Genomic DNA, 72,089 nt, shown 5'->3' on the forward strand with positions numbered 1-72,089 from the left:
GGTGAATCCTCTCTTCTCCGTCACTGGAGCTGATATGCTTGGCTGGCCAATTAGTCCACTGCCAGATTGTTTTCTGCTCCCCAGTGGTTCTCCTTTTCTTTGAGGGCTGTTGGGATACAAGATCTGTATCCAGCTAAGCAGAGCTTCAGGAGTACTGTACCTTCCATTCTCTCCCTCTGTCCCTGTCTTCACTATACGTGATGAAGTGTGATTCACAAGGTGAAAACTCTTACTGGTCCCACCTAAAGTGTATGTGTCTGAGTTGGTGCATGGTAAACAGCATCTCTCAGGAGGGCTGGCTTCTCTGAGGATTCACGATCAGTGACCTCCAGCCCATGCTGCTGCATGCAGCAAGTGCGTGTGGGAGATAAAGAATAACAATCATTGTCAGCAAAGGTTAAGAATCTTGCAATTCATCATTATTGAGATGATTCGATTTGAACAATGAGTGAAACATGGCCAAGCTGATAGAATATCATCACCGAGTGTCAAAGGACTTAGTCAAGTGGGCTGCCAATATTTGACTGTGCCACAAGGTCACTGGGAGTGCCATCTTAATGGCCAAGCACATTGGAACTCCAATAAACTCCAGGGCCACCTGCTCACATTGTTGGGAATGAAGTGCATCTGTGATACTCCATCCCTGTCATGTTCTGTGTCCACTCTTTCTATATCGAGGGAAATAGCAGTTCTGTGAATGACCTGTTTAACACGGGTTCCCTCAGGGGATGCTGTGTAGGTTCAGTACTAGAGGACGGGAGGATTGTAAATGTTGTGCCCCTGTTCAAGAAGGGCAGTAGAGAGGACCCAGGTAATTATAGACCAGTGAGCCTTACTTCTGTTGTAGGATAAGTTTTGGAAAGAATTATAAGAGAAAGGATTTATAAGCAACAATCTGATTGGAGATAGTCAACATGGTTTCGTCAAGGGCAGGTTGTGTCCCACAAACCTGAGTTGTTTGAGAAGGTGACCAAGCGTGTGGATGAGGGTAGAGCAGTTGACGTGGTATACATGGACATCAGTAAAGCCTTTGATAAGGTTCCACATGGTAGGCTGTTGGAGAAAATGCAGAGGCATGGAATTGAGGGTGATTTAGCAGTTTGGATTAGAAACTGGCTTTCTGAACGAAGGCAGCGAGTGGTGGTTGATGGGAAATATTCAGCCTGGAGTCTGGTTACTAGTGGTGTACCACAAGGATCTGTTTTGGGACCACTGCTGTTTGTCATTTTTATAAATGACTTAGACGCAGGTATAGGTGGATGGATTAGTAAGTTTGCAGATGACACTAAAGTTGGTGGAGTAGTGGACAGTGTGAAATAATATTACAGGTTGCAGGGGGACTTGGATAAGCTGCAGAACTGGGTTGAGAGGTGGCAAATGGAGTTCAATGTGGATAAACGTGAGGAGATTCACTTTGGGAAGAATAACAGGAAGGCAGAATACTGGGTTAATGGAAAGATTCTTGGTAGTGTGGATGTACAGAGGGATCTTGGGGTTCATGTACATAGATCCCTGAAAGTTGCCACCCAGGTTGATAGTGCTGTTAAGAAGGCATACGGTCTGTTAGGTTTTGTTGGTAGAGAGATTGAGTTCCGGAGCCACAATATCATGCTGCAACTATACAAAATGTAGTGCGGCCACACTTGGAATATTGTGTACAGTTCTGGTCGCCCCATTACAGGAAGGATGTGGAAGCATTGGAAAAGCTGCAGAGGAGATTTACCAGGATGTTGCCTGGTCTGGAGGGAAGGTCTTATGAGGATAGGCTGAGAGACTTGGGTCTGTTCTTATTGGAGAGAAGGGGGCTAAGAGGGGATTTGATAGAGACATACAAGATGATCAGAGGATTAGATAGGGTGGACAGTGAGAGTCTGTTTCCTAGGGTGATGACATCAGCTTGTACGAGGGGGCATAACCACAAATTGAGGGGTGATAGATTTAAAGACAAATGTCAGAGGCAGGTCCTTTACTCAGAGAATGGTAAGGGCGTGGAATCCCTGCCTGCCAATGTAGTCAACTCAGCCACATTAGGGGCAGTTAAACAGTCCTTGGATAAGCACATGGATGATGATGATGGGATAGTGCCGTGGGATGGGCTTAGATTAGTTCACAGGTCGGTGCACCATCGAGGGCCGAAGGGCCTGTTCTGCACTGTATTGTTCTATGTTCCATGAGGTGATTCAAAGTGACAGCCAGGAAATTTCACACAGAGAGCAGAGATAGTGGTTCTGGCAGGAAGACCTCAGAGCTGAAAATGTGTTGCTGGAAAAGCGCAGCAGGTCAGGCAGCATCCAGGGAACAGGAGAATCGACGTTTCGGGCATAAGCCCTTCTTGAGGAATATTTCCTGTTCCCTGGATGCTGCCTGACCTGCTGCGCTTTTCCAGCAACACATTTTCAGCTCTGATCTCCAGCATCTGCAGACCTCACTTTCTCCTCCAGGAAGACCTCAGAGACAGGCAGGATGAAAAACAGAGGGAGAGAGACAGAGAAATCCTCTAGTTCTGTTATTCCAATTCTGTTATTCTCTGCTTGAACAAAGTCTGTTTGTTGACTTCTAATTCCCTTGTGTATTCCCATTCCTCATTTTTGTTTTCCGAGCTGGATTATCTACTGGTGATTTCATGCCAAAAAATGAAACTGCTAAAAAGGTGTAAACCAAAAATAAGAGATGAAGATGTCTTCACGCCTGACTGATTTCTCCTTTTGATGGAATGTCAATTTTGGCTCAGATTGTCTTTGTTTGTTTTATGTTGCTTTCGCGACCTTGGCTCAACCTGTCGAAAGAACCACAGCGGCCATCTTAAGTGAGTATTTTTTTCTTTTCTGGAACCAGTTTAGCCCAAGCAAGTCTCAGTATTAAAATCAGATAATGAAGGTTGAACGTTGATGCTCCCTATTTTGCTAGTATTGTGACACTGCCAAGTTGTTGTTGGGGATACGCGTATCAAATTTCAAGATGAGGCAGTGTTTGAACAAACTGATGAATAGATAAATTCTGCAATGACAAGGATAATTGCTAGACTATTGGAACTGTGTTTTTAAGTAACTTGATGAACAGTTTTCAGGGAATGATTGTGGGAATAAATTGTAAAAAGGTATGGAGTTGTGTGGTATGAGAAGGTGTTTGGAAATGGCCAGTGCAGTGAGTAAGATGAGTGTCGGAGTCCCCTGAGGTGGTGAATGTGAGTGGGATAGTTTAATTTGTATGTCAAGAGAGATTTAAGAAATGCCAGAGGGGCCAATGCATTCAGGGGAGATAAAGCATGGGGAATACAAGGTGAGTTACTTTGTATTATAGGTGAGGAGGCAGGAAACTATGCCTCAGGAATCTGTAGTGTTGACAGATGCTTCTTCCTTATAACTTGCTCATTCTTCCAACAATGTCAACACATGTCAGTTTTTTTTCCCAGCCCAACTCACCTGTAGCAACTGCTTAGCCCACCTTTCATAATAACTTCTTTGTAGTCAAGTAATTGTGGGCTTTGTGTAAATCGCATGATCTAACCAAACCTCAGAAAGAATTGAGCAGAACCCATTTATTACTTTACATATTATTAAGAGCAATGAGTTTGTTTGCCATATTTTAACACTTGACTTTCTGGTGCATTCTATAAATGTATAATGATTTATTGCTTTGTCACTCTATCATTTCAACTGCCTTTGAAACAGAGGCTGAGCATTATAGGTTCCCTGAGAACTCTCTGACTAAGTGTATGCTGTAATGTGGCAGTGAATGCACAGATCAGTAAACAGTGGACATCTGGGCCCATTTCGACAGTGAACCACAGAGACAGAAAGCCTGCACAAAATACACAGGAGAAATCCCATGTCCGGGAATGTGGCAAGTATTAAGGGGAGATCAATCAACCGCAGTAAGTAAAACATTACAGTAAATCAGGTATCAGGAATTAATGAACACTTAGAATGTTTACGAAAAGCATGTGGAGAAAGTCAGCAAGTGGCTGCTATTAAAGAAGATCTCCCACAGGCTCTCAGGCAAGGGTCACGTCACAACTGCAGCAGAAGCACAGGACATTCAACACTGGTCACGTCTGTTAGTGGGGTCCCAGCATTACAGGACACAGAGGGACAAAAGAAACTCTTCCCAGAGGGTGTAGCAGGCCCACCACGAGACTGTGGCTCCCCTGGTTTTGCAGACCTACAGGGTGAATTCTGGAGTAAAAATCTTGTGATTAGTTTTTTTAAGAACTCACTCGCTGCCTGGGCCAGCCATGCCCTGTTGTTTTGTGAGAGTGGTGGTGAGCATGTCGGTGACAGTCCGTGAACGTGTGTCCAATGGTGTTAGGGAGGGCCTAGGGCAGGGCCAGGTAATCCGTCTGGTTTCATTTCCTTTTAAGACTTTCTCACGGCCGGTACAACTGAGTGTCTTGCTCAGCCATTTCAGAGGGCATTGCTGTGGGTCTGGAGTAACATGCAGACCAGACCAAGTAAGGATGACAGCTTCCTTCCCTAAAGGACACTGCTGAATTCGATGGGCTTTTTCTGATAAATGATAATGATTTCATTGTCATCATTAGACACTTAATTCCAGATGTTTATTGAATTCAAATTCCACCATGTGCCATTGGCAGGATTGAAACTTGATCTAAATTTGATGTGTCTCTGTGTTAACTGTTGAGTGACAATGCTATGCGATCATTGCCTCCCCTCAAATAATGGCATTTTCCAAGGTTAACTGATGATTAATTTTAAATTATGTACAGGGGTGAATTCTTAAATTCTTTCTAGTGAGATACCATGGTTAAGGCCAACAATTTTCAGGCTGCTTCCACTCAGGGCATAGAAAATATTAAAACCAGAATGAAAGGGCAAAGCATTCTCCATGTTATAATGTGTGTAGGATCACAAAACCCTGTACGTCATTCTGAATCACCTCTTTGTTGAAGAAGATAACAAGAGAATAAAGTTGTCTTCTTATTTCACTGCCTATCCCAAGGGCATCCGACAATAGCAACCACAGCTAGATGAAGAAATGCCATTCTGTGCAGGGCCATTCGTGGGAGGCAGGTACAAGCATTTGTATTCACTCAATCACAAGCAAAAGCAAGTGAAGCCTCAAAATTGGATACAATCAACAAAATGACCACAACATCCGACAAGGAAGGGGGCCATATTGGACCTGGTATTGGGGAACAAGCTAGGACAGGTGGTAAAAGTTGCGGTGGGGGATTTCTTTGGGAACAGTGACCACAATTCTGTAAGTTTTAGAATACTCGTAGATAAAGAAAAGAGTGGTCCTAAGGGAAGAGTACTAAACTGGGCTAAAGCCAATTATATCAAAATTAGGCAGGAGCTGGGAAATGTGGATTGGACACAGCTATTTGAAGGGAAGTCCACATTTGAGATGTGGGAGGCTTTCAAAGATAGGTTAAAGATAATGCAGGATAGGCATGTCCTGTTAAAGGCAAAGGATAGGAAGGGCAAGATTAGTGAACCATGGATGACAGGAGAAATCGTAGGACTAGCCAAGGGGAAAAGGGAAGCGTACGTAAGGTCTAGGCAGCTAAGAACAGAACAGGCCCTGGAGGAATATCGGAAGAGTAGGACAAGTCTTAAACGAGGAATCAAGCGGGCTAAAAGGGGTCATGAAATAGCTTAAGCGAGCAGAATTAAGGAAAATCCCAAAGCATCTTATTCTTATATAAGAAGCAAGCGGGTAACTAGAGAAAGGATTGGTCCACTAAAAGATAATGAAGGAAGGCTGTGTGCCGAACCTGAGAGAATGGGTGAGATTCTGAATGATTACTTTGCATCAGTGTTCACTGAGGAGAGAAACATAATGAATCTTGAGATTAGAGATAGAAGTTTGATTAGTCTGGATCAAGTTGGCATAAGTAAGGAAGATGTGTTGGGTAGGCTAGAGATTATTAAGGTGGACAAATCCCCAGGACCAGATGGGATCTATCCCAGGTTGCTGAGGGAGGCGAGAGAGGAAATAGCTGGGGCTCTGACAGATATCTTTGTGGCATCCTTAAATACAGGTGAGGTGCCAGAGGACTGGAGGGTTGCTCATGTTGTCCCCCTGTACAAGAAGGGTAGTAGCGATATTCCGGATAACTACAGACCAGTGAGCCTGACGTCAGTGGTGGGGAAGTTGCTGGAGAAAGTACTGAGGGATAGGATCTATTTATATTTAGAAAAGAATGGGCTTATCAGTGATAGGTAATATGGTTTTGTGGGGGGGGGAGATTGTGCCTTACCAACTTAATAGAGTTCTTCGAGAAAGTGACCAAGTTGATAGATGAAGGAAGGGCTGTTGCTGTTGTATACATGGACTTTAGTAAGGCCAAAAAAGAGAAAATGCTGGAAAAATTCAGTAAGTCTGGCAGCATCTGTAAGGAGAGAAAAGAGCTGACATTTCAAGTCTAACTGACCCTTTGTCAAAGACTTTAGTAAGGCGTTTGATAAGGTTCCCCATAGTAGACTAATGGAGAAAGTGAAGCCACATGGTGTGCAGTGTGTTCTAGCAGGTGGATAAAGAACTGGTTGAGCAACAGGAGGCAGAGAGTAGTAGTGGAAGGGAGTTTCTTGAAATGGAGAAAGGTGACCAGTGGGTGTTCCACAGGGGTCAGTACTGGGGCCACTGTGTTGTTTGTGATATACATAAATGATCTGGAAGAGGGCACTGTTGATATGATCAGCAAGTTTGCAGATGACACGAAGATTGGTAGCAGAAAGCAAAAGGGACTGAAAAAGAATACAGGAGGATATAGGTAGACTGGAGAGTTGGGCAGAAAAGTGGCAGATGGAGTTCAATCCAGACAAATGTGAGGTGATGCGTTTGGGCAAGACTAATTCCAGGGTGAATTATACCATGAACGGAAGACCTGTGGGAAACGTTAATGGGCAGAGAGATCTGGGAGCGCAGGTCCATTGTACCCTGAAGGTTGCTGTTTTAGGTGGATAGAGTGATCAAGAAGCCATATAGTATGCTTGCCTTCACTGGACGGGGTATTGAGTATAAGAACTGGAAAGTCATGTTAACATTGTACAAGACTTTGGTTCAGCCGCATTTGCAATACTGTGTACAGTTCTGGTCGCTACATTACCAAAAGGATGTGGACGCTTTGGAGAGGGTGAAGGGAAGGTTTACGAGGATGTTGCCTGGTATGGAAGATGCTAGCTATGAAGAGAGGTTGAGTAGGTTAGGTTTGTTTTCATTAGAAAAAAGGAGATTGAGGGGGTCCTGATTGAGGTTTACAAAATCATGAAGGGTATAGACAGGGTGGATAGAGACAAGCTTTTCCCAGGGTGAAGGATTCAATAACAAGAGGTCATGCTTTCACGGTGAGAGACGGAAGGTTTAAGGGGGATACATGCGGCAAGTACTTCACACAGAGGGTGGTGGGCATTTGGAACGCGTTGCCAGCCGAGGTGGTAGAGGCAGGCACGGTAGATTCATTTAAGATGCGTCTGGACAGATGCATGAGTAGGTGGGGAGCAGAGGGATACAGATGCTTAGGAATTGACCGACAGGTTTAGACAGTAGATTTGGATCGGCTCAGGCTTGGAGGGCCGAAGGGCCTGTTCCTGGGCTGTAAATTTTCTTTGTTCTTTGTTCTTTGTTTCAGATTATGGAGTGAGAAAGAGACCTTGAATCATACAGGAAGACCTCACAACTTCACTATAGATTTATGGATATTGGTTGGAGAATGACCCATTTCCGTGGCCAGTAGTCACAGCCAACCTCAGGGTGGACTTTGACATATTTAGAAAAAATGTTCAGAAATAGCCCATCAAGAATAAATTCAAAGGTAGATAAAAGGCTTTCCAGGAAAAAGAAATTTGGCCCATCGAGACTGCTGCTCCATTCCATCATGGCTGATATGTTTCTCGGCCCCATTCTCCTGCCTTCTCCACATAACCCTTGTTCCACTTACAGTCAAGAACCTATCTACCTCTGACTTCAATACGTTTAATGACTTGGCCTCCACACTCTCAGTTGCAATGGATTCCACAGATTAAATCACCACTGGGTGAAGAAATTCTTTGTCATCACAATTCTAACAGAGTTGACCCTTCACCTTGAAACAGTGCCCTCAGGTCCTCGTCTCTCCGACTAGCGGAAACATCTTCCCCACTTCCTCTCTATCCAGGGGGCGTCTCAGTATTCTGTCCGTTTCATTCAGATCCCCCTTTATCCTTCTAAACTCCATTGAGTACACAGATCCAGAGTCCTCAACCATTCCTCATATGGCTAGAGATCATCTCCAGAATTATTCTTGTAAGCCTCCTCTGGACCCCTCCCATGCCTTTCTTCAATATAAAGCTCAAAACTATCCACAATATTCCAAATTCGATTTGACCAGAACCTTATCCAGCCTCAGCTGTACTCTCTGCCCTTGTATTCTAGCCCTCTTGAAATGAATGCTTGCATTGATTTGCCTTCCTAACTGCCGACTGAACCTGTGTGTTAACCTGAAGAGAAATTAAACTAGAACTCTCAGGCCCCTTTGTGCTTCAGTTTTCTGAAGCCTTTCCCAATTAGAAAATAGTCTACACATTTACTCTTCCTTCCAAAGTACATAACCTCATATTTTCCCAAATTATATTCCTTCTGCCACTTCTTTGTCACTCTCCTAGCCTCCTCACTTCCTCAACGCTACCTGTTCTTCCACCTAACATTGTGCCATCTCAAACTTAACAACAACGCCCTCAGTTCCTTTGTCCACATTGTTAGTGTATAACTTGAATAGTTATAGTCCCAACACTAAGCCCTGCCAAACTCTACTAGTCACTGGTTGCCATCCTGAAAAAGACTCTTTTATCCCTACATTCTGCCCTGTGCCAGTCAGCCATGTCAGTGCCTCACCTCTCACAATATAGGCTCTTTTTAGCGGCCTTCTGTGTGGCATTTTGTCAAAGACCTTTGGGAAATTCAAATCGATCAAACCCACTAACTCTCCTTTGTCTAACTAGTTCACTACCTCCTCAAAGAGGTCTAACAGCTTTGTCAGGTGTGACCTCCCCTTGATGGAGCCATGCTGACTCAGCCCTATTTTACTGTGCGTTTCCACATACTCCACAATCTCATTCTGAATAATGGACACTAAAATCTTACCAATGACCAAGGTCAGGCTAACCTGGTTATAGCCTCCTACCTTCTGTCTCCTGCCCTTCTTAAAAAGGGGTGATACTTTAGTCATTTGGAGTCCTCTGGGACCTTCCCTGACTCTTGTGATTCCTGAAAGATTACCATCAATGCCTCTACAATCTCCTCTGCTGTCTCCTTCTGGAGCGTGGTCCATCTGGTCCAGCTTATTTATCCACCCTCAGATCGCTCAGCTTCCCCAGCACCTTCTGTCCCAACTCTGTTGAAATTCAGGTATGCTGCTGGGTCTTCCACTATGAAGACTAATGCAAAGTACCTATTCAGTTCCTCTGCCATTTCACAAATGAACCCAAGATACTATCTCCACCTCATGCCTACACATGTTCTATTCTAACAATAAGAGGAATGTGCATTGTTCTCAAAATCTGCTGGAAGCCGTACTTTAGCTGTTTAGACACTTCCTTTCCATTAGTTTAGTTACAATCTTCAGTTCAGACAGGAAAGTTTCAGTTCTGCCTGGCTGCTATCCAGTCAACTTTTATTGGGATCTTATTGAACATAAAACTGGAGGAGAGGTGATGTACAATCAAGGTCCTCAGTCCTGTCTATCAATGCAGTGATCCACATACTAGTAATATACACATTTTTATAAAATGCAATCACATTCGAGACCAATAAACATTATGCATGTCCGATTTAATTACTAACTTTATTTATGAAACTTAATTTGAGTGATTTTCATTTAGGGATCACCAGCAAAAGAACAGCACAACTGAAATCAGAAAATTGATCGTTTCTGTTGTTGAAACTTTCATGGTCAGTGGCAAAGCTCAAGTTTCACAAGACAATAATAAATCAAGACATCAAGTATAAAAGTAGTGTCATATCTGTAATAAAAGTAGCTACAAATTAGTAAATGGTGTTTTTGAGTGAATGAGATTCCTGGTTTGGGAGTTTGAAGTGTAAGTAAGCAACAGGCATATTCAGGCCTGTCATTTCCTTGCAGCAGAGCCCAGAGCAGCTCTCTATTACCGTCAGGCTCGAAACCAAGCAACGGGAGCTAATGGTTTGTGGTCCATCGAGGCTTCTGCTCTTGAAGAGTGAATTTAAGGGTGCTGCTGCTGAATACAATTTTGCTCATATGACTAAGCAAAATAGAAGAACTGGGGCTGAAAAGGGACTCCATTGTCATGGATGCAGTTCTGGAATACTTTGTGATGGAGGTAGATGAGAGGAGAGACGACATGATTTTGCAGCAGTTGACCAGGCTATTCAGTTGTCTGGATTCTGAGGACCTCAACAACCTCAATGTTACAAGAAGTTGTAGAACCTCATATGGTGGGAAAACCCAGAGAATGCTTCACACTTTGTGGGAGAATCTAGGACTGGAGGGATTATTGCGTGTTATGAAGATGTGGGTGTACTGTACCTTTAAGAGAGTTAAAAGCTGGCAGAACTATCTGGCAGTACCAAGTGTTCTGAATAAGATACAATGTAATATGTGATCCAGCAAGTAGGGTAGCTGGTTGCCTGGAGACAAAAACAGATTCAAATTAGGCCAATCAGTTTAAATTATACCGCAAAAAACAAACTCCAATCCGGTTTGAATTGAGTATATGGACAATCTGAAAAGCTAATGACACAATCCAATGCTTTGGGGGTATAAGACCGGGGAAAATGAACAGTTGGGAGGAGAACTGCCACACCACCAGCATATGGAGACTACCTGAAAAATAGCTGCCTTAAAGGTACCTTTATCGGTCTGTCACCTGTGAAGCATAATCCCTAAGGAGAAGAAAAGACGATGCAGGAAGATCCAAATAGAAGATGTGACAGCTGGCTGGTTTTGAAGTTTGATTTTTGGTAAATCTTAATCAGGGGTTTATCGGATTAGTGTTATAGAAGGGAACGTAAAAGATAGGTTAGAGGAAGGAGTTGTAAATAGTGGTTTGTTACTTATTGTCTGCTAAACTTCAAGAAATAAAGTTGTTAATTTTTACTTTAAATAGTTCTTGGTCTCACAGATTACTGCAGGACATAAATATTTTCTGTGTTGCTGGTTTAAATTAAGCAGGAGGGTTTACCCCTTGTCATAACATTAAAAAAAAAGATGTCACCTGTTTAACATAGCGATGAAGAGGAATGTCTTCTTTCAGAGGATAGTGAATCTGTGTAATTCTTTACCACTAAGGACTGTCAGGCAATACTAATGAGTATATTCAAGGCTGGGCTGTTTAATCAGTAAGGGAAGCAAGGGGTCTGGGAAAACGTCAGGAAAGTGGAGTTGACGATTAACAGTTCAGCCATGACCTCATTAAATGGCAGAGAAGAATAATGGGTCATACAGCCACTTCTCCTCCTACATTGTATGGCCTATCTCCTATCCACCAATCCCTCACATTACCCAATGCACCTCACCATCATCATTCACTCAAAAGCACTTCCTGGGACTCAGGATTCACATCCACCTTCCAAATAGTCCACTTCACACACGCACACACACACACACATACACACACACAGACACAGACACACAGACACACAGACACATACACACAGACACACACACACATACACACACACAGACACAGACACACAGACACATATACACAGACACACAACACACACATGCACAGACACACACACAGAAACACACAATACGCACACACAGACACACACACATAGACACAAACACACACACAACACACACAGACACACACAGACACACACAGACACACACACAGACACACACACAGACACACACACAACACACAGACACACATACAACACAGACCCACAGACACACGGACACACAGAAACACACAGACACACAGCACACACAGACACACACACAGACACACACACACACAACACATGCACACACACAGACACACACACAATCACACACATAACACGCAACACACAGCACACAGACATACACACAACACACGCACACACACAGACACACACACAACACACGCACACACAGAGATACAACACACACACGCGCACTCACACAATACAAACAGACACACACGGACATACACAGACACACACAAAACACACGCACACACAGACAGACACACACACAACACACATACACAGACACCCCCACACACAGACACACACAGACACACAAACACACACAGACACACACGCAGACACACAGACACACAGACAGACACACACACAAAACACAAACACAAAACACACACACAGACACACACAACACAAACAGACACACACACACACAACACACGCACACACACAGGCACACACAGACAGACACACAGATGCACACACACAGACACACACACAGACATACACACAGACACATGCATACACACAGACACACACAGACACACACACAGACACACATAGACACACACTCAAACACACACAACACACGCACACAGACACAAACACGCAGACACACACACAATACACACAGACACACACGTGCACACACAGACACACAAACACACGCAACACAATCACACACAGACACACACACAACAACGCACACAGACACACACACAGACACAGACACACACACACACAGACACACATACACAGACACATACACAGACACACACACAGACACATACACACAAACACACACACACGACACACATACAAAACACACACAACACACGCACACAGACACACACACAGATACACACACAGAAACAGACACACACATACAACACACACACGCACGCGTGCATGCACGCACACACACACTCCAAAACACCCCAGCCTCACACCACAATCCCACTGGTTCTTTTTCCAATGCGAACATTGAGAGTGAGAGTACATTGGTGACCATTCTCAACTCTCAGCTCACACTCATTCAGCTCGCTGCCATGGCAACTGATTTGCTGATCGTCTGGTCACAGGCCTCTTGTTTCCCCTTCCCCTTCTGACTTTCTGTTTCCCAGGAAGTCGAGGGACAGGAACAGCACAGAACGGATGTGGAGTTCCTGTCACTCAGTCCAATGCTCTCAGCCACCAGCTCAGACACTGGCACTGGCACTGGCACTGGCACTGCACCAGTTTAGAAATGGGGTCAGTACATGGTGCGCCAACTTGCAGTACGGGCACACACACTGAGTCGCTAGGTACCTCGGCTAGAAGAAGGAAGAAATTTGTAGAAAGAAGAGAAAAAAAACAGAATGGTTGGGGTTAAAATGTTGAGAAATTATTAAATATTATTGTCGGAGGGGTTAGGGTGATGTGATGCACAAATATCAGAAAATTAACATGAGCGTAGAGCCAACAAATAGGAGGGCAGATTGGTTCATATATGAAATAAACTCCAGAGGAAGAGGTACATACAGGTATAGTTACAGCATTTAAGAGATATTTGGATAGGTACAAGAACAGCAAAGGTCTAGAATGACATCAGCCAAATATAGGTAAATGGGACTAGTTTTATTTGGGAAATGTGGTCAGCAAAGACGAGTAGGACTGAAGGGTGTGATTCCTTGCTGTATGACACTATGACTCCCGGCTGGCAGCAACCAATCCCATCCTGTCTACAGTCTCTGTTCAAATCTCTCTTTAATTTGCAGACCCAGAGGTACTGACACTGCAAACCCCCTGCACCTTTTACAAATCTCTCAATCATCTGGTCTCCTTGTGAGGATGTGGCAGCTGAATGACCTGGGGAGAGTGATTGTTGGGAAGATGTCTCCATTGGTAGGAGAGACTAAGACCTGAGGGCACAGCGTTTAACGTAAAGGGTAGATCTTTTAGGATGGAGATAAGGAGAATTAGCCAGAGAGTGGTGAATCTATGGAATTCATTGCCACAGAAGGCTGTGGGGGCCAAGTCATTGAGCATATTAAGACAGAGATAGATAGGTTCCTGATTGTCCAGGGGATCAAAGGTTACAGAGAGAAAGGGGGAGAATGGGGTTGAGAATCTCATCAGCCAGGATTGAATGGTGAAGCAGACTTGATGGGCTGAATGGCCTAAATTCTGCTCCTATGTCATATGATCTGCAGCTGTTCACTCTAGAGACTTTCAAAATACTCCAGAGACTTTGCAATAACAGAATTTATTCAAAACTTGCCTTACTTACAGGTTTATTGTGAAGCGGTGGTAAGGAGGCTACAAAAAGATCCAGGTAGGTTATGTGAGTTGACAACTTTCCAGCAAATGGAGTATGATGTGGGAAAAGTTCTAAATGTCTGTTTTGTCAGGAAGAATGAGGAAAAAGGCATATTATCGAAATGATGAGAGATTATAGATTTGTAAGATGCAGACATGCACAGGTTCATGTTCAGGTATAGCAAATACTTCAGAAAGCTAATAAAGTGTTAGCATCGATTGCAAGAGTTGAGTACAAGACTAGGGAGAATACAGAGCACTAATGAAACAACATTTGGAGTGCTATGGCGAGTATTGATCACTTTATTCGAGGACGAATATAAACATGTTGGCAGCATTTCACAGAAGGTTTACCTGACCAACATCTTCAATGAGTTGGTTGTCTTATGAGAAAATTTCGGCTGGATAGGCTGATAATGACTGGAGTTTAAAAGCATAGGGGGCAACTTGATTGAAACATAAAGTCTCCTGAGGGGTCTTGGCAGGGTAGATATGGGGGGATGTTTCCCCTTATAGGTGAATCTAGAACTAGGGGTTTCCATTTAAATATCAGCAGTGGCCCACTTAAAACAGAGTCAAAAAGAAAACTATTCTCTTTGAGAATCGTGCACCTTTCAAACCCTCTTCCAGAAAAGGTTGTGGAATCAGAGTCCAAATATTTTTTAAGGCAGCAGTAGATAGATTCTTGTTAAACAAATGCCTGAAATGAGATCAGGGCTAGGTGGGAATGTGGATTTACAGCTGCAGTCAGGCCAGCCATGGTCTCAGTGAATGGGGAAGCAGACTTAAGGCTGAATGGCCTCTTCCTGCCTCTTTTTCGATGTTCATACTTTAGGAGGCCACCCTTTTAAATAGCCATTTGTTGGACCTCTCTTCAAGCTGAACACTTCTTTGGTGAGTGGAGTGAATTCACCCATTGGTGCTGATTTGAATTGAAGTCTGACTTGTGGTTAAAACCTATGCATTTGCTTCTGGTGTACACTGCGGGACATTGTGATGTGGGTCCTGAGCATGGGTCACACTCTAAACCGCGAGAGGTTCAATGCTACACAATAGGAGAATGTGCAGCAGCTGTAGGCTCATGCCCAATAGCGTGACCAATCTGGAGTCCCCTGGACGACTTTAAGATGAAAACATCTCCAAAACTGTCTCACAATTGCAAACAGTCTGCACCTAAGCAATAATTAGCTCAAAGGTATTATTCTAATCCTGGGTTTTAGCCTGGCTTTCAGCCAAAATGTCAGAAAAGTACACACCTTTTGAGTTGTGCACTATAATTTTGATGTTTTTAGCACATTTTCCTTAGCTGGCAAGGATCTTCATATCAGCACCACTGACAGAATGTACGAACACTTGACGTATTTCAATGCTTTCAGCCAAGTGACTCTGTCCTGCTTATTTGCAAACGGATTGGAAATAACACAGCAGCTGGAAATATTAGACGGCATAAAAACATGAATTCAGAGCCGTATCATTTTCAGTTTGGAACTTCTTTTGAAAAGGATGGACACCTTTTGTGTATTTAAGCATGAGCTGTATTGCCTGTGGAGAAATACTGGAGACATTTGTTTTGCATCCCAGTGAGGGGGCAGTGCAGAAATCTATTGCTCAGTGGTGAATATTCAATACTTCCCAGCAGGCACTGGTGAATATGTTGTTCCCCGTTGTGTAATTTGTTCTCCTTGTCTTGTGACAATTTTGCCTTCCTTTAGCTAAGCTTGAAGTAACACACTTACTGGAACATACAGAGCAATTTCTGCCGTGCCAGCTGATGGAGGCAATGCCAGGAAAGAGTGGGTTTGAGTGAAAACCATGCCCAGTTATGGACAGCCTCGAAGCGACTGATCACAGGATTCCATGCCAGGGCTGTCACTCAAACCCACTTGTAACAATCGCACTGTTTCAGCAACTCTGGAAATGAGTGACAACATTCCTGGCAAACTCCAAGAGTGAGCTCCACAGCGAGGGAGGGAAGATCCTGATAGCTCTGCCATGTACTTCCTGACCGGCAACAAACCAGACTCAGCCAGCCGTCGGAGAATTGGCCTTTCCTGCTGCCCCCCCTCCCCTCCACCGTCACATTGCAGACACAAAGCCTCTGGAAGGACCACATCAATCAAGTCAGTGGTATGTGTAACTATAGATGGAATTTCTTATTACTTGGAGGCTGAGGGGTGATCTTATAGAGGTTTATAAAATCATGAGGGGCATATAGACAAGACTTTCTCCCTGGGGTCAGGGGGTCCAGGGTGAGAGAGCATAGGTTTAGGGTGAGAGGGGAAAGTTTTAAAAGCGACCTGAGTGGCAATGTTTTCACACAGAGGGTGGTACGTGTATGGAATGAGCTGCCAGAGGAAGTGGTGGAGGCTAGTACAGTTACAACATTTAAAAGGCATTTGGATGGGTATATGAATAGGAAGGGTTTGGAGGGATATGGGCTGAATGCTGGCAAATGGGACTAGATTAGATTGGGATATCTGGTCAGTATGGACGAGTTGGACTGAAGGGTCTATTTCTATGATGCACCAATTCTAAGACTTGCTTCAGATTTGAAAAATGCTTCTCATACATTTACATTTATGCATTTGCTGACATATTATTTATGGCTACAAGTCCTGTGGCAAAATTGTAGATATTTTATGAAGTTTTTAATTTGCTTACAGGATGTGGGCATTGGTGGCTGGGCCTGCATTCATTGCCTATCTCTCCTTGCCCTGGAGAATATGGTGGTGGGTTGCTGTCTTGAATTGCTGCAGTCTGTGTACCGGAGAATGTCTTCAGGGAGGGAGTCCAGGGATATTAACCCAGTGACACAGCTGCTGAACAGAATCAACACAAAGAGGGCCCCTCCAGAAGCTTTCATCCTTGATGCCATTTCCTCCATATGACACAGTGTTGGTCAAACTGATGATGTCCCAGGACACCGTGACTGCCAACTGTGCCAACCACTGGAGTGAGACCTGTGACCTGAAGGAGTGAATGGTCATCCCATCCCACAATGACTGTCAAGGTGACTGTTGTGTTCACCTGTTGTGTGACTGAGTCACTGGGTCATACGTGAATCGCTCGATCCTCAACCTGCTTGAAAATGGTGACCAAGGTGGTTTGTTCCAGCCCACACCATTTCATCTCATTTCTCCGCAGTGAGGTCACTGCCACAGCAGTCAGCTTTGTCACCATCACCAATTTCCCCGGGTGCAGGCTGTTATAGAGTGTAAACACATCACACTGAGAGGGCTGTATCATATCGCAGCTGAGGTCATCATCAGGATGTGCCCGAGATCTATGATCATCGGTAACTCTTCTTAGCTGTTTGTGCCTATTGCCCTGGAAGCTGCCATGATCCTTACACTCCCGAGAACCTCCCCATTCCTGCTGCCATAGGCATACAGTCATACAGATGTATAGCATGGAAACAGACCCTTCAGTCCACTCATCTATGCTGACCAGGTATCCCAACCCAATCTAGTCCCAATTGCTAGTTCTTGGCTCATATCCCTCCAAACCCTTCCTATTCATATACCCATCCAGATGCCTTTTAAATGCTGTAATTGTACCAGCCTCCACCACATCCTCTGGCAGCTCATTCCATACACGTACCACCCTCTGTGTGAAACAGTTGCCCCTTGGGTCCCTTTTATATCTTTCCCCTCTCACCCTAAACCTATGCCCTCTAATTCTGGACTTCCCACCCCAGGGAAAAGACCTTGTCTATTTACCCTACCCATGCTCGTTATGGTTTTATAAACCCCTATAAGGTCACCCCTCAGCCTCTGACACTCCAGGGAAACAGCTCCAGCCTATTCAGCCTCTCTGATTACATTAGATTCCCCTACAGTGTGGAAACAGGCCCTTCAGTCCAACAAGTCTACACCAACCCTCCGAAGAGTAACCCAACCAGACCCATTTCCCTCTGACTAATGCACTGAGCGCTATGGGGCAATTTAGCATGGCCAATCCACCTAACCTGCACATCTTTGGACTGTGGGAGGAAACCAGACCACCCAGAGGAAACCCACACAGACATGGGGAGAATGTGCAAACTCCACACAGACAGTTACCCGAGGCTGGAATCGAACCCAGTGAAATCGAGGCAGCAGAGCTAACCATTGAGCCACTATGTCTGTAGCTTTCCCTATAGCTCAAATCCTCCAACCCTGGCAACATCCTTGTAAATCTTTTCTGAACCCTTTCAAGTTTCACAACATCATTCTGATAGGAAGGAGACCAGAATTGCACGCAATATTCCAACAGTGGCCTAACCAATGTCCTGTACAGCTGCAACATGACCTCCCAACTCCTGTACTCAATACTGACCAATAAAGGAAAGCATACCAAACGCCTTCTTCACTATCCTATCTACCTGCGACTACACTTTTTCAAGGAGCTAGGAACCTGCACTCCAAGGTCTCTTTGTTCAGCAACACTCCCTAGGACCTTACCATTAAGTATATAAGTCCTGCTAAGATTTGCTTTCCCAAAATGCAGCACCTCGCATTTATCTGAATTAAAGTCCATCTGCCACTTCTCAGCCCATTGGCCCATCTGGTCCAGATCCTGTTGTGATCTGAGGTAACCCTCTTCGCTCTCCACCACCACTCTCTGTCTTCATAGACCATAAGACCATAAGATATAGGAGCAGACTAGGCCATTTGGTCTGAGTTTGCTCCACCATTCCATCATGGCTGACATGTTTCTCAACCCCAGTGTCCTGCTTTCTCCCTGTAACCTTTGATCCGCTTACTAATCAAGAACCCAGGTTTGAGGGTCTACGATACCTTACAAAGATGGTTCCTGGGTGACAGGGATTACCCTCTGTGACCATGGCTGGTAACTCCATTCCCCCACACTGTGACTTATACAGTGCAGGTCATTCTTCAGCCCAGGGTGTGATGGAGCAGCTAATCACCCTCCTGATGAAGAGGGTACCCTGCCAGGTGTGGGGGTGGTAGGGAGGAGACCCTCACAGTACCCTGTGGACAGAGCGTGCTGTATAATCCCAGCATGCTGCACTTTGTATGATGCAGCAGGCAAAGAGGGGGAATGTGATGGAGGTGGATGAGCTGGGAGAGGTGGATCTGTCTTCTGAAGAGGAGGATGAGGACATTGAACAGGAGGGAGATCACCTTCTGCCTGAAAGAGTGTGGTAATATTGGGCATTGCCAGCCAGGTAGGAGCTCATTGGCACCCAGTTCCAGTCGATCAGAGCTGGGCAAGATGATCACTGTAACATTGACTGTAACATTGTTTCATACGCAACATGTGGTTTATTTCTATTCCCAGAGGCAACTGCAGCTTCTATTTGTTTGATTTCTGTTCCTTTTTGGTGTTTGTAAACTAAAGTGAAACCCTTCGGTGCAGCTGAAGTCTTCCCTGTGTGTGATGGCTCCATATTGAACAATGAGAAGGGTGCTGGCCGACGCTGGACTCTGGGGAAAGATTAGCAGTGAGGTGGAGAGGGCTTTAAGATGAGAAATGGCAAAGGAGAGGCAAGCTGTGAGGCCTGCTCCTTTAGACAGTGATTGGAACAGGAATGTGAGTTGCATGTGCATGATAGTGTCACCTCTGAGCAGTGAGAAATGTAGATTGTGGCTGTGGGCCATTACGTTGATAGTGAAAGGCATCTCCAGAGTTCACTGTGTGCACAGCCAGGGTTCCGAAATAGTACAGATACCAGTACACCCAGGGAGATCTGGGCAGGAAGCAAGTACCTCCAACTACAGTGAGTGAGAGGATCAGTGTGGCATTGGATAAGAGGGGTACCACTGGACCATAATGCTTATCTAGTGAGGTGAGTTTGCAATGATAGCACGATAAAGCCTGCTAGGGCTCACTGGAGAGAAATCCTCCATGAAACTTGACAAAAATGACACTTTTCCAAAATACGGGATGATTCAGCCCTATCTTTGTAGGCAACTTTTTAAGCCATAAAACAAGATATTCCACGTTATCTGAAGAAGGGCTCATGCCCGAAACGTCAATTCTCCTGCTCCCTGGATGCTTCCTGACCTGCTACGCTTTTCCAGCAACACATTTTCAGCTCTGATCTCCAGCATCTGCAGTCCTCACTTTCTCCTATCTTTTAGTACAGCCAAAAACACAACTGACACTGTCCTTAAAGGAAACCTTCCATTCTCCTAGAACCAGTCTGTGGCAACTCTTTCCTTTCAATGGTATACTTCTGTGCCTTTCTTTTCTTAACCTGTGAACATTTAGCCTCAGAGTTGTCTTTCAGAGTCAGTCTTTTCCCCCTTGATCCTTCCTCGAGGAAAAGCTTGTCAAACCTTCCAGCCTCATTTTGACTCCTCACGAATTCACTCTTTTCAATCTGAGCTGGAGTCCCTCCCAGCCTCCCTGCAGAGTGAACCACAGGATCTTGTTGCCTATAGCTGCTCTCCCTTTCCCTAATCCTGGAAGGACTGGCTTTTTCTATGCGTTTTCAAGTGACATCTCAGCTTCTTGGCCTTGAAAGCCTATCTCTGTGGTAATGGGTATCACAGGGGCCTTGTATCCAGGTAGAAATACTGATTAGCTATCCCTGAGATCTCTTTTATCTTGGAAGTAGATGCAGTTTTAATTCATAACTGTTTGCCTCCCAACTGGAGGATTTGTAGCATCGTGTTAAAGCTCCTACCTCTAAGCAAGTAGCTCTAGGTCCCAGCTAAGGAGTTGGTGGTTACAGAAAGTGTGTCATAATGTGCCTGAACAGGCTGATTATCAAAATGCAAACCCTTCTGATATACCAATGGCAAGTGGTAAGATTGGGAGAGTCTCCTGGTTAACCAGAACTGTGCAGTGGTCACAATGTAACAACTTAGCTACATTAAGAGACTCCACAAGACACGTTTGCCATGGGCACTGTCATTTTGAGGGGCCACAACATGAAACCTGGCATTCCCAACCCTTTGTTAGAGAGGCTCACAGTCTACCTATTGTTAACACATAGGCTGCTGCTGCCATTGTCTCCCAGTAGTCACACTTTGTCTGTCTTCCCTGCTAAAGATTTTGGCCCTCCTCAATTTCTAACACTCAACCCACCACCACCAGCCCCAGGCCTATTGTCAGGCAGACTTTAAAATAGCTGTCATGACTTTCTTCATTTTACCACAAAGCCCTAAAGTATAATTTTTTTTTAGATTTCATTGCAGCAATGCTCCAGGTGGCATTTGTTGTTTGGCTATATTCACAGCTGTATCTGGAGAGACGGGTGTTCACTTTCATCCTCCTATTAAAAGCTTTCAAAGTCGTGTTTGTCGATATGTAGTGAGGGACCTCCACCCTTCAATAGCAACACAGGTAGCTTGGTTACAGACTTATCTTTCCTTATTCTTTTGCAGAATACGCACACCAGTGATTCACATCAACCAGTATGTGTTGCCACATCATTAATTGCCTAAAAGGTGATGATGAAGCTTCTTGAATGGCTGCAGTCTGTGTGCCATCGAGGCCTGATATCTAATGAAACTGGGCCCAGATGTATGGGGTAATTGTACAAGCCATTACAGCACAAAAACACCACATGTCCTAGAGTGCACATATTATAAATTGATCTTGGATCTTTGAGAGATCCAAAATGGAAACAATAATTCAAAGCCATAGAGATGGAAGTAGGGAAATGTAAGGATATATGAGAGGCAATGCAATGGAAATGGAATATGAACTACACATTGACCAAACAAAGGACAGTTTGTGAAGAGACTAAAGCAAGGTAGATAACAATAATGGAACCCAGCTGAAATAGGAAAATGGGATTTTTTTTTTCCTCTCGTTAATTGTTTTATAAAATTTCCCTCCACCTCACTGCTCACATCAAACTGTGGCATGAATCTGTGGCTGGCTTACCAACAATAAAAGCTGACTACTCTTTCCAGTAGCACATCATCGCAATGAAGGGCTTTTGCCCGAAACGTCGATTCTCCTGCTCCTCAGATGCTGCCTGACCTGCTGTGCTTTTCCAGCACCACTCTAATCTAGACTCATCAACACAATGGGACTCTGTGAGTGGAGAATGGGTGACAATTTGTCTTTTGGCTGCTAGAATCATTAGTGTAGTGTACAACAAAAGTATTTTTCCTAATAATCAGTTGTGAAGGGTCATTCATTACCCTTTAGAACTTAAACAAAGACACACAGATTGCATCACAGGACAACCTGCGCTAAAAATCACTTTAGCATATGGTCAAATAACAGCTATTAACCTAAAATGTCATCTAATTATACACTGTTTACAAGTTCATAGGGATCTTGAAAACAATAATTTTCAGTATTTTTTCACTACAAGGATGCTCTCTGTCATAATTATTTAGTCCCATACAGAGATCACAGGATCTGAGTCCTGTATGTGACATGCACTCATGTTTCTAATGAAGTGCCTGTTATAAGTCGCCTGATATTCAGCTCTTCATTACTTACAGTTTGTACATTACAATAGTTAAAAGCAATATAAACTTTCAAATATAATATTTCAGTATGAATTGAAATCATGATTGCTATTTCCTCAGTTTTAACAAACAGGTCAAATAATTGCCTCAATAAGTCAACCATCCCCAGGCAGACTCCAAATTAAAACTATCTTTCTCGGCAGTTCCTGTGCTCTTTAATATGCCTTCTTCAAAGTACTTAATTAATTTCCTCTTAAGTGTCACTGTGGTCTCAGTCTTAACAGCCACTTGTAGCAATGTCTTATTAGGACAACGATGACATTGCATACAACAGCTATTAATTGTACACTTATGTCTCTCTGAATAAGCAAATTGGTATTTTGTTGGTCTTTTTGCTAGAAGGCTTTTATTAAAGTAACAAGTTTAACACATAAAGTCGAGCCAGCAATATGGGGAATGTTTACACCCAGTTTTGATTACTCTGTCACCACTTGTATATGATCTCATTGCAATGGTAACTTTGCTGCAGGCAAGGAATAAAGTGATGGGGATTGATTTGTCCGCTATGTTATAATACTTGATGTTCTGAGCTGGTTCTGAAAATTACACCTTCTGGAGCTAACAAAGCAGGCATTGTGGGAACAGTAATCAGAGGTTCAATTGTCTTGTTTGCTTGATGTTAGAGCTCTTTAAAAAACTAAACTGGTTGCAGTCAGCCTGCCTCCTGTAATTTATGGAATTATTTTTAAAACACACTGTTTTTTTAATTTTCATGGATCTGAACATTATTAATGATTTCAGATTTAAATTCATTTTTCCAATGTGCAGTTCATATTCATCAGCTTGTGTCAAAGTGGTGCTCATCATATATCAATCTAAAACGCTTACATTTTTGGCATTATCTCTGAGAAAATCTTGATGTTTAGTTTGTCATTTAATGTTACTGTATGTCTGTCTATGCTGGTTCAATGTGAACACTGAACAAGCAGAAAATCAGGATTTCAATTTGAACATATTGTAAACCTCCCTACATATTAAGGAACAAGCTCAGTAAAAGCTTAGTAAAAAAAGCTAAGCACAGCAACGTCACGAGTGAGACATTCACTTAGTTAATTAAATAAAATACTATGTCATTTTACTAGCTATTCACCCAGCTCATAATTGTGTTATTCTACTAAATTGGGAAGATATTCTTGACCTGTATAGTTTCCAGTTGGCATTGGTTCAACTGTGAACTAAGATAATAAATGTTGGCAGGCTCTTTCACTTTGGAGGGAATGACAGCCAAGCCCAATTCTTTCCTCGCTCGACATCAAGTCATTCGATAGCTGTCTGAAGGAGAAACCTTGATTATGTCACTCCTCCTTAACCCAGGGCACTGAGGTAATTTGTCCTTACTGCTATCCTGGCTGAGACAGGCTGAGGTGAACAGACCAAAAATCAATTTGAACCTTCTGGCCTGTTTACCTCAGTATTCCACTGAATAATGTTGCTGCAGTGTCACTCAGGCAATATGAATATACTCCAATGCTCAGGGTCAACCATGTACGAGGTCAGTCCTACTCTCAGGTGTGTTCTCTGAGGTTGACACTCTAAGGTCTAAGGCCTGAAAACAAAACCAGGTTTTAGTTTTACAATGATAGTGCAACAGAATGAACAGCTGTTACTGTTGTTACATTTATATTTATTTGATATTTGTGCATTAGAACACTCCATTTGGTTTATAAGGGTGTTATGGTTTCCCACTATCTTTAAAGTTAGTGTAAATGAATGAGCTCAGAGATTGGGTGGCACAGTGGTTAGCCTGTTGCCTCACAGCACCAGGACCCAGGTTCAATTCCACCCTTGGGTGACTGTCTTTGTGGAGCTTGCACATTCTCACTGTGTCTGTATGAGTTTCCTCCCAAAGTCCAAAGATGTGTAGGTTCGGTGAATTGGCTGTGCTAAATTCAGGGATGTGTAGGTTCGGGGCATTACTCAGGGGAAATGTAGGGTGGGGTAATGAGTTTTGGTGGGATACTCTTCGGAGGGTTAGTGTGGACCTGTTGGGCTGAAGGGCCTGTTTACATTGTAAGGATTCTAATTGTAATATGTGCTGGAGTCTGACTGACAGGACGCCTTTGTGGTTTGCATGGTAGAAATCAGAAGAAAATTAAGAAAGAGGCATAAGGTATTTGCACTTGTGACCAACACTACTGTTTCCTGCCCCCGCATCTCTTGGAAAGGTGGTGTCAACATTAAGATGTATCAGTTGTGCTGGAACTTATTCCTTTACAGCTCGGATTAAAGTCAGTTCTGATCAAAGCTGACTGGGTCCAGAGAGGGTCACTAGACTGATCCCGGGAACTGGGGCATTTTCTGATGTGGACAGATTTAGATTAGACCTATACTCATTGAGGTTAAAAGAATTAGAAAGCCCTATTGAAATATATGATTTCCCCTTGGGGACCTGGCGGGGTGGATGTGGAAAGGTTGGTTTCCCCTTGTGGGAGAGTCTAGGACCAGAGGACATAAGCTCAGAGATAATCTCTCTTTTTAAAACAGAGATGGGGAAGAATTTCTTCTCTCAGAGAGTAGTGAATCTGTGGAGTCCTTTACTGCAGAGTTTGATCTAAGTAGATTGTTTAATCAGCAAGGTTATGAAGAAATGGCAGGAACGTAGAGTTGAGGATTATCAGATCAGCCATGGTCTCATTGAATGGAGAGCAGTCATGATGGGCTGAATAGCTGACTTCTGCTCTCACATTTCGTGGTCTAATGGTTTATTAGTGATTCAACTTAGGTACAAAGCTCATGTGTTTCTTGTTGTCATGGAGAAGAGGAGAAAGGAACAACTTTGCAATCATTTTACAGGCTTCCCTATATTACAGACAGAAAGATCATGTGTGGTCAACAACCAATTGAGAGATAAAGAGTAAGAGGAGACAGAATTAGCCAGGCCAGCCCCGTAAGCAGAGATGTAACATGTGGGTGGGCACACACGTTCAATTTGAGGACCAAATTCATGAGGAGTTAAGAGAGGCTAGAGATTTGTCTGTCTTGGAGCTAGAGGGAGATATCCACAGAAAATCCCTCACTGAGAAAGACAGCTCTTGGATTGGAAGTAACTCTGCTGGGAAGTGGAAAGGAAACAACCCACTGTATACACAGAGCAACTGTGAACTGTTTGGAATCAGACTTGTAGTTCTCAAAAACATAGTATGTAACAAGAAACTGAATGTATCTACGAGTTAAACTATAAGACATCTGAAATAACTCCACAGAGGTTGCTTTCCCATCACCAGGTCACCTTTATTTACAAGAGGTGAGTCCTCGACACTGATCCCAGCTCCCACAGAGCCAGCTTTCAGAGTGAAGTGAACCTCTGCCACTCCTGTTCTTATCTGTCAGCCAGGGCTCCCTGATTGAAGCTGTTAATCTGATTCATATTCTATAAGGTCCACCTGGCTGGCTTTGTTACAAACATTACACCCCTCTCCCTCTAAGTCCAGACGTAGGTGAACTTTCCAGGATGTACACTCCTCAATACTGACCTATGAGTTCCCTTATTCAGTTTCGGTCCAGTGAGACTCTTGCTGTCTCGAGTCCACAAGTCAACTACAATGGCTTTCCTGAAGAAAATATTAACTGCTTGGCTGAGGCTAGGCTTTGTTTTGGGGTTTTGCTGTGGAATGACCTAGAGTATTTCTGGATATGTCAGGATATGTCCTGGGTGAGGCTGTGCAATCGCCTTCACTCAAGTGGTGGTCCCCAAGCTCAGTCAGACTGGCAAGGGTGCCCACTTCCAGTTGGACTTTAAGTGACAAGCACTTTTGCATGTTTACATCACTAATCCCACATACCCAAACAGTCTCTCAGCATTTCTTTAAGAGTTAAACCAAAGTCACATGCCTCTGACAGTCATCCTAACTTAGTGAAAAATCCCAATATGGATTCCCATGTTTCTTGAATTGCTGAGTAAGACTATAGCATCTCAGAATTAGAGAAGGCTTCAGGTTGTAATATTCCTTAACTAAATCTGTCAATTCTTGAAAGGTTTTAGTATCTGATGCCTCAGGGAAAATTAAGCTCCTAATAATTGCTTTGTATCCAGCCCAATATCAATCGCCCAGAAAAAGTGACACATTCTTTCCAAACACTGGGCCCAATCTTCAACAGCAGGACTGAACAGGTCATGCTTCCCAAATAATTGCACGATTCCAGAAATGCTTACCCCAACTCATTTTCAGGAGAGCATGTTTTACTCTCATTGCCACTGAAATAACTCCACAGAAGCTAGTATCCTGTCACAAAGTTACCATTTGCTTACACATGGAAAGTCCTTGGCATTGATCCAGCTCCCTCAAAGCTGCTGTCAGAGTGAACAGGATGTCTGACACTCCTGTTGTTACCTGTCAGCCAGGACTCCCTGACTGAACCAGATTAATAGCCCAATCAGTGAACTCATATTCTTTGAGGTCCATCTGGTTGACCTCATTACAATCAGTACAATGCCTACACAGGTGAATGGCGATTACCCAAAAGTTCTTCATAGTCTTTTGATATAGTGATTTTTTTTTAAGCATGAGTTCTTGAGGTATCATCCTTTCAGCTAGTAGCTAGCTAGAGAGTGGTACGGTGGCTCAGTGGTTAGCACTGCTGCCTCATAGCACCAGGGACCCAGGTTCAATTCCAGCCTCGGGTGACTGTCTGTGTGGAGTTTGCATGTTCTCCCTGTGTCTGTGTGGATTTCGTCCCACAGTCCAAAGATGTGCAGGTCAGGTGAATTGGCCATGCTAAATTGCCCGTAGTGTTAGGTGCATTAGTCAGAGGGAAATGGGTGTAGGTGGGTTACTCTTCAGAGGATCGGTGTGGAGTATTTGGGCTGAAGGGCCTGTTTCCACGCTGCAGGGAATCTCATCTAAACTTTAAAAAAACTGAAGATTTGATTTTCTCTTTAAAAGTCATCAGTTTCTGCAGAGGTTGTAACACGAGAACTATCAACATAATAGTAATAATGCTCTTCCTGAGTCATATATAAGAAAAGATCCAATATCTTGGCTGACACCTCTGTATAACACAAAGGCAGATTCTGTATTCTTGTTCAACACAACATGAACAAATGCTCTGATTGCCTGTTTTAATGGGTATAAGTGATCACCCAGAATGATTTAAAGAGAAGGAGGGAGGTTTTCCAGTGCCTTGGTCATTGTTTCTTCCTCAACCACCAAAACAAATGAACAGTTTCTATATTTAATTTACTAATAGCCAGACTTTGTTGAATGTGCATTGTCTGCTGCATCTGTCTGTGTAATAGTCACTCACTTTAAAAAGAAATCATTATTTGAGATGTCCTGAGAACCGATAAGGCATGACAGAAGTGCACGCTTTTATTTTCCACGATATACCTACAAAGGATGGTCCAGCAGCTTTAGCTTTGTGAGGCTGCTCTATTGTTATTGTAACAATCAGATTAGATTCACAAAGCAGGCAAATTGATGTGGCTCCATTGTGCTTACATACCCTAAATCTCAAATGGGGAGAAAATGAGATCTGCCATTTTTAGAGAAATATATATATTGGCTCTTATAAGTCCGTAGGGAAATATTTGCCTGATATTTTATCAAATAGTAAATTCCAGAATAGCTCTCCGATTACAAGACTTGTCTCCACACAGTGTAATAGGATTAGACTTGTGTCCATCACTCAGGTTCGACACAACATTTCACTCTTTTAAAAAGGGAAGAAGTACACTGCAGGGTAATCTTCATAAAATATGGACAAACAGGCTTCCTACGCTCTAATCTAGTGAAGTGCACTGTATTGATTTTAAGGTAAGTGATGAAGGAAAGGCTGATAAGTGCCCACGGACTTCCTCAGGAGTTGGTGGAGCAACTCACTGGCAGATCTAGGGCAGTGACTTTCACCAGAGTTTTGGCATATTGTCCACACTGTTAGAGTTTCACTCATATCTGCATGTACCAGCCCGAATATTTCGAGAACCTTTAGTTAATATTGAGTGGGAAAATAACGTAACTATGTCCTTTTCATATGATTAAATTAGATTCCCTACAGTATGGAAACAGGCCCTTTGGCCCAACAAGTCCAAACCAACCCTCTGAAGAGTAACCCACCCAGCCACATTTCCCTCTGAATGATGCACCTAACACTATGGGCAATTTAGCATGGCCAGTTCACCTGACCTGCACATCTTTGGACTGTGGGAGGGAACCGAAGCAAACCCGCACAGACACAGGGAGAATGTGCAAACTCCACACAGAAAGTCATCCAAGGCTGTAATCAAACCTGGGACCCTGGTGCTGTGAGGCAGCAGTGCTAACCACTGAGTCACCGTGCCACCCATATGCTTGAATATCAAATGTATCAGTAAGGTAGTCAGCTGGCAAAGCCTGTAGAAGCGGCAGGGCAGGTCAGACAGCAACTCCCAGTCTTCTTTGACTTGGCTAGTCCACACCCTTGATGTTGTTATCCCATTTACTATATCATAATGGCCTCACCATTAATCCCATGACAAAATCCAGAACAATGTTGCGCAAGCTTTGAAAAAAAAGTGATCATTTCTTATTTATGTGAGCACATAACATTGAGGATTTGATTAATATTCAAAGGTCTAAATATTTTACTGAATCCATAAATATAAATGGAAGCAATGACTGATCCTGCAAAATGAATTAATAGTGAAGTATTATAAATGTAACATGGGCAAAATATTTCAAACATAATCCAATTGTTTTAGAAATCATTGTACTTTTCACAGACGTTATAAATCAAGAAGTAGTTGCTTCTTTTGGAGAGGTATTCATTGAGAAACAGTAATTGTTTATTGAGGTCTTGGTTGGTTATATACAGTAGGTGCATAATGAAAGTATTTTGAAGATTGACCCATTGGATATCAATGTAAAGTTTGTAATTTAAATGCAGCCGATATCAAATTCATTCTGGCAGAATGACCAAACCTCAAATATAGTCAGCTTGCATGAACCACTGGCTAAATTATAGTGCTAAAAACAAGACCCATAAATATACATAAAATGTGTATAGAAATGACCCAGAATTTGCTGAGTTTAACATTTCCTCATTATGAATGGCCTCGATGTTCTGCTGGCCAGGAACTGTTGGAGCAGTGTAGATTGGAGTTACATGTTGGCAACTCAAGTAATCGTCAAAGTGGCTGACTCTGTGGGAATTGCCTGGAAACTTTCAACTTCAGATTGGAACATTCCACAGAAGTCATTTTTAAAAGTCGGACAGTTTGATGGCTTTGAATCATCTAAGCTTAATAGTTACGCAGGAAAACTTAGAGGATTAAAAACCTATTTATAACTGCTTGGTGAACAAAGTGCCCAACTCACCATCAATCCCCACCCCCACCCTCTGAAGCCAAGCATCTGCACCCCTGACTCAACCCCAACCCTTCTGAACCCAGCCCATCTTCTCCGTGACCCAGCCCCACACCCCAGTCTACCATAAGTATCCTTATGATATGTTGGCCTCCTTACTTACTCACCATCTACATGCCACGCTTCCCTCTGCAACTAGTCTTCAACTTGCCTTTGGGACCCTTACCTCCTGAAGCACAACAACAGGTTCGATGTGAAAAAAGGGCAAGTTCTGGCCTGCAGCACTATTCTGGTCTGAGTCAACCTCCGTCTGATTTACCCCAATGGACTAATTTGGGATTGACAAGCCTCAGAACCTTGGCCAGAAAAATTGCCGTAAATTGAAAATTTTGAAGAGGATTATCATTGGTGAAATCTGTCACTGGAAAATCTGAGCCAATGTTCAGCAATGTGTGACACGGAAGGGATAACTCCAGGGTTATGAGATCATAGATTGCTAAATGATTTACACTGCTCTGCTGTGAGACACATCAAATCAAGAGCTCACTCTCAATCTCCCCACAAGTTTTAAGTAATGTTTGGTGTGGTAAATATAATTAAACTTGTCCCTGAAAGTTAAGCCTGACACTTAGCGTTATAAAGATACTTTTACTGACAAGAATTATGCTTCTCTAAGGTCCAGAAAAATAGCAACAGGAAATGTAGAATCTTATTCCTGCCAGCTGCAAATTATTCCTAGAGATTTGTAAAATTTAATGTTTTACAGTTATTGCTTTTCCTTCCTTTTTTATTTTTCTGTTAATATTATCTTACTTTAATTTAACAAATTATAACTCAGTTGTTTCTCTGTTTCATTCTCTGTCTGTAAATCTCATTGGTCTCATTATTCAACAAGGTTCCCTCTCTGTTTCATCATTGGCAACTTGCTGGGTGAAACATTTCAAACTGAACAGTAAAGTATCGATGTTAAATTAACCAGGGGAAAAGCTATTCCATTTCAACAAGGCCAGGTCTTTATTCTGCTGTCTCATTGTTACAATAAGATGCATTATCACTCATAGTTATTTATGAAGATTATGCTTTTACTTTGAAATGCCTTGGCAAAATAAAACGCATCTGGAAAAATTGAAGCGCTGCACAACGTTCTCCTATTCTCAGCTGTGTCACCACTAGGTAGGTGCATACAGTCTAAACATGGGGAAATGCAACAACATCACAACCTTAAATGATTTCTCTGTGACTGCTGCAGGACTTGGGAATGCCAATAACTCTTGATTTTTTCTTCACTATAACCATTGCTGATAATCTGGTACTTCAGTCTGGTTCGAGAAGGTCCTAGCTGATGGGAATTTGCCTCCAACAAGGTGTTTTACTTAATTTTCTTCCTTCACAGGATGAGGGCATCAGTGGCTAGGCCAGCATTTATTGCCCATCCCTAATTCCCCATCAGTTAAGAGTCAACAATGTGGCTGTGAGCCTGGAGTCACGTGTAGGCCAGACCAGGTAAGAATGGCAGTTTCCTTCCCTAAGTGAACCAGATGTGTTTTTCTGACAACTGACTCACGATCATCATTAGATTCTTAATTCCACATACTTGTTGAATTCAAATTCCACCATCTGCGGTGGCTGGATTCAAATCCCTGTCCCCAGAACATTACCTGGGTCTCTGGATAAACAGCCCAGTGATAATCCCACCAGGCTGTTGCCTATGCAATGTTTAGACGATCTCCCTGACTGGAAGGAGCTGGGTGTGGATATCATGGCACTGAGAATCCAGTAGGCATTTACTGGAACTGGTTTTTTCAGTTGTACATAGTGACCGAGCCAATATGGAGCTATTAATTCACAACACAGGAGCATTCTTCCAATGGAGGGTCACACTTCAACTGCTGAATGATGATGATGAATTTATTCCCTCAGGTCACATGCTATAACAGTGCTGATATGGTGAGCATGTCTCTTCAAGGGACGTTGGCAGACTGATTGGGAGATAAAACAGAACATCAGTAGCTGAGAAGGTGGGTGTGGCTGGCAGTTTCCCTGGTCTCAGACAGGTCTCATTATTTCATGAGGAGCAGACACAGGAATTATTTAGTAACTCTTCCTATAGGTAATAAAACAAGCTGTAAACAGAAGGTGACACTTGTTCATCCTGAGGGATGGCCACTTCCCTTTCTCGACTCATTTGGTCTTCAGCATAAAAAAAACCTTTCCGTTCATTGAGTCCACGCCGGTAACAGACAATCATCCAATAATTCTAATCCAATTTTCCAGCACTTGGCCCATTGTCTGTATGCCTTGGTATCACAAGTGTACATCTAGTTACTCCTTAAATGTTATGAGGATTTCTGCCTCTACCATTCCTACAGTCAGAGCTTCAGATTCCCACCACCCTCTGGGTGGAAATTTGTTTCCCCACATTCTCTACAAATACTACCCCTTACATTAAATCTGTGCTCTTCCACGTGGCCTAGGTAATATTTTACACAGTTCCAACATAACCTCTGTACTCTAAAACTCTATACTCGGCCTAACAAAGGCAAGTATCCCATATGCCTTCTTAACCACTTTATTTACCTCAATAGGAAAAGCACAGCCAGCCAGGCAGCAGGAGGGTCAATGTTTCGAGCATAAGCTCTTCATCAGGAATGTGGGGGAGGGGGTGCTTTGGGCAAGGGGCACGAGAGATAAATGGGAGGTGTGGCTGGGAGGAAGGTAGCTGGGAATGCGATAGGTAGATGAAGGTGGGGGGTGATGGTGATAGGTTGGGAGAGGACGGTGTAGTGGATAGTGGGAAGGAAGATGGACAGGTAGGACAGTTCAAGGGGGCAGTGCCAAGTTGGAGGGTTGGATCTGGGATAAGGTGGGGAAGGGGAATGAGGAAACTGGTGAAGTTGACATTGATTCCGTGTGGTTGGAGGGTCCCAAGGAGGAAGGTGAGACGTTCTTCTTCCGGGTGTCAGGTGGTTAGGGCTTGGTGGTGGAGGAAGCCCAGAACTTGCATATCCTTGGCAGAGTGAGAGGGAGAGTTGAAGTGTTCAGCCTCCGGGCGGTGGGGCTGTTTAGTGTGTGTGTCCCAGAGATGTTCTCTGAAATATTCCGCAAGTTAGCGTCCTGTCTCCCCAGTGTAGAGGAGACCACATCGAGAGCAAGAGACACAGTAGACGAAGTGTTTGGAGGTCCAGGAAAATCTCCGCCCACTTTATCTACCTGTCTTGCTACCTTTAGGAGATGGTGTTCATGCACACCAAGATCATACTGTTCTTCAGTGCTTTCCAGGGTCTTACCATTCTTGTTGTCTTGTTTTCCCTGCCCAAGTGCATCCCCTCATATTAATCTAGATTGGATTCCATTTGTCACTGCTCAGTCCATCTGACCAGGAGAAAGTGAGGACTACAAATGCTGGAGATCAGAGTTGACAGGTGTGGTGCTGGAATAGCACAGCCGGTCTGGCAGCATCCATTTGACCAGCCTATCTGTATCTCCCTGTAATCTAAAGCTATTCTCTTCACTATTTTCTCCACCACAAACTTACTGATCACCCCTTCTATAGTCACATCAAAATCATTTTATATTTACTACAAACAGCCAGGTCCCAACACTGATCACTGCGGAACCCCACTGGACAAAGGCTTCCAGTCACAAAATTACCTCTCAATCATCACCCTCTGCTTCCTTAGCCAATTCTGGATCCAATTTGCCAAATTTCCTTGCATCCAGTGGGCTCTCTCCTTTACCATCATTGTCCCATGTGGGACCTTATCAAAACCCTTGCTAAGTCCAAGAAGACTATTTTGAATGCATTACTCTCATCTACACAACTGGTTACCTCTTCAACAAATTCAATCAAGTTAGTCAGGCATTAATAAATCCAGGATGACTGATTTTGATTCCTCCTGATTCTCCAATTCAGGTTAATTCTGTCCCTCAGAATTACTTCCGATAGTTTATCCATCACTAAAGTTAGACTGACTGGCCTATCGTTTTTTTTGTTTCTTCCTTCATGAATAATGATCCTACATTGGCTGTCCTTCAGTCCTCTGGTACCTCTTCAGTGGCCAGAGAGGAATTGAAAATTATCATTAGCTCCCCTGCTATTTCCTCCCTTGCCTCACTCATCAGCTGGGGATATATTTCATCCAATCCTGGAGATTTATCTACTTTTAAGCTAGGCGAATCACCCAGAATCTCCCCTCTGTCTATGGTAATTTCTTTATTTGTATCACAGATCTTCTCCCTCATTTCTATACCCACAGATACAAAGTATTCATTTTGAACCTTACCTAGGTCCTGTGGCTCCACACACAAATTACCGCTGTGTTCCTTAATGGGCCTTACTCTTTCCCAGGTGCTCTTGCAAAATATCAGGATTTTCCTTTCATTTACCTGCCATAATCTTTGCAAGCCCCTTTTTGCTCCCCTAATTTCCTTTTTAAATTCCTTCTTCCACATCCTGTACTCCTCCAGGGCTTTGGCAGTTTTGAGTTCTCAGTATCTGCCATAAGTCTCCGTTTTCCTCCTTATATAACCCTGTACATCCCTCCATTTCCAGGGTTCATACGTTTTGATAGGCTTATCCATTATCTTTATTGGAACATGTTGGTCCTGTACTTTCTGATTCTTTCCTTGAAAGTACCCCTCTGCCCTGAAACAAATTTACCTGAAAGTATCTGCTCCCAGTCTACTCTGGCCGAATCATACCTGATCTTATTAAAATTGGCTTTTCCCCCCAGTTCAGAACTTTAATTTCAGGCCATGTCTTTCCTCATTACAATCTTGAATCTAATGCAGATACAATCACTATCTGAAAAACGCTCCCCCACTGGTACTTCAACCACTTGTCAGGCTACGTTACCTAAATTTCAAGTGACTATTTGTCATGTACAAGTCTTCATGGTGAGTGTTTAAATGTGATAATTCTCTACAAACAGTGCACTGTTCCTCAGCCAGGCCAACAGCTACCCAGGTGTATGTTCAAAAACAAAGATAGAAATTGCTGGCAAAACTCAGCAGGTCTGGCAGCATCAGTGGAGAGAAATCAAAGTTAACTTTTTGGTCGAGTGACCCTTACTCAGAACCCAAGGTGCAAGTTCAGTTGTCTAACCCCGCCTTCCCTCCCAATATCTGTTCGGGGCAGCAGGAATTAACAAAGGCCACAATCACCCTTTCATGTGTCCATGCCTTGAACTCATGATTACTGCTCGTTAAAAGGCACTCCTTCGTGAACATAACTTTTGCTCTCAACAAAAAGTGCTCAAACTCATATTTTTGGTCCTATTTCCATAAATCCATAGATAGCGAGTGTTCATATCTATCAGTGACAGCATCACCAATACAGGGCTGTACCCACACTGTAAGATTATGATGTTCTACCTTGTACAGAGTATATAGTGCAGCTTCAGTAAAAAGCAAATGCTTGTCACACAGAGAGGCTGGGAAAATATGTTATTCTTCCTTCACTTGTGCATTCCTAGCTTTTAAAATAATAATTATAAATGCTTGTGAAGGATTGGAGCAGAAAGCAGTTGTACTTGGAATGTAAAAGGTCATGGCTGAGTGTTTAAGGCAGCATTCCTCAGCGATCAGGTACATCGAAAGGTCAATCTTTTATCAACAGATAACCTAACAAATGTGATTTATCGATATTTCTGTAGTTTTTGAGGCCCCCAGGCATCTCACAAGTTTCAAAGTGCGATGCATTTTACAATACAGAGGAGACAGGAGTAGACCAACAATAGTAAGCATGAACACCCCCTGTGTGAGGGTCTTGTTGTCACGCTCAGTTAGGGAGCTCTGTTAGGGGTGACATAGTGGCTCAGTGGTTAGCACTGCTGCCTCACAGTGGTAGGGACCTGGGTTCAATTCCCACCTTGGGCAACTGTCTGTGTGGAGTTTACACATTCTCCCCATGACTGGGTGGGTTTGCTCCGGTTTCCTCCCACAATCCAAAGATGTGTAGGTTAGGTGAATTGGCCATGTTAAATTGCCTGTAGTGTTACGTGGATTAGTCAGGGGCAAATATAGGGGGGCGGGTTTCTCTTCAGAGGGTCGGCGTGGACTTATTGGTCTGAAGGGCCTGTTTCCACACTGTACGTAATCTAATGCACATGATTTGATGACTCAGCTTAATTTTTGTGGAGTACCTAATTTCCTTTATTTGTTTGACTTTTGGTAAGGTTTAGTTAGTTGCAAAAAAGAAATAATTTTATTGAGTTGTGCAATTGTTTCTCCCAGTGAGTAGCTGGTTGATTTGGTGAAGGTGCCAATTACCATAGTGTTGGGTGGCACGGTGGCTCAGTGGTTAACACTGCTACCTCACAGCATCAGGGACCCAGGTTTGAGTCCACCATCAGGTGACTGTGTGGAGTTTGCACATTCTCCCCGTGTCTGCGTGGGTTTCTTCCGGATGGTCCGGTTTCCTCCCACAATCCAAAGACGTGCAGGTTAGGTGGATTGGCCATGCTAAAAATTGCCCCGTGGTGCCCAGGGATGCACAGGTTAGGTGGATTAGCCGAGGTAAATGCAGGCCTATGGAGATGGAGTTGGAGGATCAGTCTGCGTGGGACACTGTTTGGAGGGTCAACGGGCTGAAAGGCCTCTTTCTGCACTGTGGGGATTCTGTGACATAGTTTCAGCTCGGACTGTAGTATTGCCACTGCAATCGAGCCCAGCATCCTAGAGTTACTGAGCAGAAATTTGATAGAATTGTGGATGTAGATGGCAGGTGAGGACAGCACTGACAATCATGCCCTTTCAACAGAATAGCTGGATGTCAGTCGCTGCCAACATTCACATGGGAATACTGACCACTTGAGGTAAAACACTAGACGTTAATTGTCTTTCTTGAAACCGTAGCATAGCAAACAGTCAACACATTCATAAGGGGGAGGACGAAGAAGGCGACAAAAAAATTGTATGTGAGTCGAGTAAATGTCTCAGATGTTTGGCAGCTGCATTTGCATTTGGATGCGATGTCCTTTTTGTGCGTTCCTTGTGGATATTCCCTAGCACGAAGCCTTCCCCTGCACTCTATAATTAGATGACTATTTTATAAATTGCAGAGTTGCCGGGCTACAAAGACCTGTCACCAATGCAGAGAATAAAAGAAGGAGACAGCACTGATAGGGAGTGTTCAGCCAATTATATGTGCCTGGGCCATTTCTTGGAAATAATTTTCTGATTACACATGAATTAGGAGCAGGAGTAGGCCATTCTGTCCCTCGGGTCTGCTCCATCATTTGATGCAGGAGAACTATGAAATGAAACAAGACACTGAGCAATATAACAATGCTAGTTTAGATGATTTTTGCATCAAAGCAGTTGGTTTTAAGAAGTGGCTTGAAGGAAGAAAGCTAGATCGAGAAGTGGAGTGAAGGTGGAAGAGAATGTCAGAGCTTGGGGAACTAGGTCAGATCTGGACAACATATTCACTCAATAACAGGCAAGGCCTGGCAGGGAGAGAAGGCATTCTGTTATGGTGCCATCAGAATCAGAGCATCATCGATTGCACCCATGTGACCATCAAGGCACTCAGTAATTGGCCAGACAAACGCATCAACATGAAGAGTCTCTCATCCCTCATGATGAACAGCTTTTGCCCAAAACGTCGATTTTCCTGCTCCTTGGATGCTGCCTGAACTGCTGTGCTTTTCAGGCATTAAATCCAGCTCAGTATTGATGACTGATCTAAACCCTCATCCCTCAGAGTCTAACCAGTCTGAGATGACAACAATAAAAAGCACTTCCTTCATGCACATCAAATTCTTCCAGGGTAGAAGCTCTCCCTGGCCGAATTGGTTGGGGTGTAGGGGCTAGGGGTGGTGGTTGGGGGGGAGGGGGATGGGCACAATTATCTAGAGCCAGGCCACTGTACTAGAATAAGGGGCAAACCATTGATGATTGAGAGGGGAGTCACCTGTTCTCTCAGAGGGTGGGAATTCTTTGGGATGTCCTATCCCAGAGGCCTGTGGAGATTCAATCATTGAGTATCTTCAAGACTGAGATAAAGATGTTTCAACAATTTAAAACTTTAAGGGACAGGATGATAGTGCAGGAAAATGGGGTTGAACTCGAAGATCAGCTATGATCTCATTTAATGGTGGTGAGTTCTACATTTCGAATGTTGTCATGCGTATGCTCACTTTATAACAACTCCTTCATTTTCTTTTCCAGTATAGGCTTCACCAGAGCTTCACACAAACCCCCTTTGTACACTATGGATCCATGCGGGTGGAATATGTCCCTTGGTTATAGCTCTGAAGGAGCCCAGGGAGAGATAACACAACCAACACCACCTCCAATAAATAGGCCACTGACTTTAGAAAATGCAATTTTGATCAGCTGGTACCCTGCACCAACACTGTGGTAGTCTGCTGTGCTCTGGGGAACATGCCTCTCCACTGAGGTGTATATCTTGAGGAAGAAGGCAGAAAGAGCTCACCCAGCGAGGAACAGGAGCTAAGAGAAGAAGATGCAGAGTGAGCTAATGCTGCACCACAGGGTGAGTTCCCCTGCCACCATCTTACAACAGTGCCCACCCCTCCTTCATGGCATTCAGCATTAAATCCAGCTCAGTATTGATGACTGCCCTGCACTGAACGCCAGCTCTCTGGTTTCCCCATGGAAACTCTTCACACTCTGATACAAACTCCAGACAGCAAGCAGCCTCAGTGATGTCTGCCATGGAGAAAGTCTGAATGAGGCTCACAGTTCATTGGACCTGCCTCTGATTCCCCTCCCAGTCCTAAGTGAGCAGCAGCCTTATTTCCATACCAACAAGGGATTGTGCACATGAAGATGCAAACTTTAATCAGCTAACCCCAAAAGCGAGGTTTCTACTTCTATGTAACCTCCACTCCCAGCCCACAGTGAAAATTCAAGCCCCGTCCTTTATATAAAGAGCCCAGGCTCCTCATTAGCATGTTTAAGAGACTTCCCAACTTTCTGCTACTTCAGAGATTTGCATGTCTGGCCCCCCAGGTCTCACTATTCCTGTGTCCTAGCTAAACCTGTTCCATTCAGCTTCTCATGCCTTTCCTCATTCTTCCTACTCGGATGAATCCCTTCCCATTTCTCTGTGGTAAATTGCTCTTTTCATGCATCTGCCCATTTCACCTTCTGCTCGTGACATCACTGCTCACTGTTTATTCCATTTCTGAGGTCCATGTCAACTGCAAACTTTGAAATTGTGTTCCTCATATCTAAATCCGTCATTAATACATATCAAAAAAAGCAGAGGTCTCAATGGTTCCTGTAGAATGCAACTGCACATTTCCTTCCTAACTTGATATGAGCTATTGAACACACACAACTGTTTGTATTCGTGTGGGCTTCTGTGTTGTTCACAATTTCTTTATAGAATCATAGAGTCATAGAGATGTACAGCATGGAAACAGACCCTTCAGTCCAACCCATCCATCCCAACCCAATCTAGACCCACATGCCAACACCCGGCCCATATCCCTCCAAACCCTTCCTATTCATATACCCATCCAGGTGCCTTTTAAATGTTGCAATTGTACCAGCCTCCACCACATCCTCTGGCAGCTCATTCCATACACGTACCACCCTCTGTGTGAAAAAGTTGTCCCTTCAGTCTCTTTTATATCTTTCCCCTCTCACCCTAAACCTATTCCCTCTAGTTCTGGACTCCCCTACCCCAGGGAAAAGTCTTTGTCTATTTATCCTATCCATGCCCCTCATGATTTTATAAACCTCTATAGAGTCACCCTTCAGCCTCCGATGCTCCAGGGAAAACAGCCCCAGCCTATTCAACCTCTCTCTATAGCTCAAATCCTCCAACCCTGGCAACATACTTACAAATCTTTTTTGAATCCTTTCAAGATTCACAACATCTGTCTGATAGGAAGGAGACGAGAATTACACATAATATTCCAAAGGTGGCCTAACCAATGCCCTGTACAGCCGCAACATGACTTCCCAACCCCTGTACTCAATACTCTGACCAATAAAGGAAAGCATACCAAACATGTTCTTCACTATCCTATCTACCTGCGACCCTACTTTCAAGGGGCTATGAACCTGCACTCCAAGGTCTCTTTGTTCAGCAACACTCCCTAGGACTTTACCATTAAGTGTATAAGTCCTGCTAAGATTTGCTTTCCCAAAATGCAGCACCTCAATTTATCTAAATTAAACTCCATCTGCCACTCCTCAGCCCACCTGATTAAGATCCCATTGTACTCCAAGGTAACCTTCCTTGCTGTCCACTACACCTCCAATCTGCAAACTTACTGACTGTATCTCTTATGCTCACATCCAAATCATTTATATAAATGATGTAAAGCAGTGGACCCAACACCGATCCTTGTGGCACTCCACTGGTCACAGGCCTCCAGTCTGAAAAGCAACCATCCACCACCATCCTCTGTTTTCTACCTTTGAGTCAGTTCTGTATCCAAATGGCTAGTTCTCCCTGTATTCCATGAGATCTAACCTTGCGAATCAGTCTCCCATGGGGAACCTTGTCGAATGCCTTACTGAGGTCCATATAGATCACATCTACCGCTTTGCCCCCATCAATCCTCTTTGTTACTTCTTCAAAAAGTTCAATTATGCTCGTGAGACATGATTTCCCAAACACAAAACCATGTTAACTATCTCTAATCAGTCCTTGCCTTTCCAAGTACATGTACATCCTGTCCCTCAGGATTCCCTCCAACAACTTGCCCACCACCGTGGTCAGGCTCACCGCTCTATTGTTCTCTGGCTTGTCCTTACCACCCTTCTTAAACAGTGGCACCACGTTTGCCAACCTCCATTCTTCCGGCACCTCATCTGTGACTATCGATGATACAAATATCTTAGCAAGATGCCCAGCAATCACTTTTCTAGCTTCCCACAGAGTTCTAGGGTACACCTGATCAGGTCCTGGGGTTTTATCCACTTTTATGCATTTCAAGACATCCAGCACTTCCTCCTCTGTAATATGGACATTTTGCAAGATGTCACCATCTATTTCTCTACTTTTTATATCTTTCATGTCCTTCTCCACAGTAAACGCTGATGCAAAATACTCATTTAGTATCTCCTGCATGTCCTGCGGCTTCACACAAAGGCTGCCTTGCTGATCTTTGAGGGACCTGTGGTACTTTATCATTCAGCTTTTGGAAGTCTTTGAATACAATAACAACTTTTCTACCTTCAAAAACCCCTTTCACGATCTTGAAAAAAACACAACTGAGTTAGTCACATATGATTTGACTATCATTACTTTTCTAAATGTTAATTAATTTTATCCTGAATTATTATCTTCAATGTTTCTCCACTCCTGATGTTTGGTTGTCTGGCCTTAAGCAAGTGGATTTATCTGTATTTCCTCTTTTGAACAGGAGTACGATATTTTCAATGCTGCAATCCTCTGACATCAGTACAATGGTTTCTGAAACTGGAATTTCCTGGAATCGATGCTTTCTGAGAAAGGGCTTGTCATTGCTTGTGTCGGTTAATGTGATGTCACAGACTATTGCTCTATTACCCACTGTCTGCACGGAGTGAGGACACATGTCTACTAGACCAGCATCTCTTCACAACATCTTGTTATCTGTGTGAGCAAAGGGTACCTTGAAGGTTTCAGAATCTGCCTGTCATATCCATAACAATGTAAGCTGAATCCAATCATGGCAGGAACTTTAATTTTATTGCAAAATCTCCATAGCAACACAATGAGAATGTAGTTGCCCCTACTGTGTCTATACACTGTTTCCACTGACAATGCCACTGGTATAAGCAGGAGCTTGCTGACAAATTGGAATGCAACAAAGTGCATGGGATCATTCAGTCAATACTATAATATACATCAGTATTGAGATACAAGGACCATCTTTCAACATCACTTCCAAAGGGTCAACCTACAACGTGATGACAGTTATTCTGCTGTAGTCAGGGCCATTACTAGTTTGTTCCCAAAGAATTCAATACCAGCCACCAACCAACACTGCTACTTCCATTCCTCACCAACATTCAGCCCGGAACCAGGCTGTCTTCACTCTCATCACTATGAGCCTTTCTCAGTGGGGCTGTTTGTGTTGTGGTCTGCTTCATGTGTGGCTACTGAAGATGGTGCTCAGGAATGTGACATCGGGGTACTGCTGAGAATTAACTGGATTCTTCATTTCCGAAGAGAGTACATGGAAAATTATGAATACACAAGCACACCCTTAGGTTGGCACCTTCATGCAAATCACAGAAGATTTGTTTAGTGTGAAATTTACAATGAATACTCTGTGATATTCCAGTCAACGTAAACAGTCCTTTCCAGTATGTTCCCAAATAAACCACTATTCTTTCATCATTTGATAATGTAAAGTCACATGATCGCCCATCCCATTTATTCCTTTCTATGATATGAAAGTACTAATGGAAAATTGACCTCCAGAAACTCTTTCCCTGTAATTTTGTTCTCCCCTAATGATACAGAGAATGGAAGTTGCTGACTCCTACTCGGACACCCAAACTTTTTCACATTTTATTAGTATTTGCCGTAACAGTGGATATTTCATTGCATATTGGAGCTGCATTGGAGCCAAGACCATAAAGCTTCAAATGCAGTGTTCAGTACCTTTTGTGATCCCTCAGATATTGAAACAGTTCATACACAACTGCAACAGGGGCTGGACAATATCCAGGCTTGGGTTAACAAGTGAGAAAGGGTGGTGCTGGAAACCGGTCAGGTAGCATCTGAGGAGCAGGAGAGTCAATGTTTCGGGCATAAACTCTTCATCAGGAATTCCTGATGGGTAAAATGCCTGTGAGGATTCAGTGGGGGAGTTGGGGGGTGCAGTCAGAGGGACTTTTTGTGCTTGGCTGGATTGGAGTGCTTTAGGTGTACATGAGTGGTCATGGATTAGGGAATTGAGGTCAGGTTGAAGAGAGGGGCAGTTTGACCCAAGGACACGGGTGTCCATGAGGGTCTGAGGTGGGAGTTAGGCCTTAGGGAGGGACGAGGTCAGGTCTGGCTGGAGAAGAGGATTGGGCTGGGTGTCAGGTCATGAAGCTTGTACCTGTGAGGTCTGGGGAGATGTTTAATGGTTGGAGCGAGGAGAAGAATCTGTGATCTGATGTGATTTATTATTGTCACACGTGCCGAGACAGAGTGAGAAGTATTGTATTGCATGCTAACCAGACAAATGTACATCAGAATAATAGAACAAGATGCAGAATGTAGTGTTACAGATACAAGAAAGGTGCAGAAATAAGACCAACTCTAATATATGAGAGTTCTGTTCATAAGTCTGATCACAGTGGGGAAGAAACTGTTCTTGAATCTGTTGGTGTTTTCAAACTTTTGTATCTTCTGCCAGATGGAAGAGAGTATAACCAGGTAGAAGGGTCCTTGGTTACATTGGTTGCTTTCCTGAGGCAGCTGGAAATGTAGAATGAGTCAGTGGATGGAAGGCTGGCTTGCGTGATGGACTGGGCTATGTTCACAACTCTCTGTAGTTTCTTGCAGTCCTGGGCACAGCAGTTGCCATATCACACTGTGATGCGTCTGGATAGTATGGTTTCTATGATGCATCTATAAACTTCTGTGGGGAGGTTATGCAAGGAGGGGAGAGTCAGTGAGGAGGCAGGGTGGGTGTTTATTTCTGTGAGGGGGTCTTGGAGGGGTGTCATGTGTCTGTGAGCTCAGTAGGTGGCTTGTTGCATGCTCACGGAGGACTGAGGGAGTAATTAGGTGGAGGAAATGTAGTGATGAGTCAGGCAGGGGATTCAATTCTGTAGTTAGTCCAGAGATAAAATGGATCTAAATGCTTGTAAAGTTTCCCACTAACTATTCAGGTTTGAACCCTCTGATGTCTCAGACTCTAACTCAGAGTTCAAAGGTTAATTAGAGCTTTCAAGAAGCTCTAGGCTGTTGATGGTTTAACCTTTCCAGTCAGCCCCTGTTGAGTCAGTTGCATCAGGATATCAGTACAGACCCAAATCAGGCCTCCCACTGCACTGACTAACTGTCAGACAACCTGGGGCAATGTGAAAGAAGCAGGGTCCAGCTGAAAGGGAAGGCAGAGAAACAACGTTCGGTGTGTGCGTTCTTTATAGTTGGCAAAGCAGAGGTGCTGTTGCATTGAGACAAGTTTGAACAGAGCTTGCCCTGTTTTGCATTTAGGGTGTTTTTCTATAACCCAGCGTTGTACCAACCCCGGCCATAGGTGAGAGCCAAGCTGAACCCTTCCACAATCAGGAACATGTATGACAAAAGCTAACATTCCTTAGATGAAGAGTATCCTCCAGTCAGATGCATGTGGCTGGAGAAATGTTGTCTGTCAGTATGGTCCACATAGGATTAAGTTGGGGATGCCAAAACCTCTCATGCACCCATCAGCAGGACACACACTTTGAGAATCATTGACACAATGTGCAGGGGTGGGGGAGGGATTAGAGCTGATGGCCCAGTGGGGTTATTGCTGTCCTGTTAATCTAGGTAATGCTCTGCTTTCAAATCCTGCTATGCCAGATGGTAGAATTTAAATTCAATCTTTTTTCAAAATCTGGAATTAAGGGTCCAATGATAATCTTGAGTCAATTATTGGGAAAAAAACCCACCTGATTCACTAATGCCCTTTAGGGAAGGAAACTGTCAACCTTACCTGGTCTGGACTATGTGTGACTCCAGGCCCACACAAACATGGCTGACTCTTAATTGCCCTCTGGAGTGGCCAATAAATGCTAGCCTAGCCAGTGATGCCCTCATTCTGTGAATAAATAAATAATGTTCCATGCTTCATTGTAATGCAAAAATGAAGGAATATTTGGTAACTGTGGCATTCAGTGTGAACGGAAATGCATGTGCCAATCACAATGACCAGTGCCTTGGTCAGCTGTGGATGTGCCTGTGAATAAGTCATGGACATAATGGTTGAGAGTGACACCAAACTTATTAATATGTTGTAATACTGTCTTTCCAGTGTAAGTTAACTACAGACACCCTTGCTACAGATAGCAAACTCTGTCATCTGGTTAGCTGCTGATCTAGGATTGGCTGAGACACTTACCTTTGATAGGGAGACATGCCAGAATGTTGATTTCCTTAGCTCCACAGCTTTCATCCTGGTATTTTGATATCAATGAAGAACTGCAGTTAAAGGCTTATGTTAAGGAGTAAAAATAATCCCTAAATTGCTTCCTTTGAAATAAATATCAATTTGAATTAAGGAACATGGGCCAAGGTCCAAATAAAAATAAAACTGCGTTAACAGATTATGGTAAATGTTGAAAAATACTACTTAGTGTGTAACACTGTTTTATTGGCTCTCATTTGAAGAAGGAATAGAGAGGAAATGTCTGCTCATTTCAGTGAAGTATGTTTGGAGTCTATGACCCCACCCTCGTCCCGCTCCTACCACCAGTACATTTTTAGTTATATCTGTCTTTTAATTTTCATGCCTGTTTGCATTTCAATGATATCCTAAACAGCACGTCATTTGTACTGCCCTCATTCAGGTGTTTGCTAGTATCATTCCACAGTTCTCAGTCAAATTCTGAAACTTCTCCAACTTCGTAGCAGCCAACTGGTCCATCAACTGCATCAAATATTATCTTAGGAGCAATGTTAATCAGGAATGTGAGGCTGCCCCATTCCTAGCCTGTCCTATGTGTATTCCCGATTCTACGTTATATCCTTGCCTCGCCATGTCTTGTGAGGTGGGGGCGGGGGGCTTCCCCTTCTGTTGTTAAATGATCAGAACCTAAAGCAGCCTCCAGCATTAGGGGGACTAGGGATGAGCTGCAAATATCAACCTGCTGAGAGTTTTCAGAAATCACCAAGTAAGGGTAATGGTTGTTCATAAGGGCACAATAAAAGATTTCTTTGCATATTTTTCTTGATTAACTGAGTACAGTCAGGCTCAGTTTGATTAGGACAAAGGGTTAATAACTGTAAGTATATTTTCACTACATTGAAGCATTGGGACTTGGGACAAATCTCATCTGACAGTGGATTGTGTTGGAAAATACTGAACGGTTGGCAGTTGGAAGGGGGAGGGGGAAGGGAAGGCACTGGAGTGGAAAGTGAAGAATATTTTCCTTCCTGTTGGTACAAGTGTCCAACGAACGTCCAAAGCTACAAAGTCCTGGCCTAATTGTGACCAGTCAATGTAAATACCACTTGCCTCCCTGCACTGTAGCAGAAATGAGGAGACAAACAATGAACCTTCTCTTAAAATACAACAAGGAGACGAGTGTAAAAAAGGAACAAGACGGCTGTGTTTCAGCCAGCACTGTCTTGCATTTGTTTTGACAATATTTCCTGTTTATAAGGAACAGGCCTGTCTATTGTTTGGGTGAGAGTAATGTGGCTATCTGAAACAATCAGTCTGCAAAGGAAACCAGATAAAAATAACAGCAGGGAACAGGGGACAGTGCACATGTTCCAGTTTGTGCACAGGCTCTTCTGTTAATGTGACCCAGGCTCACAAAGCATTCAACAATTTTCTTTTGTTATCTAATAATATACGTAAGACTCAGAGATTCGAACATGGGTGTTAAGCCAATGCCATGTTTATATCTCAATTTTGGTTTTCTGAACTCAAACCGAAGAGAAAGAAAGCAACCAAAATAGTACGGGAACATTCTGAGTCATAAAATGAGGTAAAACCTCTTGAGTCATGAGAAAACTGGGCGGCTCTTACTGTGAATTGACTCCATGGTAACCAGAATATTCTAATGCTAAGTGCAGCCTTTGGATGTCATCAATTTAACACAGGAAAGAAATGTTCTTGATGCAAGTTAAAGAAAAAAAAAATAGAAATCCACAAAGGTTAGCCTGCTCTGCGAATACAAAATATCAAATTGGTGCTCTGTGTTGGATGAACATTCTTTGAAATAGTTAACCCTGGGCACTTTAATAAGAAGTTAGTGGGCACATTGCTATCACCCTCCACTTCTCTAAAAATCTACAAAAATGGAGAGTGGGTTGTGTTTGACGTTCTTTGCAAAGAGCCGACAGGCGCTGAGATGTGGGAGTCATTTCATTGCAGGATGATTTATATTTATTCTGGTGGGAGCCAGTGTTGGAGCTGGGGCACTTCACGTGGGTGGACTGAATGCCTACAGTGCCATCCAGGTATTGTGCCAACCTCACACACTCTCAGGTATTTTTCATATTTATCCTCTAAAATACATATTCGATTAAATTATTATATTTTTTTCTTATTTCTACATAAGTGAGCATTAAAGCAGTCCAGTGCGAACCTGGTTAAATTGAGGAAGTGGAAATAGATGGAAGATGTCAGGATTGAGCAGTTTGAGATTCAGAACAGTCCCAGGGTCATTTAAGGTGGATGTGTTCGATATAACCAAAGCAGAAGTAGATAATTCTGCTTCATGTGCCAAGTGCCAACATTTTGGGCTGCCCAGGGAGCTTGGCAAAACTCAACATGACTCACACTGCAACCCCTCAACTCAGTCTCCTCCTGGAATCAGAGGTCAAACACAGATTCTGTTCTGCCCACACGCTACCCTTTCTCTACACTGACAAAGGAAAGCCTCAAGAGTTCCTTCCTACAAAATACAGAGGGAGCAAGACCAGCCATGACTGCTGAAAGTACACTGAGACAGAAGGAGAACATGTCTGGGAACAGTTAAGGAATGTGAAAGGCAATAAAACCAAGACAACAAATAGCAAGAGGCTCAGAACAAAGGGAGGGATGGATGGCAGTGGGAATAGGATGGGCAAGAGTGAATAAAAATGAATTAGAATTGAGAGAATTGCAGACTTTAGAGTGGGAGTGAATTTCAAGTATGGTGCAATGGATGACATGGTAGCTCAGTGGTTGTAGGGAAAAAACTGGGAGAGGTGGGGAGGCTGGAGACTGTCAGCATGATCCAAGGAGCTGTGGGGGGTGGTGGGGGGGGGCAAAGTATGTCAGCCAAGGGAGGAATCAAGAGTACTCAATGTGGAAAGGCTTGAGCTTCACCGGGTAAAAGACTGAAAAGAATACCAAGTCGAATTGACAAGGGCAAAGTTGATAAAAACTGGCGAGATTATCAGACAAGACTATGGAATAAGATAACAATAATATCTCAGCCCTTCTGATGCTTGTCTCTCACAATATAGCAGGAGTCAGAGCCCACATTGTAAATACCTGCAGATTTTGTGATTGTGGAAGTGGGCGGCACGGTGGCACAGTGGTTAGCACTGCTGCCTCACAGCGCCAGAGACCCGGGTTCAATTCCTGCCTCAGGCGACTGTGTGGAGTTTTCACATTCTCCCCGTGTCTGCGTGGGTTTCCTCCCACCAGTCTAAAAATGTGTGGGTTAGGTGAATTGGCCATACTAAATTGCACGTAATGTTAGGTGAAGGAGTAAATGTAGGGGAATGGGTCTGGGTGGGTTGCACTTCGGAGGGTCAGTGTGGGCTTGTTGGGCCGGAGGGCCTGTTTCCACACGGTAAGGAATCTTTCCTACAAAGTCAGTAATGCCAAGGAAAATGTTCTGGAGCTGGGCATCCCCAGTTTGGTGTTTCCTCGGCACATGCCTATCACAGGCAAAAGTAAGGACTGTGTGTGCTGGAGATCAGAGTCCAGAGTGTGGTGCAGGAATTCCTAATGAAGGGCATTTGCGGATTCTCCCGTTCTTCAGATGCTGCCTCTCCTGCTGTGCTTTTCCAGCACCACACTCTCGACATACCTATTATACCCTTGCATAAGACTAGAGTCTAGTATTCTCAGTAAGATAAGGAAAAGTGGACTTCGAGATAAAGGTGAGGATGATGGGCCTTTTATAAAGAGGGCCAACAATTCTATTTCAGTTCTCGGGGGCTATCTGGTGGGGGTTTCTATGACAGCTAGTTTCAAAGGTTTTTGGCAGCTTGGGGCATGCAAATGCTGCAGATGTACCCATATTGCTGTTTGTTTTTTCAGCAAGTTTAAACTCCTTCCCATTGACCCCACAAGATCTGTTGGGATGCAAGATCTGTTAGTATCTATGTAGGTGAGACCCCGATGTGTACTGTACTGGCATCATTACCAGCACCCACAGTAAAAATGATTTTCATAGCCATTGGGTAGAGTTTTATTTCTTTGACTCACATACATAGGGTCTGTAAGGTCCTGAAAGCATGTCCTCATTACATGGATGCTCATACATGTAGTGAGACAATTAATTCTGTGCCCGTAAACCCTGTATTGGGGGTCTCGCCTCCTTCCAGTTGGATCTCTTTGTCTATCCCCTCTTCCGCCTGGAGTGACATGTTGCTGAACGTGGCCCAGATGGGCTTGGCAGGGGGTGAACAGCGTTAGTGTTGGTGTGCAGGTGAGGTGGCAAGGAAGAATCCTACCACTTCTTCCTCAGTTTCCACTATGTATCTGCCCATGCGCTGACCAAACAGATTGATGCCAATTCTTCCCACATTGGCACATTTCTCCATTATCCTGGGCTTGTGGAGTACTCAGCTGGGGAACCCACAGGAAAGAATCAGCATCCATTCAATCAGACCCTACTATCAATGTTGCAAAGTCGTTGTAAATATGTGTTTTCACATGTCTGATGCACTGTTGATTTTCCTTGAGGTTGTGTCAACGTTTTCTCACCTTTTATGACAAGAAATTTAAGGATAGAGGTGGACCATGATCCCTTCATTCTTACTTTCCTTTCCCCCATTCCCACCATTCTCGGTAAAATTCCCTTTACCTTCACGTGCTAGTCATACGGGGTCTGTCCTAGCCACATTGATTTCTGGCTGGCTCAAAGGGCAGGTCAGTAGAAAATGAATTTCAAGTGAGGACGCAATGGCTGATTTTGGAATGTCATTGTTCTCAATGGGAAGCCAGCCCCAGTTACAGACAATAGTGAGCTGTGTGTTTATGTATGTGTGCATTTGGATTCAAGGCCACATCCCAACCCTAAGGACTGATTAAAGTGCCTGCTGATGTGAAAGTGCATGCTGTGTAATAATCTTTTTTCAAACAACGTTGTTTGTTTTGCTCTCGGAGGTTTTGTTAGTGCTCATTTGCAGTGAGAGTTGCAGTTCATGATGGCACCAGGGCCAATCAATTGTATTCATGACTTCCTGTCTGTTAAATTGCCTATATATAACTCTCCTGCTGTGACACGTGCTCAGGAAATCAGCTTCACAGTTCAGGTCTCACATGTCTTTCAACTTGTTTGACAAAGCTAAAATGTTCCTGTCAAAGCCTAGGTGAAGGAAGCATTAGGCAGGAGACTGCAGTGAGCAGAGGGATCACTCAACCGAGATGGAGGCTATTGCTGGGATCAGTTTGTTTAATCTTCATCTCCAACTGGAGAACTATTCTTCACACTGATGGAAGGGAGTAAATTCAGCTACTATATGAATTGTGCTTCAGGGAGATAAGTTTTATACAGTATTCCTGAATACTGGGTTAGTGTATCCCTGAATGGGGGTTACAGTATTCCTATAGGGGGATTACAGTATTCCAGAATGGGGGTTACAATATTCCTGAATGAGCATTACAGTATTTCTGTAGGGGGATTACAGTATTCCTGAATGGGGGTTACAGTATTCCTGTAGGGGGATTACAGTATTCCTGAATGAGGGTTATAGTATTCCTGAATGAGCATTACGGTATTCCTGAAGGGGGGTTACAATATTCTAGAATGGGGGTTAAAATATTCCTGAATGGGGGTTACAGTATTCCTGTAGGGGGATTACAGTATTCCAGAATGGGGGTTACAATATTCCTGTAGAGGGGGTTACAGTATTCCAGAATGGGGGTTAAAATATTCCTGAATGGGGGTTACAGTATTCCTGTAGGGGGATTACAGTATTCAAGAATGGGGGTTACAGTATTCCTGAATGAGGTTTAAGTATTCCTGTAGGGGGATTACAGTATCCCTGAATGGGGTTACCGTAATCCTGTAGGGTGGTTAGAGTATTCCTGAATGGTGGTTACAGTATTCCTGAATGAGGGTTACAGTATCCCTGAATGGGGGTTACAGTAATCCTGTAGGGGGGGTTACAGTATTCCTGAATGAGGATTACAGTATTTTGGGGGGGGGGTTACAGTATTCCTGTCAGGTGTTACAGTATTCCTGTAGGGGGATTACAGTAATCCTGAATGAGGTTACAGTATCCCTGAATGGGAGTTACAGTAATCCTGTAGGGGGGGTTACAGTATTCCTGAATGAGGATTACAGTATTTTTGGGGGGGTTACAGTATTCCTGTCGGGTGTTACAGTATTCCTGTAGGGGGATTACAGTAATCCTGAATGAGGGTTACAGTATCCCTGAATGAGGATTACAGTATTCCTGTAGGGGGATTCCAGTATTCCTGAATGAGGATTATAGTGTCCCTGAATGGAGATTACATTAATCCTGAATGAGGGTTACAGTATTTCTGAATGAGGATTATAGTGTCCCGGAAGAGGGATTACAGTATTCATGTAGGGGGATCATGGTATTCCTGAATGATGATTACAGAATTGCTGTAGGGGGGTTACCGTATCTCTGAATGGGGGTTATAGTATTCCTGAATGAGGGTTAGTATTTCCCTGAATGGGGGTTACAGTATTCCTGTAGGGGGGTTACAGTAATCCTGAATGAGGGTTACAGTATCCCTGAATTAAGATTACTGTATTCCTGAAGGGGATTTACAGTATTTCTGAATGAGGATTGTAGTGTCCCTGAATGGGAATTACAATAATCCTGAATTAGGGTTACAGTATTCCTGAATGAGGATTATAGTGTCCCTGAATGAGGATCACAGTATTCCTGTCGGGGTATTATAATATCCCTGAATGGGGGTTAAAGTATTCCTGTAGGAGGATTACAGTATTCCTGAACGGGGGTTACAGTATTCCTGTCGGGGATTACAGTATTCAGGATTACTGTAACCCCCCTACAGGAATACTGTAACCCTCATTCAGGGAAATACTAACCCTCATTCAGGAATACTATAACCCCCATTCAGAGATACTGTAACCCCCCTACAGCAATACTGTAATCATCATTCAGGAATACTGTGATCCCCCTACAGGAATACAGTATTCCTGTCATGGGATTACTATATCCTTGAGTGGGGGTTACAGTATTCCTGTAGGGGGAATTACAGTATCCCTGAATGGGGGTTACAGTGTCCCTGAATGGGGGTCACAGTATTCCTGTAGGGCGGTTAGAGTGTTCCTGAATGGGGATTACTGTATTCCTGTAGGGGGATCACAGTATCCCTGAATGGGGGTTACAGTATTCCTGAATGAGGTTTACAGTATTCCTGTAGGGGGATTACAGTATTCCTGAATGAGGATTATAGTATTCCTGTAGGGGGATTACAGTATTCCTGAATGAGGATTATAGTATCCCTGAATGGGGGTTACAGTATTCCTGAATGGGGGTTACAGTATTCCTGAATGAGGGTTAGTGTTTCCCTGAATGAGGGTTACAGTATTCCTGTAGAAGGGTTATAGTATTCCTAAATGGGGGTTACAGTATTCCTGAATGAGGATTACTGTATTCCTAAAGGGGATTTACAGTATTCCTGAATGAGGATTGTAGTGTCCCTGAATGGGGATTACAGTAATCCTGAATGAGGGTTACAGTATTCCTGAATGAGGATTATAGTGTCCCTGAATGAGGATCACAGTATTCTTGTCGGGGTATTACAATATCCCTGAATGTGGGTTAAAATATTCCTGTAGGAGGATTATAGTATTCTTGAATGGACGTTACAGTATTCCTGTAGGGGGATTACCGTATACCTGAATGAGGGTTACAGTATTCCTGTAGGGAGATTACAGTATTCCTGTAGGGGGTTTACAGTATCCCTGAATGAGGGTTATAGTATCCCTGTGGGGGGATTACAGTATTCTTGAATGGGGGTTACAGTATCCCTGAATGGGGGTCACAGTATTCCAGTAGGGCGGTTAGAGTATTCCTGAATGGGGATTACTGTATTCCTGTAGGGGGAATCACAGTATCCCTGAATGAGGGTTACAGTATTCCTGTAGGGGGATTACAGTATTCCTGTAGGGGGTTACAGTATTCCTGTAGGGGGTTACAGTATCCCTGAATGGGGGTATTCCTGTAGGGCGGTTAGAGTGTTACTGAATGAGGTATACAGTATTCCTGTAGGGGGATTACAGTATTCATGAATGAGGATTACAGAGTCCCTGAATAGGGGTTACATTATTCCTATAGGGTGGTTAGAGTATTCCTGAATGGTGGTTACAGTATTCCTGAATGAGGGTTACAGTATCCCTGAATGGGGGTTACAGTATTCATGAATGAGGGTTAGTGTATCCCTGAATGAGGGTTACAGTATTCCTGTAGGGGGATTACAGTATTCCTGAATGAGGATTATAGTATCCCTGAATGGGGGTTACAGTAATCATGTAGGGTGGTTAGAGTATTCCTGAACGGTGGTTTCAGTATGCCTGAATGAGGGTTACTGTATCCCTGAATGAGGATTACAGTAATCCTGAATGAGGGTTAGTGTATCCCTGAATAAGGGTTACAGTATTCCTGTAGGGGGGGGTTACAGTATTCCTGAATGAGGATTACACTATTCCTGTAGGGGGTTTACAGTATCCCTCAATGGGGGTTATAGTATTCCTAAATGAGGATTACAATATCCCTGAATAGCGGTTACAGTATTCCTGAATGAGGATTACAGTATTCATGAATGGAGGTTACAGTATTCCTGTAGGGGGATTACAGTATTCATGAATGAGGATTACATTATCCCTGAATGGGGGTTACAGTATTCCTATAGGGTGGTTAGAGTATTCCTGAATGGTGGTTACAGTATTCCTGAATGGGGGTTTACAGTATCCCTGAATGAGGGTTACAGTATCCCTGTGGGGGGATTACAGTATTCTTGAATGGGGGTTACAGTATCCCTGAATGGGGGTCACAGTATTCCAGTAGGGCGGTTAGAGTATTCCTGAATGGGGATTACTGTATTCCTGTAGGGGGAATCACAGTATCCCTGAATGAGGGTTACAGTATTCCTGTAGGGGGATTACAGTATTCCTGTAGGGGGTTACAGTATTCCTGTAGGGGGTTACAGTATCCCTGAATGGGGGTATTCCTGTAGGGCGGTTAGAGTGTTACTGAATGAGGTATACAGTATTCCTGTAGGGGGATTACAGTATTCATGAATGAGGATTACAGAGTCCCTGAATAGGGGTTACATTATTCCTATAGGGTGGTTAGAGTATTCCTGAATGGTGGTTACAGTATTCCTGAATGAGGGTTACAGTATCCCTGAATGGGGGTTACAGTATTCATGAATGAGGGTTAGTGTATCCCTGAATGAGGGTTACAGTATTCCTGTAGGGGGATTACAGTATTCCTGAATGAGGATTATAGTATCCCTGAATGGGGGTTACAGTAATCATGTAGGGTGGTTAGAGTATTCCTGAACGGTGGTTTCAGTATGCCTGAATGAGGGTTACTGTATCCCTGAATGAGGATTACAGTAATCCTGAATGAGGGTTAGTGTATCCCTGAATAAGGGTTACAGTATTCCTGTAGGGGGGGTTACAGTATTCCTGAATGAGGATTACACTATTCCTGTAGGGGGTTTACAGTATCCCTCAATGGGGGTTATAGTATTCCTAAATGAGGATTACAATATCCCTGAATAGCGGTTACAGTATTCCTGAATGAGGATTACAGTATTCATGAATGGAGGTTACAGTATTCCTGTAGGGGGATTACAGTATTCATGAATGAGGATTACATTATCCCTGAATGGGGGTTACAGTATGCCTATAGGGTGGTTAGAGTATTCCTGAATGGTGGTTACAGTATTCCTGAATGGGGGATTACAGTAACCCTGAATGGGGGTTACAGTATTCCTGAACGAGGGTTAGTGCATCCCTGAATGAGGGTTACAGTATTCCTGAATGATGGTTACAGTACTCCTGTATGAGGGTTACAGTATTCCTGAATGAGGATTACTGTATTCCTGAATGAGGATTACAGAATTCCTGAATGGGGATTACAGTATTCCTGAATGGGGGGTTACAGTATTCCCATCAGGGGATTACAGTATACTTGAATGGGGGTTACAGTATTCCTGAATGGGGGATTACTGTAACCCTGAATGGGGGTTACAGTATTCCTGAATGGGGGATTACAGTAACCCTGAATGGGGGTTACAGTATTCCCGTCGGGGGATTACAGTATACTTGAATGGGGGTTACAGTATTCCTGAATGGGGGATTACAGTAACCCTGAATGGGGGTTACAGTATCCTGAATGGGGGTTACAGTATTCCAGTCAGGGGATTACAGTATATTTGAATAGGGGTTACAGTATTCCTGAATGGGGGTTACAGTATTCCTGAATGGGGGATTACAGTAACCCTGAATGGGGGTTACAATATCCCTGAATGGGGGTTACAGTATTCCTGAATGAGGATTACAGTATCCCTGAATGGGGGTTACAGTCTTCCTGAATGGGGGTTACAGTGTCCCTGAATGAGGATTACAGTATCACTGAATGGGGGTTACAGTGTTCCTGTAGGGGGAGTACAGTATCCCTGAATGGGGGTTACAGTATTCCTGAATGGGGGTTACAGTGTCCCTGAATGAGGATTACAGTATCACTGAATGGGGGTTACAGTGTTCCTGTAGAGGGAGTACAGTATCCCTGAATGGGGGTTACAGTATTCCTGAATGGGGGTTACAGTGTCCCTGAATGAGGATTACAGTATCACTGAATGGGGGTTACAGTGTTCCTGTAGAGGGAGTACAGTATCCCTGTAGGGGGATTATAGGATCCCTGAATGGGGGTTACAGTATTCCTGTAGGGGGAGTACAGCATTCTTGAGTGGGGGTTATAGTATTTCTGAATGAGGATTACAGTATTCCTGTAGGGGGATTACAGTATTCTTGAATGGGGTTTACAGTATACCTGTAGGGGGATTATAGGATCCCTGAATGGGGGTTACAGTATTCCTGTAGGGGAATTACAATATTCCTGAATGAAGATTACAGTATTCCTGTAGGGGGATTACAGTATTCTGGAATGAGGGTTACAGTATTCTTGAATGGGGATTACAGTATTCTCAATCCCCTACAGTATGGAAATAAGCCATTCTGCCCAATAAGACCACACCAACCTTCTGATGAGTAACCCATCCAGACCCTTTCCCCCACCCTATATTTATCCCCAACTAATGCATTGAACACTACGGGCAATTTTCCATGGCCAGTCCACATGACCTGCACTATTTTGGACTGTAGGAGGAAACCGGAGCACCCGGAGGAAACCCACGCAGACATGGGGAGAATGTGCAAACTCCACACAGTCAGTCGCCCGAGGCTGGAATTGAATCCAGGTGTCTGGTGCTCGGAGGCAGCCATGCTAATCACTGAGTCACCCTCTAGCACATTCCTGAAGGATGGTTACAGTATTCCTGAAGGCGGATTGATGTATTCCTGAATGAGGGTTACAGTGTTCCTGAAGAGGGGTTACAGTAATCCTGATGGGCGGTTACAGTATTCCTGAATGAGGGTTACAGTATTCCCAAAAGAGGGTTACCATGTTCTTTCCTCATCGATGTGTCCTCAATCCCATCATTTTTCTTCCAGAGAGCTCTTGCATACATCAACAGAAATCTTCCTGCCTCTGATCAGCCAACAGACTGGATTCATTATCCAAGATACATGTCAGGACCCTGCAGAAGTCCTAACAAATTGAATCCATGGGAATTGTCCAGTAAGTCTGAACTCCGATTGGGGAATTCCCACTATCTGAAACAGCTTCCAACTATGACCTTTAAACTTGCATACCTGAATAGCACCCCAGGAAATGTTACACAGGAAAGTCCGAGACCACCTTCTGGGGAACTACATAACCATAAACCTTCTTTTAAACGTGCCACTCTTCCCTCAGGCTCTAACTCTGTCAACCCAATGAGACCACTCCGAATTCCCTGACTCCACCACACACCATGACCCCCTAATCCCCAATATTCTCTGATCCCCATCATCTACTCGAACCCAGCACTCCTCCCTAACCTTCCAGCTATCTCTGATAGCTGACATTAATACCATTGCCCCCTAACGTATCCTCCTGTTCTCTCAGACCTCCCAAATACACCCTTAACACCCAACTCTCTCTGACTGCCATTTCTCCATCCACCTAATCCCCAACTCCCTTGCCTCTTCCTCACCCTCCCACACAAATCCCTCATGATGAACCCAGCTCCTCACATTACACTCACCCTCACCCCACACCCACACACACACACATACATACCACACACACACAAACACAGACAGCTCCTCACATACATACACACACACACACATTCACACACACATACATACATACACGCAAACACATTCACACACACATACATACACACACGCAAACACACACAGCTCCTCACATACACACACACATACACACACAGCTCCTCACATACAAACACACACAGCTCCTCACATTCACACACGCATACACACACACACAGCTCCTCACATACACACACACATACACACACACACAGCTCCTCACATACACACACACACATACACACACAGCTCCTCACATACACACACACAAACACACACAGCTCCTCACATTCACACACGCATACACACACACAGCTCCTCACATACACACACACAAACACACACAGCTCCTCACATTCACACACGCATACACACACACAGCTCCTCACATACACACACAAACACACACAGCTCCTCACATTCACACACACATACACACACACAGCTCCTCACATACACACGCACAAACACACACAGCTCCTCACATACACACACACAAACACACACAGCCCCTCACATATACACACATATACACACAGCTCCTCACAAACACACACACACATACATACACACGCAAACACACACAGGTCCTCACATACACACACACATACACACACAGCTCCTCACATACACACACACAAACACACACAGCTCCTCACATACACACACGCATACACACACACAGCTTCTCACATACACACATACACAAACACACACAGCTCCTCACATACACACACATACACACACACAGCTCCTCACATACACACACATACACACACAAACACACACAGCTCCTCACATACACACACGCATACACACACACAGCTCCTCACATACACACACACATATACACACAGCTCCTCACATACACACACACATATACACACAGCTCCTCACATACACACACGCATACACACACACACACATATACACACAGCTCCTCACATACACACATACACAAACACACACAGCTCCTCACATACACACGCATACACACACAGAGCTCCTCACATACACACACACAAACACACACAGCTCCTCACATACACACGCATACACACACAGAGCTCCTCACATACACACACACAAACACACACAGCTCCTCACATACACACGCATACACACACAGAGCTCCTCACATACACACACACAAACACACACAGCTCCTCACATACACACACAGCTCCTCACATACACACACACACAAACACACACAGCTCCTCACAAACACATACACACACACAAACACACACATAGCCCCTCACATACACTCACACATACACACACAAACATACACACACACACCCACACATGCACACACAAACACACACAGCCCCTCACATACACACACACAAAACACCCCCCATACACAAACACATATACTCACATTCTCTCTCTCACACACACACACATACACGCACGCAGACATACACATCCATACACACACACATACACACACACACACAGCGTCTCAGCCCATTCCCTGGCAATCCTCTGATCCCCAAACCCTCCAAACAACTGACTGCTCCCTGAACTGACAAACCATGTCAACCCAACCATTTTACCCACCTCACCAACCTGCTTCACGGCCCACTATCCAACCTATTCAATAACATCCACACCTTACTTACCTCACTTTTTAAATTTATTGATACATTTGTGGGATGTAGGCATTGCTGGCTGGCCACCATTTATTGCCCGTCTCTGATTGTCCCTGAGAAGGTGCTGGGGAGCTGCATTCCTGAACAATTGCAGTCCACCTGCTGTGGGTTGACCCACAATGCCCTTAAGGAAAGAACTTTCTGGATTTTGACTCAGCAACAGTGAAGGAATGGCGATATATTTCCACTTTAGGACATTGAGTGGTTCAGAGGGAAACTTGAAGGTGGTGTTCCCATATATCTGCTGCCTTTGTCCTTCTAGATGGAAGTGTTCATGGATTTGGAAGCTGCTGTCTGAAGATCTTTGGTGAATTTCTGCATTACATCTTGTAGATAGTGCACAATGAGCATCAGTGGTGGAGGGAGGGAGTACTTGTGGATGTGGTGCCAATCATGTGGGCTGCTTTGTCCTGGATAGTGTTAGGTTTCTTGAGCATTCATTCAGGCAAGCGGGAAGTGTTCCATCACACTCCTAATCTGTGCCTCCTCCCCCATTACCTAATACACTTACCCAATTAACCCCTTATCTTACCCACCCTATACTCTTATCCCATTACCTTACACACTTACCCCTTAGCTTACCCACCTATCCACTTACAGTCCTACAAATTCACCCATCACTCATTCATTAACATGTTGAAAAGCTATTTAAATATCCCAAAACCTTTCAATGTGTTAGTGAACCCTCACTGGAATACAGCAGCTAATGCTGTAAGGCCTGATTCCCCCTGGTGATCCAGTACTGTGAAGAAGCAGTTGGATTTCCAGGTATACTATATAGTTCTGAAGAAATAGGCTTTGGAAGATCTGGTTAAAAATGAGAAACACAGCTTATGCACAAAATAGCAGAAACGTGCGGCTGCCAGTTCTTGGAAGATTAAAGCCGTAAGTGTCACTTTCATCATAAACCCAAAGCTAGCTTGACTGGAGTAGAAATTACAGGGGTTTGCAGACCCCCATTGAGGGGCACCACTCCACATCACTCAGCAGCAAGGCAAGGAGGCAGGCTGCCCTGAACTAGTGCAGCTAGTATGGGGATTGAACCAGTATTCACAGAATCCATACAGTGTTGAAACAGGCCATTCAGCCCAACTAGTCCACACTGACCCTCGAAAGGTAACCCACCCAGACCCATTCCTCTACCCCTATAACTCTACATTTACCCCTGACTAATGCACCTAACCCATACACCCCTGAACACTAAGGGCAATTTAGCATGGCCAATTCACCTAATCTGCATATCCTTGGATTGTGGGAGGAAACCGGAGCACCTGGAGAATGTGCAAACTCCACACAGGCAGTTGCCCAAGGCTGGAATGGAACCCAGGTCCCTGGTGCTGTGAGGCAGCAGTGCCAATGTTATGAAGATGTGGTTGTACCTTTAAGATAATTAAAAGCAGCAGAACTACCGGACACATCACCAAGTGTTCTCAAATGTGTGTAACACTGGGTTGAACAACTGGAGACAAAGGCAAATTAGAATCCAGCCAATCAGTTTAAATTATACCCCGAAAAAATTTTCCAATCAAATTTGAATTGAGTATATTGACAATCTTAAAAGCCAATGACACAATCCGATGCTTTGGAGGTATAAGACCAGGGTAAATTGAACAGTTGAGAGGAGAACTGACAAGCCCAGCCGTAAACAGACTATCTGAAAAGAGCTCTCCTAAAAAGGTACCTTTTCAGTCAGTAACCTGTGATGGAGAAATTCCTAACAAGGAGAAAAGAAGACAAAGGAAGATCCAAAGACAAGAACCTACAGCTGCCTGGTTTGAGATAAGAAGTGTTGTTTTGTAAATCTTAATTGGGAGCTTCATCGGACTAGTATTATAGTAGGAGGAGAAAGTGAGGTCTGCAGATGCTGGAGATCAGAGCTGGAAATGTGTTGCTGGAAAAGCGCAGCAGGTCAGGCAGCATCCAGGGAACAGGAGAATCGACGTTTCGGGCATAAGCCCTTCTTCAGGAATTCCTGAAGAAGGGCTTATGCCCGAAATGTCGATTCTCCTGTTCCCTGGATGCTGCCTGACCTGCTGCGCTTTTCCAGCAACACATTTCCAGCTAGTATTATAGTAGGGAAGGTAAAAGATAGGTTAGCGGAAGGAGTTGTAAATAATGGTTAGTTAATTATTCTCTGTTATACTTTAAAAAATAAAGTTGTTAATTTTACTTTAAATAGTCCTTGGCCACTCAAATTTTTACAGCTTACTGCACAGGATAAATCTTCTCTGTGTTGCTACTTTTAAATTAAGCAGGAGGGTTTACTCCATGTTGTAAGAGCTGACCACTGAGCCACCATGTCACCGTATTATCCTGCACTACATACATACCATCTAACCAACTGAGCTCCCCAATCCCAAAGTCTACAGAGCAGTCACATGTTATTCGTAAAGGAGATCATGATTTCATGATTCAAATATGGAACAATCTCAGAACAGTTACCATGGTTATAACCTGCACTCCCTGCAGTAATGTTGGAAACACACAGGGAATTTGTTCCCAATGTAGAGTATTGTCCCTCAAACTGGAGAAACAATCAGCTCTCCCTCTAATGGAGGAAGATGTCTGGAGTTCTTTGTGGACCATGGTTAGTTTTCTGCCTTACCCCTTTACCATTCATATAGAGCCTTACAACACTGGCCAAAATCCTGATGGAATGAGTTCTTCCCCAGTTACTTTCCTCGATAATATATGGAGTGGAATTTTTCTGGGTTTGAATAACGTGAGCTTTGGCGGGAAATGTGACGGAATCACGTGCAAAATCTAGTAAGGCCTTTCACAACATCAGGAGCAACTCGCTGCATCCTTTAACTCCATTCTGGGAGTCAGGGTGTGATTCTCACTTGGAAGAAAAGAGTCGCCAATTAAGGCAGATTATTGCTTGTTAATGACCTCATTAACCGCACATCTCACCTCATTAATATAAATCTTCCTATCCTACAACCCACTGCGAGCAAATCTGATAACTTTCAGCTCACTGTTGGCTGTGATGAGCTTCCCCACTGTTCCCCTGGCAACAGCATCTCAGGGCACAATCCATGGGCACAAATCACACACATCCTTCGTCTCTGGGCATTGCCATCTGAGATTTACCAACCCCTCACGATCCTCCAGCACTCCATCAACCAGGGCATTTAGGAAGCACAGATCTGCATTGCAGGGCCCGGGAAGGTGATGGTCTTGTGGTATTTTTGCGAAGCCAAAGTTATGGGAAACTGGGTTCAAATCCCATGACGGCAGAATTAAGAACCAACTGATGACAATAAACTCCCTGTCTGTTGTTGGTGAAAAGCCCCTCTGGTTCACATGTGTCCTTCAGGGAAGGAAATGTGCCATCCTCACCTGGTGTGGCCTACACTTGACTCCAGACCCACAGCAAAGTGGTTGACTCTCAACTGCCGTCTGAAATGGCCTAACAAGCATCCAGTTATAACAATCACTACAAAGTCTCAATAAAGAAATGAAACCAGACAGACCTCTATTCCTAGTAAAGGGCTTTTGTTCGAAACGTCGATTTTCCTGCTCCTTGGATGCTGCCTGACCTGCTGTGCTTTTCCAGCACCACTCTAATCTAGACCACTTCTCATTGACCTAGGCAGAAACAGCCTTATCAACCCTGCAAACTCCTCCTTACGAACATGTGGGGGCTAGTGCCAAAATTGGTGGAGAGCTGTCTCACACATTCATCAAGAAATAGCCATACATAGTCATGCTCTCAGAATCATGCCTTACAGACAATGTCCCAGACACCACTATCACTGTCCCCTGATATATCCTGTCCCACCGGTAGGACAGCCCCAGCAGAGGTGGAAGCATAGTCATATACAGTTGGGGGGAAGCTATCCCAGGAGTACTCTACATTGATTCTGCATCCCATAAATTCCTGTGATTTCAGGTTAAACATGGGCTAGGAAACCTCCTGCTGATAACATGTTTAGGGTTCAAATACTTGTCAAAGATAACCATGCCATTGGCCCTCATTCTCAATGATGGACAAGTTCACAACATTGACATAAGAAAAGGCTAAAAGTCTCGTGATTCATGCAAAGGTTCTGCGGGAGGTGGAGATGATCACTTCATCACCTGCGAAGAAATATTCCAGTCACGGTGAAGGACCTGCTGTAAACCAAGGAAGATAAGGATATTACTAAAGTGAAAGAAAAAAACATAAGATGCAGCAAAATTAGTGGTAAACTAGAGGACTGGCAAAGTTTTAAAGGCCATCAAAAGTAGACAAAACAACAAATAAAGAGGGAAAAAATAAACTGTGAGGGAAAACTTAGTGAGTAGAGTCATAGAGATGTACAGCACAGAAACAGACCCTTCGGTCCAACCCGTCCATGTCGACTAGATATCCCAATCTAATCTAGTCCCATTTGCCAGCATCTGGCCCATGTCCCTCTAAACCCTTTCTATTCATATACCCATCCAGATGCCTTTTAATTGCTATAATTGTACTAGCCTCCAGCATTTCCTCTGGCAGCTCATTCCATACACGTACCACCCTCTGCGTGAAAAAGTTGCTCTTAGGTCCCTTTAATATCTTTCCCCATTCACCCTAAACCTATGCCCTCTAGTTCTGAACTCCCCAACACCAGGGAAAAGACTTTGTCTATTTATCCTATCTATGCCCTTCATGATTTTATCTACCTCTATAAGGTCACCCCTCCGCCTCTGACGCTCCAGGGAAAACAGCCCCAGACTGTTCAGCCTCTCCCTATAACTCAAATCCTTCAACATCCAAGGAACAGGAGAATCGACGTTTCGGGCATAAGCCCTTCTTCAGGAAACGTCAATGCCCGAAACGTCAATTCTCCTGTTCCTTGGATGCTGCCTGACCTGCTGCGCTTTTCCAGCAACACATTTTCAGCTCTGATCTCCAGCATCTGCAGTCCTCACTTTCTCCTCAAATCCTTCAACCCTGGCAACTTCCTTGTAAATCATTCCTGAACCCTTTCAAGTTTCACAATATCTTTCCGATAGGAAGGAGACCAGAATTGCATGCAATATTCCAAAAGTGGCCAAATCAACATTATGTACAGCTACAACATGACCTCCCAACTCCTGTACTCAATGTTAAAATAAACATGGACATTAACAGCTTCTTTACATCTACAGAAAGGAAGAGAGAGGCAACCGTGAACCTAGGGCTCTTATACAGCATGGCTGAGGAAATAACATTGGGGAAAGGAAATTGCAGAAGAATGGAACAAATACTTTGCATCAGGATTTACAATAGAGGCCATGAATAGCATTCCAATAATGCTAAACAATCATGAGGCCAAAGTGCAGCAGGAAATAAGTACAATAACTATACAGAAAGTACAGGGGGACTAATAGGGCCAAAGGTGGACAAGTCCCCTGCACCTGATGGCTTGCATTCGAGGATGTTAAAAGCAGTGACTGCAGGGATTGTTGTTGCACTGGTATTAACTGTAGAATCCTGATAGTGTGGAAGCAAGCCATTCACTCCAGACCAACACTCCAAAGAGTATCCTACACAGATCCCTACCCTATCCCTGCATTTCCCAAGGCTAACCTGCACACCTTTGGACTGTGGGAGGAAACCAGAGCACCCATAGGAAACCCACACAGACACGGGGAGAACATGCAAACTCTACACAGACAGTTGCTCGAGGGTGGAATTGAACCAAGGTCCCTGGCACTGAGCCACCATGCCATCTATTTCTTCCAAAAATCTTCAGATTTGGGAAAAGTCCCAGAGGATTGGAAAACTGCCGATGTAACAGCCTTGATGAAGATTGGAGAGGGACAAAAATCAGGTAACTATAGCATAGTTAACTTAACATCTCGTATTAGGAAACTATTAGAGTTTATTATAAGTACATTGTACGTTTTACAAACATCTGACTAACAAATGTTTTTATTTACAAACATGATCGCATACAGGAGTGTAATTGCATATATCTGACAAATGAATGTTACCTGTCCTTACAAACAGCTGCTTTATATTATCCTGCATTGTATTCTAACCTGCGAACAAATTGATTTGTGACCAGACTCAGGATCACAACCCATCTGCAACCCAGAGACTGCCTGGACAATCAAGCAGTGTCAGCATTGCTTCACAAAGGGAAAATCATGTCTAACAAATTCATTACAGTTCCTTGAGGTGGTAACAAGCAAGATAGATACAGGGGAGCCAGGAAATGTAATATATTTGGATTTTTAGAAGGCATTCAATAATGGACTGCATATATAGCTACTTAATTAGAGCCCACCATGTTGGAATTTGTATATTAGTTTTGGCAAATTGGGTTTAAAGAGAATCCAACAGGATTCTACAAATATATTAAGGACAAAAGGGTAATGATGGAGAGAATAAGGCCCCTTAAAGATCAGCACAGTTGCCTATAAATGGAACTGCAGGAGATGGGGGAGGTACTAAAAGAGTATTTTGCATCCATGTTTACTATGTACAGGGATATGGAAGGTAGGGAATGTGGGGAAATAAATAGCGATATCTTGAAAAATGTCCACATTACAGAAGAGGAGGTGCTGGATGTCTTAAAATGCATAAAAGTGGATAATTCCCCAGGATCTGATCAGGTATACCTGAGAACACTGTGGGAAACTAAGTAAGTGATTGCTGGGCCCCTTGCTGAGATATTTGTATCATTGATAGCTATGGATGAGGTTTTGGAAGACTGGAGGTTGGCTAATGTGGTGCCACTATTTAAGAAAGGTAGTAAGGAAAAGCCAGGGAACTATAGATTGGTAAGTCTGACATCAATGTTGGGCAAATTGATGCAGGGAGCCCTGAGGGACAGGATTTGCATGTTTTTGGAAAGGCAAGAATTGATTAGGGATAGTCAGCATGACTTTGTGTGTGGGAAATCATGTCTCACAAACTTGATTGAGTTATTTGAAGAAGTAATGAAGAGGATTGATGAGGGCAGAGCAGTGGATGTGATCTATATGGACTTCAGTAAGGCGTTTGACAAGGTTCCCCATGGGAGACTGGTTAGTAAGTTTAGATCTCATGGAATCCAAGATTTTGTTAAAACTAAACAAAGCATATGTCAGACCACAGCTGTAATACTGCAAACAGTTTTGTTTCTCTTATCTAAGGCAAGATATACTGACATTGGAGTATGACATTGGTTGATCCCAGGTATGGATGGATTTTCTCATAAAGAGAGGTTGAGTCGTTTGGACCTATACTCATTGGGATGCAGAGAATGAGAGGGGAACATATTGAAAATGCAAGATTATAAGGGGTTTATCAAGATAGGCACAGAGAGATTGTTTTGTCTTGTAGGAGAGTCCAGGAACAGACGGCATAATCTCAGAATAAGGGGTCACCCACTGAAACAGAGATGGGGAGGAATTTCTTCTCTCAGAGAATGGTGAATATGTGGAATTCTGTACTATATGGTCGATCATTAAGAATATTCAAGACTGAGATAGTCACATGTTTAACCAGTAAGGAAATCAAGAGTTATGGAGAAAAGGCAGAAAAGTGAAGTTAAGGATTATCAGATCAACCGTGATCTCACTGAAATCATAGACATTAATTAGATTACCTTTCTCTGCACAGATGCAGCCAGGTCTACTGAGTTTCTGCAGCAGGTTCTGTTTCGGTTCCAGATTTCCAGTATCCATACCTCTTTGATATATTCCATGAGATTACCTTATTGTTTAATTTTGCTCAGCTAAAGTTACAGTATGAATAATCAATTGTTAGTTTCTGGTTAAGTTATAAACTCAATGTCTGATGTCTGTTATTCATAAAATCTTGTTAGGAACAACTGGGCAATTTTAAGAATGATTGAATGCCTTAATTTCACTATGTTGTGAATTGAGTGTGAGCGAGCTGATTGGGGGTCATAGGCTTGCTACCCCTATATCATACCAGTTACATGTGTGGGAGAGTGTCAGCAATGCTGCCTATGTGCTGTGAGCATTATGCTTTTATGGCTTCTGTACCATTACATTGTGAGAGAGGGAATTGCATATGGTTTTCCGGCTACACAGCAGTCAGCGCCTTCAGCTGCTTTCTGCTGAGCAATGAGTTATTCCAGGAACAGTGTGTGGTAGATTCAGGTGAGAGGGGCAACAGAGGCGAGATTGTTAATAAGGTGAATTTGATAAGATATGACAAGAGATCTTGTTTCAAAATGTTTGCTGTGCACATGCCAGGCATTATGAAACTGAAATAGATATTTAACAAATTTATCTATAGAACTGACAACTGTGTCCCCACTCTATCAATGCTTGGCGACTAAAGCAAAGTCAGCTACTATTTCTACCCAGCCCCTGAATTGTCACTTCAGAGATTTCAGCCTATTTGCAATTTTGATTTGTTGTACTCTTACTGTCTGTCACCCTCACTTTATGGATGGGCTCATCACCTTCAAATAATCAAAAGAGGTATTAATGAAATAATTGCCTTCTCACACATCCTTAAATACTCACATGCTCCATTTTCCTTTAACGTCATTCAATTATTTATTCCTTCATTAAATGTCAGGAAAGAATATCATGAACTTTATAGTACATCACTCCTTTCAGAGAGTGCTTACAGTGTGATAGACTGGATTCCTCTTTTCTTTCTGTTCATTTGTCTGAGTCAGATCAGACGTACTTGAGTTCACTGAGCTTCACACCGCACAGTATTCCTCTCTCTCCTTTGTCAAGTACCAGCTCAGTTGGATGAATCTTGAGTGATGTAGAGAAGGAGTGATTGTGAAGAACAGGGACTGGTGCCAGCGAAGGACAACTTCATTGTTTGGAAAGTTAATGCTTGTCACACCTTAGTGCAAGGGCACAGAGATATGAGATTTGAGGATCCTGCTGTTAAAAGACACATGTTGCGGACATATTAGACGAGGCAATGACCTTATGATATTATTGTTGGACTGTTACTCCAGAGACACAGACAATATTCTGGGGACCTGGGTTTGAATCCCACTAAGGTAAACATTGAAATTTGAATTTGATAAAAAATATCTGGAGTTAAGAGTCTCATGATGATCATGAAACCCTTGCTGATTGTGAGAAAACTCATCTGATTTACTAATGTCCTTTAGGGAAGGAAACTGCCATTCTTACCTAGTCTGGGCTACATGTGCCTCCAGACCCACAGCAATGTATTTTATTAGCCCTCTACGATGGACAATAAATGCAGTAACATCCTCATCCTATGAATTAATGAAAAACAATTATAAGTCCTGATTACAGAGATAGTCCATAGAAGCTGGAAGGTGGTTTAATTTGCATTGTCAACCATCTGTAGAGTAACTGCCCAGTAAATCAAAGATTTACTTACATGTGACACCATGTCAATGGTTATAGCTGAGTCATACATTGAGACAGTGAATCTTCTATGATCCAATGCTTAATGATGAATATAGAGCCATCTGTAAATATCCAGCAGCTCATTGTACTTTGGAAATCCAATGGCTGTAAGAATCCAATGCCCTCTCATGTTGTTGATTGTGGCTCTTGGAAGAAGTTGAACAGCGATGCTTGAGTGGACAAGTATCTGTAGTGTCCTTGACACATTTATGCATTTGCCACTTCCCCATTGCTTATTTTAAAGGAACCTAATCAATAAGGAATGGGTCAAGCTGTATCCTTAGTGGTGCCCAGATATGGCATTGTTTACCATTAGCTCCCCCCAGTACACAAAGTCTCCTGAGATCAAAGTACGCAAAGTCCCTGATTTACCTGTCTGATGGAATTAGGTTAACAGGAATCGTGACCAGGTTCTTGCATGTAACAAGAACTACTGTTTATTCCAAATCAATAATTTCTAGCCACAGGTAAACAAAGCTATGAATTATCAACATGTAACATTGCTAGTTGAAACTCTTGCTCCATTTAAACCCCTACCCACATGTGGACAAACAAACAAAATAGTGGTGTGGGTGGAAGAAAGAATTGGGAAGTACAGTTCAATAGCACCTGTCCACAGGCCTCGATATGGTGATCCTTTTGGTTTCCATGACACTCTGTTATTTCATCACCTCTTCCGGTTTCCCTCACTTCTTTGTAGGAGGCTCAAGGTGATTGGATACCAATTACAAAGTCTTAGTGCTTGGTTAAAGGCAACAGTTTACAACAATTAAACAAATGGCTTTCTCCAGGTTTCAGATACTTTTACTGCTGAGACCCAGAGACACAGAGCCTGCTCATAGAAGCTGTTCATATGTGCAGCACCCAATCAGATAGTTATCATCAGGCTGACAACCTCCAGTATCTGCAGCTAGTCACAATTCCTCCAAACCCTTCCACAGTCCTTGGTTTTAAAACAGTCTTTTCCCCAATTTCAATCACGGTGGCACAGTGGTTAGCACTGCTGCCTCACAGCGCCTGAGACCCAGGTTCAATTCCCGCCTCAGGCGGCTGACTGTGTGGAGTTTGCACATTCTCCCCGTATCTGCGTGGGTTTCCTCTGGGTGCTCCGGTTTCCTCCCACAATCCGAAGATGTGCAGGTCAGGTGAATTGGGCATGCTAAATTGCCCGTAGTGTTAGGTAAGGGGTAAATGTAGGGGAATGGATGGGTTGAGCTTCGGCAGGTCGGTGTGGACTTGTTGGGCCGAAGGGCCTGTTTCCACACTGTAATGTAATGTAATCTAATCTAATCCACAATCAAAATACAGAAAAATAAAAGGATGCAGAATTATATGCTTCATAAGAGCATTTTTTGGATGAAAAAAATACTCCAGCCCAATGAGAACTCCCTTTTCCTTTCCCTCTGGGCACCCTCACTGTCTGTTCCACTTACTCCTTTGTCAACAGCATAACATCCATTATTTTCCACCCCCTTTGTGCAGAAGATTCATATTGGATTTGAAACATTAACTCGAATTTGTTTTCTCCAAAATGCTGCCCGACTTTCTGAGCTTCTTTGTTATTTTCTGTTTTTATTTCAGAACTCCAGCATCAGCAGCACTTTAGTTTTTACTATAAATTTAATCCTACCCGTAAAATGAGACAGGACAGGTAGCAGATTGTCAAAGGGGCATTGTACTGGGAGCAACTTAAAGGCAGAAAAAAGGAAGTGAAGTGAACAGGTTTAAGTAAGGAATATTGGGGGCTTGTGCCCTAGGAATTAAGTAGGCATCATTCCCCTTTATGCAAATAACCCTCTCCCGCATTCTACTACAGTCCAGAGAGATAGGCCCAATCAACTCAATCTCTTGTTGTGGGAAAAGCTCCTCATCCGAGGAATGTCTCGTGAATCTTAATACCCTCTATTTCCTGAGATAAACTATAAACAGTGGTGCTCTCATCAAGGCCCCATATAATTGCAGTAAGATTTATTTATTTATTCTTTATTCCAGTTCCTTTCTCATATAGCATCGGAACTGACTTCAAAGTTGTTCACTATACCTGTGATATCCAGGCGCCTCTAGCTATCAACATTTTTCAAAGTGTAACAAGTACATAAAATTCTGGAAATACTCAACACACCGGCAGGATTTGTAGACATAGGGAAAAAACAATTAACGTTTCAGGTTGATGGCCTTTCATCAGAAGATCTCTCACTAAACAAAAAAAGACAAAGATCTGCGTATGCTGGAAATCAGAAACAAAAGCAGAAATTGCTGGAGAAACCCAGCATTCTTTTTCCCAGGAAGAAGTGAGAGCCCTGAGCCCATCCTGACAGGGGATGGATGTGTAAAGGGATTGCGTTTCCATGGTGAAGAGGAAGGCCCTCAGTCATGTTCGATCTGTCTCCCACACTTCTGCCCTTAACACTTCTTCTCCCTCTCACAACAGCAATAGCATCTCACTTACCATTCCACCAGCTTCCACATCCAAAGGATTATTAGCTGCCATTTCCGTCATGTCCAAAAGGAAACCAGCACCAGACACATATTCTCCTCCCCTCTGTTCTCAGCACTCCGCAGGAACCGTTCCTTCTGAGATACCTTAGTCCACCACTCCTCCATTCCCAACATGTCCCCACAACTCAGAGCACCTTCTCATGCAATTGCAGAAGATGCAACACCTGCCCATTTATATGAATGAATGAATGATTTACTATCACATATGTCTAGAGAGATACAGTGAAAAGTTCCTCTCCCCCTCCCTCACTATCCAAAGCCACAGACACACCTTCCAGGTGAAGCAACGCAGTTCATTCAAACTAGTCTACCATATTCACTGCTCGCAATGTGGTCTCCTCTACACTGAGGAAACAAAGCGGATAACCGCTTTCAGGAACATCTACATTCTGTCCTCAAAGAAGACCTTGCGTTTCCCGTTGCCTGCCATTTCAGTCAACCATCTTGTTCCCTGGCCCACATCTCTGTCTCAGGCTTGCTGCAGTGCTCCAGAAAAGCTCAGCACAAGCTGAAACAACAGCATCTCATCTTCCACTTGGGGACCACAAGCCTTTGAGGTGCTGACCCTTTGTCATTTCACCTGACGAAGGAGCTGAGCTCTGAAAGCTTGTCGTTTCAAATAAATCTGCGGGACTGTAAACTGGCATCATGTAACTTCTGACTAAATACATTGCAACTCCCTTACAGGATCTACCTACACTCCCTTATAGGATCTACCTACACTCCCTTATAGGATCTACCTACACTCCCTTATAGGATCAACCTACACTCCCTTACAGGATCTACCAACACCCCCTTATAGGATCTACCTACACTCCCTTATAGGATCTACCTACACTCCCTTATAGGATCTACCTACACTCCCTTATAGGATCTACCAACACCCCCTTATACGATCTACCAACATTCCCTTATAGGATTTACCTACACTGCTTATAGGATCTGCCTACATTTCCTTATAGGATCAACCTACACTCCCTTACACGATCTACCTACACCCGCTTATAGGATCTGCCAACAATCCCTTATAGTATCTACCTACACTCCCATAAGGGAATGTAGGTTGATCCTATAAGGGGGTGTAGGTAGATACTTTAAGGGAATGTTGGAAGATCCTATAAGGGAGTGTAGGTTGATCCTATAAGGGGGTGTAGGTAGATCCTTTAAGGGGGTGTAAGTAGGTCCTATCAGGGGGTGAAGGTAGATCCTATAAGGGAATGTTGGTAGATCATGTAAGGAGGTGTAGGTAGATTCTATAAGGGAGTGTTGGTAGATCCTATCGGGGGTGTAGGTAGATCCTATAAGGGGGTGGAGGTAGATCTTATAAGGGAGTATAGATAGATGCTATAAGTGAGTGTTGGTAGATCCTATAAGGGGGTGTAGGTAGATCCTGTAAGGGAGTGTAGGTTGATCCTATAAGGGGGTGTAGGTAGATCCTATAAGGGAGTGTAGGT

The 72,089-nt window shown here is 43.5% G+C and overlaps 1 long non-coding RNA gene across 2 annotated transcripts; it reads left to right on the forward strand.

Annotated features, from left to right (window-relative positions):
• Window positions 1-15,790: 15,790 nt before the first annotated feature.
• On the forward strand, window positions 15,791-42,745 carry LOC148152057 (uncharacterized). 2 transcript variants are annotated; one of them, XR_015757006.1, is made up of 3 exons: window positions 15,791-16,317; window positions 38,084-38,411; window positions 41,263-42,745. It is a non-coding gene; the product is annotated as an uncharacterized LOC148152057 (long non-coding RNA). The 2 variants fall into 2 exon arrangements; XR_015757008.1 differs by having other exon boundaries at window positions 38,089-38,411.
• The last annotated feature ends 29,344 nt before the right edge of the window (window positions 42,746-72,089 follow it).

This window comes from Chiloscyllium plagiosum, unplaced genomic scaffold (assembly GCF_037043375.1).
Source record: "Chiloscyllium plagiosum isolate Xiang-an unplaced genomic scaffold, Cpla_swu_hap1 HiC_scaffold_1, whole genome shotgun sequence".
Taxonomy (NCBI): Eukaryota; Metazoa; Chordata; class Chondrichthyes; order Orectolobiformes; family Hemiscylliidae; genus Chiloscyllium; species Chiloscyllium plagiosum.